This window comes from Lithobates pipiens, unplaced genomic scaffold, assembly GCF_037356315.1.
Source record: "Lithobates pipiens isolate NorthernLeopardFrog02 unplaced genomic scaffold, aLitPip1_a1.2 Scaffold_13, whole genome shotgun sequence".
Lineage (NCBI taxonomy): Eukaryota > Metazoa > Chordata > Amphibia > Anura > Ranidae > Lithobates > Lithobates pipiens.
Window position 1 is genome coordinate 531,758,126 of NW_027507718.1, and position 72,089 is coordinate 531,830,214.

Genomic DNA, 72,089 nt, shown 5'->3' on the forward strand with positions numbered 1-72,089 from the left:
CCCCCGCCATATCCTGCTCAACTGAGGTGGAGGGTTTGATGCTCGATCTCGGAAACCAGTCTAGAAGGCGGGAAAATACCGCCGATGCATGATATAATTGGAAGTCCGGGAGGCCCGTACCCCCCCTAAGTTTAGGGGCACATAAAATCTTGTGCTTAAGTCTGGGAGGGTGGTGTTGCCAAAGGAACTTGCTCACTAAAGCCCGCAGTGTCCGGAAAAAAGACGCCGGTAAAAGAATGGGAAGAGTTTGAAACAAATATAATGCCTTCGGGAGGATATCCATTTTAATAACACTCATTCTCCCCCACCAGGAGAGCTTAAGGTTGTGCCAGCCCTCAAGGGAACGTCTAATAGAGGTCAGCAATGGGCTAAAATTCAGGGTATATACGTCATGATCGGCTGAAGGAATCTCTGTCCCAAGATATTTGATCGAGCGCGGCTGCCATTTAAAGAAGAACCGCTCCCGAACAAAGTTCAGATCTTTCGGAGGTAGAGAAATATTTAAAGCTTCCGTCTTGTTTAGGTTTAATTTAAAATTACTATGAGTGCCAAACCGGGCAAGCTCCTCCAGAATGGCTGGGAGACTAATACGGGGCCGAGTGACATATAAGAGCAGATCATCTGCATAGAGTGACAGCTTACGTGGAGCCGAGGGGGTGTTGATCCCATGAATGGAGGGATTGTTTCGGATGGCTTGAGCCAAGTGTTCTACAGTAATTGCGAACAAAAGTGGCGACAGCGGGCATCCCTGCCTGGTGCCGTTCCGGATCCCGAAAGCCACCGACGATTCCCCATTAGCTAAGACCTTGGCAGATGGGCTCGTATATAGAGCCATGATTTTAGAGAGCATTCGTGGGCCTAAGCCTAGCTGTTGCAGGGAGGCCTGGAGGAACTTCCAGCTCACCCTGTCAAACGCCTTTTCGGCATCGCAGGCTAGAAGGCAGGCAGGGATATTGTGAAATTTGGCGTATGAGATAAGATGTAAAGTCTTAGTGGTGTTATCCCTAGCCTCTCGGCCCGGGATAAAGCCCACTTGGTCACTATGAATAATGGAGGGAAGCAGGGGAGCGAGGCGCGTTGCTAAAATTTTGGAGTAAAGCTTGAGGTCTACGTTCAATAGAGATATGGGCCTATAATTTCCACATTGCATGTGGTCCTTACCCGGTTTGGGTATGACAACTATCTGTGCCTGGAGAATTTGTAGTGAGAGGGGATGTGCATCGTCTATGTCCTCAAATGTCTTGGCCAAAATCGGAGCGAGTTGGTGTGCGAATGTTTTATAGAACTGCGGGGAGTAACCGTCAGGGCCAGGGCTCTTGCCATTCTTCAGACCTTTAATCGCTGTTATAAAATCAGATGTAGACAAAGGTAGTTCCAAATCAGCCCTATCAGTCAAAGAAATGGTGGGCAAGGCAGTGTCTTGAATATAACCGTTTAAGTCGGACGATGAGGTGGAGCACGGGGCACCCGAGGGGGGAAGATTATAGAGGGATGAATAGAAGTCCCTGAACTCCGAGACAATTTTGGAGTTCCTGAACCTCTTCTGCTGAGCAGCCGATAAGATGCAAGGGATGGTTTGCCTCTGTTGTCTAGGATGGATAACTCGTGCTAAGTGCTTTCCGCATTTGTTAGCCTGTGAGTAGTGGGTATGGCGGCCCTTGTGGTATGCGGTGAGTGATCTATCCGAGAACATCTGAAGCAATTCCCGCCGCGCGTTAGAGAGCTCTGCTAAAGTCCGAGTGTCTAAAGAACGTTTATGGGAGGCCTCCAGGAGAGCTATCTGAGAGAAAAGCCGGCGGATCTCCTCTGTACGAGCTCGCTTCAATCTAGCACCGTGTTGGATAAAAATCCCGCGAATAACACATTTCAGGGCTTCCCACTTAGTCATACTACTAGTCTCGTCTTGGGCATGGTCTTTGGTGAAATCTGTGATTGCTTGAGAAATTGCCGCAACACACACCGTGTCAGTCAGTAAGTTGTCATTCAGCCTCCACGTACCACGACGGGGGCAGCGAGGGAGCTTCCCAAGTGTCAGGTGTACTGGAGCATGATCCGACCATAGTCGCATCCCAATCTCGCACTGAGGCTCAAAGTCCAGTAGGTTTTGGCTTAGGAGGATGTAATCTATCCTGCTATAAGAGTTATGTGCAGGGGAGAAATAGGTATAGTCCCTATCCGAAGGGTGCAACAATCTCCATGTATCTACCAAAGACATGTCAGCTAGGGCGGCCCTGATTTTGGTAAGTGAAGTGGGTGATAGGTGGGACTTACCAGTGGAGGAGTCCAGTCTCGGCACAAGGGGGACATTTAAGTCACCTCCTAGGATCAGGTTAGGAGTCCGGAAAGACTTAAGGCGCGTAGTCACGGAGCAGAGGAACTGAAGTTGGTTCTGATTAGGAAGATAAATATTGGCAACAGTTAGCACATTTTGTAAATACTGCAATTTCAAAAATAAAAACCGCCCTTTTGGGTCTATGTCACTTTCGAGTACTTGTGGTGTAAAGGATCGATGAAAAGCAATCGAAACCCCTTTGGAACTTGCCAGGGGGTTAGTGCTGTGGAACCAGGTTGTGTAATGTCTATCTGGAATGGAAGGTACCTTATCGGATCGAAAATGAGTCTCTTGTAGTAAAAGAACTTGCGATCCGGCCTTGTGAAAGTGGTGTAGAATCTGTCTACGCTTTTCTGGCGTGTTAAAGCCTCTACAATTAAGAGAGGAAAACTTAAGGTCTAGAGCTGCAGCCATTGGGAGGAGAGGTGGGAGGAATGTGCCTGGGTGCTACTGAATGCAACTGAGCAGGTGAGTGTACTGATAAACTGTGCAACAGAGGTGAGGAAGAAAAGAGAAGAAGGGGAGGTCAAGAAGGGATAGGAGAGAAGAAGGTCAGAGCGCTGAGGCAGGAAAGTTCGTATGTGCTCCCCCAGAGGAGCCTGGGGTGCGAAGTGCAGAAGGGAGTGGGAGCCTAATTCCTGTAACAGCATGATACAATGCTTTCTAGGAAGCTGAGGATGCAAACTTATAGGGAGAGAACTCCCTCTAGTGTCCATAAGGGGGTAGAATCTATGAACACTACAGTGAAAAACTAACAAGTACAATAGTAACAAAGTCACAAAACGACTCTGTACACCCTAACGTGGGGATACGCAGTCAAACTGAACTCAAGGGCTCTGCCCCAACTGTAGTTAACTGTGAAACTGGATGAGCTGATGTGTAGCACACAGCGCCTATAAATGCAAGAATCAAACGATGGTATGTGCAGAGGTAAACAGTGGGCTAGCCAACAAGGCAGCCTTCTACCTGGAAGGACAGAAAAAGTGCACGGCATCTATATCAATAGAGAGATCAGGTGGATCTATCAAATACTCATTTACCGTTAACCATAATAAATCTAAATAGAGTCAAAAAATTTAGCAAATGACATACAGGTCCATTTAAGCAGTTCATAGACCCATTTAACCATCCCCCCACCCTCCCCCCCCCCCCACAGCTGAATAGCATAACACAATATACCGTATATACTCGAGTATAAGCCGAGATTTTCAGCCTCTTTTTTGAGGCTGAAAGTGCCCCCTCGGCTTATACTCGAGTCACCGCCGTCTGACTGCTCGATCAGCGTATCGAGCAGACAGACGGCGGACATTAAAATTCAAAAGCCGCGCCTCCTTCTCCGCCTCCGCCTGTGATAGGCGGAACACTGAATTTCCCAGCAGTCAGTGTTCCGCCTATCACGGACATCCGTTCATTCTCATACTACGGACGAGTATGAGAGGATGTCCGTGATAGGCGGAACACAGGCTGCTGGGAAATTGAGTGTTCCGCCTATCACAGGCGGAGGACGGAGGCGCGGCTTTTGAATTGTAGAATGGCCGCCGAGAAGAGCGGCGATCCATCGGCACGACACGGGACGGAGGAGGCACGGAACGGAGGAGGCACGGGACAGAGGAGGCACGGGACAGAGGAGGCACGGGACAGAGGAGGCACGGGACAGAGGAGGCTCGGGACAGAGGAGGCTCGGGACGACGGCGGCTCGGGACGGAGGCTTGGGACACAGGTAGGCTGGACACACACACAAGGCTGCACGGACACACACACACACACACACACACACACACACACACACACACACACACACACACACACACACACACAGGGATGGATGGATACACACACACACACACACACACAGGGATGGATGGATGGATACACACACACACACACACACACACACACAGGGATGGATGGATGGATGGATGGATGAATACACACACACACACACACACACACACAGGGATGGATGGATGGATGGATACACACACAGGGATGGATGGACGGACACACACACAGGGATGGATGGATGGATGGACACACACACAGGGATGGATGGACGGACACACACACAGGGATGGACGGACACACAGGGATGGACAGCCATGTCTCACCCTCGGCTTATACACGAGTCAATAAGTTTTCCAGTTTTTTGGGGGTAAATTGGGGGCCTCGGCTTATATTCGGGTCGGCCTATACTCGAGTATATACGGTAGACCCAAGACAATAAGAGCCCAAGGTAATAGAAGAGGCTCGTAAGATTTATAGCTGGGGGGAGGAGCGGCGGGGATTGATCCACACCAAAAAAGAAACAAAAAATAAAAAATAAAAAATGGGGAAAAAAGCAGGGAAGGAGTCAAATGAAGGACTTTCAAGTCACGAAGTGCAGGGGAACAACCTGAGGCAAAGGTCTCCAAAGAGACATAGAAACAAAAATGTGGAAGTCAGACAACCACTTTACAGTGGGACTCAATGTGTTCAACCCGGAGGGGAGTTGGTGGTACGGGAGCGGGACCTCTTCTTCTTGGTTTGCGTTACCCAGGCTGAGGTGGTAGGTAGGCCAGGAGTGACGGCCGTCAGCGGCCAGTCCGGAATCCTGATCTGAGGTAGTTCAAAGGTGCCAAGAAAATTGGGTAGGTCTCCTAATGTGCGAAAGGTGGCAGATTTACCATCATGGGATGCAAAAAGGTGGAACGGGAACCCCCAGCGAAACTTGATCTGTTTAGCATGCAAAGCGTCCGTTACTAGCTTCAGGGCTTTCCTCATTAGCAGCGTCTGCTTTGAGAGATCCGTCAGGAGCATAACCGGGGACCCATTGAACAGAATGGAGTCCTGTGTGCGGGCAGCATGCATTATTTCAGCTTTGACGTTAAAGAAATGGACGCGGCAAATGACGTCTCTTGGGCGTGCAGGATTAGGATTGCGAGGGCCGAGGGATCTGTGAATCCTATCGATTTCGATCGGAGATTCCTTGGGTTTGTTCAGCAACTGATTAAACATGGCGGAGGCGGCTGACATTAGATCTTTGTTTTCAATCGCCTCTGGGATACCGCGGATGCGGATATTGTTGCGGCGACTTCTGTTCTCCTGGTCATCAAGACCATAGAGCAAGTGCTGAATTTGATTGGTATGCTGCTGCAGGACATGGTCATGCTCTTTGAGTCTAAGTGCTGATTCTTCAACATGAATCTCAATGTCCTCTATGCGTTGGCCTATGTCCTGGCGCAAATCCTTAATCTCCCTCTGATATGACCTCTCTAGTCTGCTGATGTATGCTTCAATGTCTCTTTTAGTAGGGAGAGCTTTAATGTAACTCTCCATTAGGGATGAGCTTCGTGTTCGAGTCGAACGTACGTTCGACTCGAACATTGGCTGTTCGCCCGTTCGGCGAATTCCGAACGTTTTGGCCGTTCGCGTCAAAATTCGAGTGACGCGCGCGCGGACCACAATGCACTGCGTTGGCGCAGTGCATTGCTGTCCGATGATTGGCCAAGCATGCACTATGACCCCGCATGCTTGGCCAATCGCAGCGCCGGCAGCGAGGAGAGCCATGATTGGCCACAGGCAGGATGCCTGTGGCCAATCATAGCTCAGGCTGTGTAGTGCACGCCCCACACTATATAAGGCCGCCTTTAAGGCGGCCTCCTGTAGTGTGTTACTTTTCATCTGAAGCAGTGGGTGTTCTGTGTACCTTCAACACAGTACACACCAATCGTTTTTGGCTGATTTCCTATCTTGCTGCTGTGTAGTGGTTGTTGTCTGTGCCCTGACTGCAGTATACACCACTATATTCACCTCACCTATATAGCTAGTGATCTAGCTTTAACCACTTAACAACTGCCCATTGCCGATTAATGGCTTCAGGGCGGTTGTTTAACTCAGAGAGGCCGTTAATTAACGGCCTCCCAGAATTCTGCTCTCGCGTGCCCCGAGGTGTGCGCACTCGAGAGCATCCGTGACCGCCGGGTCCATAGGACCCGGCGCATCACGGTAAACGGCCGCTCATAGCGGCCGTTTACCACGTGATTGCTCCGTCAAATGACGGAGTGATCACTTGGAAACAAACCGGCGTCATGTTATGACGTCTGTTCCTCCCTCCCCTTTCTGTACCGATCGGTACAGCGGAGGGGAAAGAGATCGGTGTCAGCAGTGATGTGGGCTGCATCTGCAGTGCCCACATCGCTGCTCACCGAATTTAACCCCTCAATTCCCTGCCAATACTCTGCAATACCAGTGCATACTCTGCAGTACCCTGCCATTACTCTGCAGTACCCCCCATTACTCTGCAGTAACCCCCATTACTCTGCAGTACCCCCCAATACTCTGCAGTACCCGCCATTACTCTGCAGTACCCCGCCATTACTCTGCAGTGCAGTACCCCGCCATTACTCTGCAGTGCAGTACCCCGTCATTACTCTGCAGTGCAGTACCCCGCCATTACTCTGCAGTGCAGTACCCCGTCATTACTCTGCAGTGCAGTACCCCGCCATTACTCTGCAGTGCAGTACCCCGCCATTACTCTGCAGTGCAGTACCCCGTCATTACTCTGCAGTGCAGTACCCCGCCATTACTCTGCAGTGCAGTACCCCGTCATTACTCTGCAGTGCAGTACCCCGTCATTACTCTGCAGTGCAGTACCCCGCCATTACTCTGCAGTGCAGTACCCCGTCATTACTCTGCAGTGCAGTACCCCGCCATTACTCTGCAGTGCAGTACCCCGCCATTACTCTGCAGTGCAGTACCCCGCCATTACTCTGCAGTGCAGTACCCCGTCATTACTCTGCAGTGCAGTACCCCGCCATTACTCTGCAGTGCAGTACCCCGTCATTACTCTGCAGTGCAGTACCCCGCCATTACTCTGCAGTGCAGTACCCCGCCATTACTCTGCAGTGCAGTACCCCGCCATTACTCTGCAGTGCAGTACCCCGTCATTACTCTGCAGTGCAGTACCCCGCCATTACTCTGCAGTGCAGTACCCCGCCATTACTCTGCAGTGCAGTACCCCGTCATTACTCTGCAGTGCAGTACCCCGCCATTACTCTGCAGTGCAGTACCCTGCTATTACTCTGCAGTACCCCCAATACTCTGCAGTACCCTGCTATTACTCTGCAGTACCCCCAATACTCTGCAGTACCCTGCTATTACTCTGTAGTACCCCACCAATACCCCGCCAATACTCTGTAATACCCTGCCATAAATTGCCATACCCAGCCATACTCAGAGATACCCAGCCATACTCGGTGATACCCTGAAGTACCCAGCCATAGACGCCCCCCACCCCTCACCGCCCTCCGGTGCTTCTACCAACTCGCCAGTACGATCAAAGCCAGAATCTTTTTTTTTTATTTTTTATGTCAGGCTTCCCAGCCTAGAGGTGAGATGTGGGGTCATATTGACCCCCCAGATTTCACTGTAAAGAGGACCTGTCACCCCATATTCCTATTACAAGGGATGTTTACATTTCTTGTAATAGGAATAAAAGTGATCAAAAATATATTTTTGGGAAAAAAAATGTCAAACTAAAATAAAGTAAAATGAACAATAAAAAAATAAAATAAAAATTAAAGCGCCCATGTCCCCATGTGCTCGCATGTGCCACACATGTGAGGTATCGCCGAGAATGTTAGAGCGAGAGCAATAATTCTAGTCCTAGACCTCCTCTGCAACTCAAAACATGTAACCAGTAAAAAAATATTTAAAGCGTCGCCTATGGGGATTTTTTAAGTAGCGACATTTGGCGCCATTCCACGGGCATGTGCAATTTTGAAGAGTGACATGTTTGATATCTATTTACTCAGCATAACTTCATCTTTCACTTTATGCAAACATTGGGCTAACAAGTGGTTAATAAAAGAGCTTGCAGTCAGTAGTGTTAGGAGATAGTGCGTGCTGTCTGCGTGCTCTGTACCCAGTACATGCCGCTATAATATAGGGCAGGCCCCTACTTTCAAACATCCAACTTACAAACATCTCCTTCTTGCAAACGCAAGGAGACAGCAGCAAGTGAGATGAAAAAAGATGGCCGACAAAACAAATTATACAGGGGTGATAACCCTTCCCTATGTTTTCCAAAAAGCTTAAAAATATTTTTTTGGACTGGAGCTACACTTTAAAAATGTACCGGTTGAAAATGACAAACAGATTCAACTTAACACAACAAACCTACACAGTCCCTGTCTTGTTTGCACCGCCTGTATACTGCTGTTCTGAGTATATAGGGCCTGGGGGCCACACGCATTTCCTTTTTTTAATATGGGTACGGGGTTCCCCTTAATATGTGTACAAGACCCAAATAGGCTGGTAATGGGCAGGGGGGCTACCCATGCCATTTTTCTGAATGATTTTCAACCATATTGCAGGAACCAGATATAACATTAAAACCGCAAGCAGTTTTAAATGGTGTTATTTCTGTTTAATGTCATTTTGTGCAGGGACAGTTCTAAACACGGGAAACACGTGGCACTTCACAGGCATACTATAGACACCCCCCAGGCACCATATTTAAAGGAATACTTCACTTTTTTTTTTCACTTTAATCGTCATTAAAATCAGTGCTCCCGCCAAAACGGTAGTTTTTAAAACTTTTTTTTGCAGTGACCCATGTCCCCTGAGGCAGGAGGCAGATCGCCAAACCCTTTTTAGCACACTATCTTGCATATTAGCCGTTAAAATTAGCATTTTCCAATTCGAACGTTCGAGTCCCATAGACTTCAATGGGGTTCTAACGTTCGTACCGAACGCGGGGGTCGTTCGCAAGTTCTGGTACGAACCGAACCGGGGGGTGTTCGGCTCATCCCTACTCTCCATGTCCCAGCCTCTATGTTGTGTGCCAGGGGCCGGGGAAGGGCTCCTTGAATGTGCTGGGCTGTCAGGGCTCCCACTATGCCGCTCCGGGGACCCGGGAGAGGACTGGGGCGAGGAGGGCCGAGAGGCCTGTACCTTAGATTCGGCGTGCGCTGCGTGTGCTGCCGCCGAGCGGGTCGCCGCCATCTTGGATTCCGGCGCGGCCTTGCTGTTCGGTCCCCGCCCCCACTCATTGAGTGTTCTCTGTATTACGGAGACCCGACAATTTAGCCGCAAGTGATTTTAAAAGACTTTTTTTCCTGCACAAATGACACTTTGTGCAGGGACAGTTCTAAGCACCAGAAACATGCGCCCCTTCACAGGCATACTATAGATACCCCCCAGCTACGAAATTTAAAGGAATATTACACTTTTATTGTTTCACTTTAATCATTATTAAAATCACTGCTCCTGAAAAAACGGCCGTTTTTAAAACTTTTTTTTGCATTGATCCATGTCCCCTGGGGCAGGACCCGGGTCCCCAAACACTTTTTAGGACAGTAACCTGCATATTACCCTTTAAAATGAGCACTTTAGATTTCTCCCATAGACTTGTATAGGGTGTTCCGGCTTTTCGAATTTGCTGCGAACAGCCCAAATTGTTCACTGTTCGCTGAACAGGCAATGTTCGAGTAGAACATGAGTTCGACTCGAAGCTCATCCCTAATCCTGAACTACACCTACACCATACCAGTCCTTAAAAGGACTTTTGTGGACCTAATAGCTAGCGATTTGGGTCACTGCAGTCTCTCCCTGCTCCACACAGCAACCTCTCCCTATAGTGACAGTAGAAATAATGTAAAATGGCCGCCGGATCGGGTCTATTTATAAGTTAGGGGGAATGTCCAAGTGTCCATGTGCTGTAATGTCTCAATTGGCTGTTCTGTACCCCATGATGGATGTGTCATCATAGGTCAAAGTTCTTTTACACTGTAAACACGTGAGTCCGCCGGGTGAACGGTGGCAATAGTCCGTCGATTGGGCGGCCCGCGAACAGCCGAAATTCGCCGCGAACCGACCGCCGGGCCAACAGTTCGGCCATCCCTAATTGTCGGCTCCCGTAATACAGAGAATACTCAATGAGTGGTCTCTGTATTACGGAGCACAATTCATTCATTGATAAAATAAAAGCGTGGGAGTTCCCCTAAATTCAATTACCAGGCCCTTCAGGTCTGATATGGATATTAAGGGGAACCCCGCATCAAATGTAAAAAAAAAATTGACGTGGGGGTTCCCCTAAAAATCCATACCAGACCCTTTATCTGAGCACACAACCTGGTAAGCCACAGGAAAAGAGGGGTAATATCCACACCAGACCTGAAGGGCCTTGTAATTGAATTTTAGGGGACCCCCACGCTTTTTTTTTAATTATTATCAATGAATGAATTGTGCTCCGTAATACAGAGAACAATCATTGAGTGTTCTCTGTATTACGGGAGCCGACAATTGAAAGTGAAACATTTTAAAAGACTTTTTTTCCTTGCGAAATGACACTTTGTGCAGGGACAGTTCTGATCACGGTAAACATGCGCCCCTTCACAGGCATACTATACACACCCCCCAGGTATGAAATATAAAGGAATATTGAACTTTTATTGTTTCAGTTTAATCATTATTAAAATTACTGCTCCTGAAAAAACTTTTTTTTGCATTGATCCATGTCCCCTGGGGCAGGACCCGGGTCCCCAAACACTTTTTATGAAAGTAACTTGCATATTAGCCTTTAAAATTAGCACTTTAGATTTCTCCCATAGACTTGTACAGGGTGTTCTGGCTTTTCGAATTTGCTGCGAATAGCCCAAATTGCTCACTGTTCGCTTAACAGGCAATGTTCGAGTCGAACATGAGTCCAACTCGAACTCGAAGCTCATCCCTAATCACCAGTCCGGTATTTATATAATGAAATCCTATCCCCTCTGAAGTGTCTCTTCTCCAGAGAGAATAAGTTCAGAGCTCCCCCCCTTTCCTCATAACTAATATCCTCCAGACCCTTTATTAGCTTTGTTGCCCTTCTTTGTAGTCACTCCATTTCCATTACATCCTTCCTGAGGACTAGTGCCCAGAACTGGACAGTATACTCCAGGTGCAGCCGGACCAGAGTCTTGTAGAGCTGGAGAATTATCATTTTATCTCTGGAGTTGATCCCTTTTTAATGCCAATAATGGGATTTTTATATACAGCTTACCTGTAAAATCCTTTTCTTGAGAGTACATCACGGGACACAGGAGCTTCATTACATAGTGGGTTATATAGGCACCTCTGGTGATTGGACACTGGTTGACCCTAATTAAAGAGAATTCCTCCCCTATATAACCCCTCCCATTTGGGAGGCACCTCAGTTTTGTAGCAAAGCAATAAGAACCACGTAAAACCCAAGAGGGGCGGGAGCCCTGTGTCCCGTGATGTACTCTCAAGAAAAGGATTTTACAGGTAAGCTGTATATAAAAATCCCATTTTCTTGATCATACATCACGGGACACAGGAGCTTCATTACATAGTGGGATGTCCCATAGCAATGCTCAGGTTGAGGGGAGGGAGACACAGATCATAAATATAGACCGCCAGGGACCTGAGGACCTAAACTGCAGCCTGCAGTACACTGCGCCCGAAGGCGATATCCTCTTGCCCTCTGACATCCACCTGATAGAATCTGGTGAATGTGTGGACTGATGACCAAGTCGCAGCCTTACAGATCTGAGCCAGGGGGGCCTGGTGATGCACTGCCCAAGAAGCACTTATAGCCCTAGTAGAGTGCGCTTTCACCTGAAAAGGAGGAATCTTCCCCTTTAAGTCATAGGCCTGAGAAATAACCTGTCTGATCCACCTTGAGAGAGTGGACTTCGACGCTGCCTGACCCCTTCTAGGGCCTTCTGGCAGAATAAATAAACAGTCAGTTTTTCTTATCTGAGCAGTTGCTTGAAGATAAAGACTGATTGCTCTAACCACATCTAAAGTGTGTAAGGATTCTTCCTCTGTGGACTGAGGATTTGGAAAAAGGGATGGTAGGATTATATCCTGATTCAGGTGGAACCTGAAACCACCTTAGGTAGAAAGGACCTGTTGGGATGCATAACCACTCGGTCCTTATGGATAATTAAATAGGGCTCTTTACAGGAAAGAGCTGCCAATTCTGATACCCTTCTAGCCGTGGATATGGCTACTAGGAACACCAGCTTCTTTGTCAGGAGAGTTAAAGAAGCCAGATGCAGAGGTTCAAATGGTTGGGCTTCTAAGGCCGAGAGAACCAAATTCAGATCCCATGGGCACACCGGAGGTTTGACTGGCGGTTTTATCCACATAGCCCCCTGGATAAAAGCCCGTACTAGGGAATGTGATGCAAGCGGTCTTTGAAAAAGGACCGATAGGGCCGAAATCTGCACCCTGATGGTGCTTATGGCCAAATTCATTTCAAGGCCTGATTGGAGAAAGGCCAAGATTCTGCTAATGACATACCTTCTAGGATGCCATCTCCTGGGTTCACACCAGGAAACATATGTCCTCCAGATCTTGTAATAGATACGCCTGGAGGCCGGCTTTCTGGCATCGACCAGAGTGGAAAGGACTGGCCCCGAAAGACCACGGCCTCTCAAAATGTGGGTCTCAGCAGCCAGACCGTCAAATTCAGACTGCGTAAGCAGGATGGTAAATTTGACTTGCCAGTGCTTTTATTACCTACCCCTGAAATCCTCTTACGAGGAGACATAGTCCTAAGCTACAAAGCAGAGGTACTAGTACAAATGCAATCACTTGTTGTGCTTAAAGTCTCACAATAAATCAATATATGCTTAACTGCACAACCTGATGCTGAGTAGGTGTCTTAAGGTTTGCCTGGATCCAATCCCACACGGATGCTTACAGCCCACAGCTCCTGTGTGTCCAGTTACAGTCCCCTGACGCTCTGGGCTTTTTAAAACGGCCGTTTGGCGCCTGCACTACAGCATTGAGCACACTAAACGTGCACAGCTGGCAACCACACCCCCCCTCCTCCATTAGGCCGGGAGTGCGCCCGGCGCGCGTGCAAGCGTTCGCGCGCGTGCACGAGAACCGCGGGGTCCGGGGGGGAAGGAGAACCCAAAGGGAGCAACGTGGAACCTGCATGGGACCCCTTTTTACCTTAACTTGTGGCAGGAACTGTAAGGGAGACGTGAGTAGCTGGAGAACCAGGCATTCACTGAGCGTGTTTGTATTGAAAGGCATGTAAGTATGCATCAGGCTGCTCTTACTCCATCTAGTGGTGGAAACCAGGTAAGACATACAACTACTCACAATGAAGAAATCCATTCATATATTAAAAATATATAGGATGACTTCCCTTACCTGTCCCCGCCGCAGGAATTGCTGATCTCAGACCAATTCCAGCCTTCACCCATCACGGCGGGTATTGTTAGCCAACCTTCAGGCGTATCTGGGGTTCTTACGAAAAGATCCTCCTACCTGGGCCTTGTAAAAAGCTCTGCCAGAAACTTACGGGCGCCCTGAGTAAACAGTACCCCAAGTCTGGTTGTCCCAGAGCCCAGTCTTCCAATGGAGAGGACTTACAGGCAGAACCTCGTTTCTTCGGCAGACGAGGCCCGGGTACCATACCATCTTGGGAGTCAATTATCGGCCCGAGGTATGGATCCGGTTTGTTATAGCCCTTCGGCCCTCGCCGGGACCCGCATAGAGCTAAGTTTTACGTGACCATCGACCAGACACTGGCGAAAAAACTGAGGTGCCTCCCAAATGGGAGGGGTTATATAGGGGAGGAATTCTCTTTAATTAGGGTGAACCAGTGTCCAATCACCAGAGGTGCCTATATAACCCACTATGTAATGAAGCTCCTGTGTCCCGTGATGTATGATCAAGAAATTCTGTTTGCTTTGTTAGCAGCAGCTTGGCATTGTTGAGCCCATCATCTACTAGGACCCCCAGGGCCTTCTCCATCCTAGACCCCCCAGAGGTTCTCCCCCCCCCCCCAGTCTATAGATTGCATTCAGATTTTTACCATCCAAATGCTTTATTTTACATTTTTCCACATTGAACCTCATTTGCCCCTCCCCATGAATTTATTATTTATTGCCCTGCTTAGCTTAGTATCGTCTGCAAATACAGAATGTTTAACCCATCCTCCAGGTCGTTTATGTCCCAGCACAGAAACCTGGGGGACCCCACTACCCACCCCCGACCATTCCGCGTACTCCCCATTTATCACCACTCTCTGAACTCGCCCTTGTAGCCAGTTTTCAATCCATGTACTCACCCTATGGTCCATGCCAACGGACCTTATTTTATACAGTAAATGTTTATGGGGAACAGTGTCAAATGCTTTTGCAAAATCCAAATACACCACGTCCACGGGCCTTCCTTTATCTAGATACAACACGTCTACGGGCCTTCCTTTATCTAGATACACCACGTCTACGGGCCTTCCTTTATCTAGATACACCACGTCTACGGGTCTTCCTTTATCTAGATACACCACGTCTACAGGCCTTCCTTTATCTAGATACACCACGTCTACGGGCCTTCCTTTATCTAGACACACCACGTCTACGGGCCTTCCTTTATCTAGATACACCACGTCTACGGGCCTTCCTTTATCTAGATACACCACGTCTACGGGCCTTCCTTTATCTAGATACACCACGTCTACGGGTCTTCCTTTATCTAGATACACCACGTCTACAGGCCTTCCTTTATCTAGATACACCACGTCTACGGGCCTTCCTTTATCTAGATACACCACGTCTACAGGCCTTCCTTTATCTAGATACACCACGTCTATGGGCCTTCCTTTATCTAGATACACCACGTCTACAGGAATTCCTTTATCTAGATACACCACGTCTACAGGAATTCCTTTATCTAGATACACCACGTCTACGAGCCTTCCTTTATCTAGATACAGCACGTCTACGGGCCTTCCTTTATCTAGATACACCACGTCTACAGGAATTCCTTTATCTAGCTGGCAATTCAACTCCTCATAGAATGTTAGTAGATTGGTTTGGCAAGAACGATTCTTCATGAATCCATGCTGATTACTGCTAATGATGCCGTTCTCATTAATAAAATCTTGTATATAGTCCCTTATCATCCCTTCCAAGAGTTTACATACTATTAATGTTAGGCTAACTGGTCTGTAATTCCCAGGGATGTATTTTGGGCCCTTTTTAAATATTGGTGCTACATTGGCTTTTCCCCAATCAGCTGGTACCATTCCAGTCAGTAGACTGTCAATGAAAATTAGGAGCAATGGGAGTTCCCTAAGACCCCTCGGGTGCAAACCACCTGGTCCTGGTGATTTATTAATGTTAAGTTTCCCAAGTCTAATTTTAATTCTGTCCTCTGTTAACCATGGAGGTGCTTCCTGTGATGTGTCATGAGGATAAACACTTTGGTTACTGAAGCCCCCCGATTCCCTTGTAAAGACTGAGGAGAAGAATAAATTCAATACCTTCTCCATCTCCCCATCCTTTGTAACCAGATGTCATTCCTCATTCTTTGTGGGGCCAATATGGTCTGTCCTCCTTTTTTACTGTTTACATACTTAAAGAATTTCTTGTGATTTTTTTTTTTTTGCCCTCCTCCACTATGTGTCTTTCGTGTTCTATCTTAGCTGTCCTTATTGCACCCTTACATTTCTTGTTGCATTCTTTATAAAGTCTGAATGCTGATGATGATCCCTCAACCTTGTATTTTTTGAAGGCCTGCTCCTTTGCTTTTATATGCATTTGTACATTGGAGTTAAGCCATCCAGGACTTTTGTTCACTCTTTTAAATTTATCTCCCAATGGGATTTATTGGCTAATGCCCTTATTTAATATGCTCTTAAAGCAAACCCATCTCTCCTCCACGTTCTTTGTTCCTAAGATTTTATCCCAATTTATGCCTTCTAGTAAGGTTCATAGTTTAGGGAAGTTGGCTCTTTTGAAATTCAGTGTCTTTTATATTCCCCTTATGTTTCCTATTTGTGTGATTTATACGGAAGCCAATTGACCTGTGATCGCTGTTCCCTAAATTGCCCCGTATTTCCACATCCGTGATCAGGTCAGTATTGTTGGTAATCAGTAGATCTAATAAAACTTTATTTCTAGTTGCTGCATCTTCCATCTGACTCATGAAATTGTCCTGCAAGACATTTAGGAACAGATGAGCCTTAGATGAATGCGCAGTTCCCTCCGCCCAGTCTATATCTGAATAATTAAAATCTCCCATTATAATAACACTTCCCATCCTTGCTGCTAATCCAAATTGTGATAGGAGGTCCGTCTTCCCTCCAATGGCATCCCTAGGGGGGCAGAGGGGGCCCCGACCCCTCCAACACTATGCTGTGCCCCACCATGTGACCCAAAGAAAAATTATTTTTATTAATTTTTTTGCAAAAAGGCAATGTCTTTTTGTTTGCATTTGTAGCGGATGCTCCACATCATGCACAGGCCGCTACTGGAGTAACACAGTCTCTATTGAGAGGGAGAGTGACCCCAGTAGGGATGAGCTTCGTGTTCGAGTCGAACATACATTCGACTCGAACATCGGCTGTTCGCCCGTTCAGCGAATTCTAAACGTTATAGGCCGTTCGTGCCAAATTTGTGTGGCGCTCACAGCCCACAATGCTCTGCGCCATCGCAGTGCATTGCTGGCTCATGATTGGCCAAGCATGCACTGTGACCCCACATGCTTGGCCAATCACAGAGCCGGCAGCGAAGAGAGCCATGATTGGCCACAGGCAGGATGCCTGTGGCCAATCATAGCTCAGGCTGTGTAGTACACGCCCCACACTATATAGGGCCGCCAGCGCGGCGGCCTTGTGTAGTGTGTTGGCATCTGTAGCAGTTAGTGGGTGTTCTGTGTACCTTCAACACAGTATACACCGATCGTTATCGGCCGATTTTTTCGTTCTTGCTCTTCTGTAGTGGTTGTTGTCTGCGTGCCCTGACCGCAGTATACACCACTATATTCACCTATATAGCTAGCTATATTTCTCTTTTTTAATAGAGCTTGCAGTCAGTGGTAGGAGATTGTGCGTGCTGTCTGCGTGCTCGGAACCCAGTATACACCGCTATATCCGCCTATATAGCTAACTATCTTACTCGTTTTAAATAGAGCTTGCAGTCAGTTGTAGGAGATTGTGCATGCTGTCTGCGTGCTCTGAACCCAGTATGCACCGTTATATCCACCTACATAGCTCTTCTCTAATTGAGCCATCTGCTATCTGTAGGAGTTAGTGGATGTTGTGTGTGCCTCCAGCACAATATACACTACCCAATTGCTGCTTTTCCCAACTCCCTTCAGGCCATTACCATGTCTGGAAGGCCAGCAAGGAGAGGCAGACAGGCGCGAGCCGATAAAAGAGGGCAAGCAGGCTCTGTGTCTAGAGACAACAGTGCAGGTCGTGGACGCGGTGCATCATCATCATCAGAACGTGGCCATGGGACACGCTTGTCCTTCTTTTTGGCAGCTGGAAATGTTGAGCCGCAACATGCCAACGACGTGGTAGAGTGAATGACCAAGCCCTCTTCATCCTCCTCATCCTCTCTCACCCAGGCTCAGGGTACTAGCAAAGCAGCTGCCAACGCATCGTCTTCCCTCCTCTCAATGTCATCATCAGTGACTCCTTCCCTAGACCCACCACGTCCTCCTGAGGAGTCTCCTGAACTCTTTGAGCACAGTGTTGGGTACATGCTCCAGGAGGATGCCCAGTGTTTTGTAGGCTCTGATGATGATACTCAGCTAGAGGAAGGCAGTAGCGTGAATGCAGAGAGAGGGGATGCTCAAGAAGGACAGCAATCTGGCAGTCATGTTCCACAAGCTGCAGCATACTGCCAGGTTTGCTCCAGCGATGAAGAGGGAGGGGATGATGAGGGCACTTACTCCACGTGGGTGCCTGGTAGGAGAGAGGAGGAGGAGGCACATGTCCAAAGAGGCAGGATGCCCTCCGGGGGCCAGCTCAGGAGCAGCACACCGACTGAATCACACCGCAGAGCTCCGCCTGTGCAGGGTGCTGTCTCTGCGCGTTATTCTAAAAGTTCTTTGGTGTGGGCCTTTTTTGAGACGAGTGCATCAGATCGCACCGCTGCTATTTGCAACATATGTCTCAAGCATATCTCGCGTGGCCAAAACATCAGCCGCTTGGGCACCACATGCTTGACCAGAAATATGTTGACCTGCCATGCAGCTCGTTGGCAAGCGTATCTCAAAGACCCACACCAAAGAACAAAGCGGACCTCTCCTTGCTCCTTATCAGCTGGGATCTCCAACCCCACTAGACCTTCAGTCCTCTCTGAAACCTGCTCTGAGAGGAATGAAGGTGTAGAATTAGGTGTGTCACAGCCAAGTGCTTCTGGGCACTCTGCTAGCAGTCCACCCACGTCCGATTATAGCAGGCAAATGTCCCTGCCCCAGCTGCTGGACCGGCGAAAGAAGTTCACTCCCAGCCATCCACATGCCCAACGGTTGAATTCTAGCTTGGCTAAATTGCTAGCATTTCAACTGCTGCTTTTTCAGTTGGTAGACTCGGCCCCCCTTCCGTGAGTTTGTACAATGTGCAGTTCCTCAGTGGCAGGTCCCCAAATGCCACTTTTTCTCATGGAAGGCTATTCCGGCTCTCTACCGGCATGTGGAAGGCAATGTCCTTGCCTCGCTGGACAGGGCGGTCAGTGGTAAGGTGCATATTACCGCTGACTCATGGTCCAGCAGGCATGGACAGGGACGTTACCTGTCTTTCACGGCCCATTAGGTCACTCTTCTGGCAGCTGGGAAGGATGCAGGACAATGTGCAGTAGTGTTGGAGGTTGTTCCGCCACCACGCCTCCAAAATGCTACTATTGGTTGTGACACACCTCTCTCCTCCACCCCCTCCAGTGCTCTGTCCTCAGAACCAGCAGTGCTCCGTAGGCGTTCCAGGGGCTACGCAAGCATGCAGGCAAAACGATGCCATGCCGTGCTTGCGCTGGTTTGTTTGGGGGACAGGAGCCACACTGGGGCGGATGTTTTGTCAGCTCTGCAGGGGCAGGCCGAGAGGTGGTTGACACCACGCTAGCTTAAGCCAGGAATGGTGGTTTGCGACAATGGCACCAACCTCCTCTCCGCCCTCTGACAGGGACAACTGACCCATGTGCCCTGTGTGGCTCACGTCCTTAACCTGGTGGCGCAGCGGTTCTTGGGCAGGTACCCGGGCTTACAGGATGTCCTGAAGCAGGCCAGGAAAGTCTGTGTGCATTTCTGCCGATCATTTAATGCCTGTGCTTGGCTGGCTGAGCTCCAAAAGGAGTTGAACCTGCCCAAGGACATATAGGTGACATGCCCACCAGGTGGAACTCAACGTTGGCCATGCTGCAGCGGCTGAACACGCAGCAGAGGGCCATCAATGAGTACCTGTGCGACTACGGCACCAGGACAGGGTCAGGGGATCTCGGTTTTTTCTTACCATGCCAGTGGGGCATGATCAGGGATGCATGCACTGTCCTGTCACCGTTTGAGGAGGCCACAAGGATGGTGAGCAGTGACAGTGCATGCATCAGTGACACTGTACCTCTTGTCCACCTTTTGGAGCATACGCTGCGTGGAATAATGGACAGGGCACTTGAGGCAGAACAGAGGCAGGAAGAGGAGGACTTCCTTGCCTCTCAAGGGCCCCTTTATCCAGACAGTGTTCCTGCTGTGCCACCCATCACACAGGAAGTGGATGAGGAGGAGGAGGAGGATGATTGTGTCAGCATGGAGGTGGAGGCTGGCACTCATCAGCAGCAGCAGTCTTGTAGGGATGATTTACAGTCCCAAGAAACCCGTGGACTTGTACGTGGCTGGGAGGAGGTAGCTGCGGATCATGTTGTCCTTAGTGACCCAGAGGACTCGGGACCGAATGCCTCAGCTAACCTACGCTGCATGGCCTCCCTGATCCTGCAAAGCCTGCGGAAGGATCCTCGTATTCTTCGGATCAAGGAGAAGGACCATTAATATTACCATTAACCATATTAATCTTATGGTCACGCGACCAATGTAGATTATTCTCCCATTTCATGGATCCATAGGCGGACCAATGTAAAGCCATCTAGTCCCCTATGGACCCATGCACGATAATTCCCGGCCGATAATAAACACCTTACACAATGTACACATACAATGGATACATATAACACTTCAATTTCTCATTTCCATAGATATGTATATAATATTTCCCTTTGTCACGTCTGTTATTTTAAAGCATTATTAAAACCATTAAAATTACAGACATAAGATTAAAAATGATTCATTTTCCAGGAGATGGCAAACATAGTGAAATTTGCATCTTCAAGCTTCATTGGCATGTTCTACTATTAGATAAGAAACTGAACAATGCATTACCAGCTAATCCACAATTTATTTATAGGAAGGCTACAAGTTTCGGGGAAGCTCTGCTGCAGTATGATAAAAGGACTTTGAAGCTTTTTTAAGATATTGCCATTTTCACATACTCCCAGTATTATTTCCCCCTTAGCTTCATCCCTTTGGAGCTCTACCCATAAAGATTCCACCTCCTCCCAGCCCCCTTAGTGATGTCATCTCTCACATTCACTTCCTTCTACATTATTCTTGATATATAGACATACCCCTTCCCCTTTTTTACCCTCTCTATCCTTTGTAATAAAGGGTAGACCCTTGACCAATGCATTAGGGACATACCTCTCCATACTTTCTACCCCTGGTAATTAACCTTCTTTTACTTTATATAATCCCAATACCGTTATTCTATACATTTTTTCCCCTATCCCAATAAACATGCCACACAGGAGTTTGGAGTATAACTGGCCATAGCAGCCTTTTATTAACACTCTTCAAACCAATAACTTAAATAACTTTATTAAATATCTATATATATATAACACTTTTTGGTAACGGCAATTTTAACGAACTCCCAGTCAGTTGGTCTTTGACGGTACCACGCTCCACCTTTTAAACATAACCTTTTTACCATTACACTGCGGGACCACCTTTTAACCATACTAGGCCTCCGGCCGTTTATAAGCCTGGAGACAACCACCTTCCCGCAATGCCACCAAATCCCGTATCCAGCCTACCCTTCCGCTGTGATACACCAAAAAGGGGAGGGGCCATATCCCTATGAGCTCCCCCCCACATTTCCATCATCTGTTTCCTTTTTTGCCCCATCAAAGACCAAGAGACACCGCCACAGCCCTCAAGGATGACCCCCCTTATCCTTAAGGGCACCTCCACACCCGCAGGGCCCGTTCAATCCCATCTTGCAATCCCAACGCCCATAGATCAATACCCACCGCCGTCAAATGGACCCCATCCCCCCGAAGGTACATCCCAACATTAACCTCCAACTCCATGTGGCGCGCCACTAAACCCCCATTCCGTTTTACAAACCTCCCCAAAACCTTGTTAACTTTAATTATGGCCTTATTGAGTCTGACTACAGACCGTGCCATCCGCCATGCCGTACGTGCTACAATGTCCGACCAGACTATGACCATATCAGGGAAATCCCTCCGAAGCTGCAAAAAATCGCACTTTACATCCGCAATGATATCCCGGGTAGACCTAAGACCCAAATCATTCCCCCCAGCATGGATTACTAGTACATCCGGGGGCCTATCAAGCCTGGCGTACCGATGAACTTCAGGAATGACCCTACCCCACTTCATCCCCGGGATACCCAACCACCTGATGCAAGCCTCTCTACGTGGGATCCCCAGCTGTCTTCCTTCCGGTCTGACATCTGCGCGCCGAGCCCCCCAAAAAACATATGAGTGTCCGAGAATCCAGACGAGGCGTGGTAAACCTCCATCTGAAAAGACACAGACAATAATCAACACCCTATCACACCAGCCTGAAGCACCCCCCGACCCAGAAGAAACAGCCTACACCAAGTGCGGCCGCACATAGGACCTAAAACGTTTGGACTCCCATCGCCCTATCCGTTTTACCGCAGTCTCGTCCAACCCGCATCTGGCAGCCTCTGTGGCTGCCCCGATGCGGAAGGAGTGCGAAGCAAACTGCGCCCCGTCAAACCCTCCCGCCTTCAAACATTTTCGAAACACCGTAATAAATTGAAATTTGGACCGAAAACTCCCATCCCGATGCACCAGCAGCGGGCCCTCCCCCTGTGGTCGTATTTTCACGAACTCCGTCACCGCCTTCACCGGACAGATCTCCGAACCCGGCAATGCATATAACCAAACGTCCACCCCCTTACCCGTCTGATCCGTTTTAGACCGGCGCAGTTTTAAACACAGGTAACCATCCCCCACTGTAACATCCTGTCCCAACAAACCCCCCCCAATGGTCTTTGCCGGGCTGACTAACTCACCCACCCGGAAGGCCCCGAAAAAAGCCAAGGAAAAAGCCGTACGAAACAGGTGCGCTTCATAACCTGACGTACACAGACCCCCCAATTGCCGGCTAATCACACCCAAAATCGCAAAAGTCACCGGCCGCCTCCCGTCCTTCTTCTGATTACCCTTCCGGTATCCCTTCAGCGCCTGACGCACCCAAAAACCTTTTGTCGCATCCATTTCGCCCCGCAACTTAAACCAGAAAGCCAGAGCCGCCAGCTTCCGTTCAATCCCAGAAACTGACCCCAACCCTTCCATCTGCCTGACCACAAAGTATAAAACTAACAAACCACTGTCCGCCCCCACTTCCCCCAGCTCGGCATCCGCCAGCCGTAAAAATTCCAGCCACTCACCCCAAACTCGACTATATGCTGACCAAGTCGATTGGCTCACCGACCTCCTGATCCATCCCGCGGCGATCCCGAAGCAATGGTCCAAAGCCGCTCCGGGCAGGGGACCCCCTCTTCTGCCGCTCCCGGCGCCAAGGCCCGAAACCTCTGCCACTGAAAGCGAGACAAGGCATCGGCCAGGTTATTGTCCACCCCCGGAACGTGCACGGCATACAACAATATGTTCATCTGCAGGCACCGCAGCACCAGATGACGCAGCAACCTAATCACTGGAGGAGAAGAACCCGACATCCGGTTAACCACCTGCACGACTCCCATATTGTCGCAATTCAACCGAATCTTAAGATCCCGGCAGGACCCACCCCATAATTCCAATGCCACTACCACCGGAAACAGTTCCAGCAGCACCAGGTTCTTAGTCAACCCTTCCTCAACCCAAGTCTGTGGCCAGGCCGCAGCACTCCACTGACCCTGAAAATACGCCCCATAGCCCGTCGACCCCGCCGCATCCGTCACCAGCTCCAGGTCGAAATTACTCACCGGCCCAGCCATCCACATGGAACGTCCATTGTAGTCCTCCAAAAACGTGTGCCAGACCCGTAAATCTTCCCTATGTTCCCCCGTCAATCGCACGAAATGAGTCGGGCTTGAGACTCCCGCCGTGGCCGCCGACAGCCGTCGGCAAAAAACCCTCCCCATGGGGATGATGCGGCAAGCAAAATTGAGCTTGCCCAAAACCGACTGCAGCCTCCGGAGCTGCACTTTACGCACCCCCAGCAGCTCCCTAATCTCCAGTCGGAGTCCCTCCACCTTGTCCCTTGGTAGCCGGCACTCCATGGCGACCGTATCCAGCTCGATGCCCAAAAAACTCAACACCGTCACCGGCCCTTCCGTCTTGTCCGGTGCTAGAGGGACCCCGAACTTCTCCGCAACGTGCTGCAACGTGGCCAAAAGGATCGCACACACATTGGAAGCCGGAGGACCCACCACCAGGAAGTCATCCAAATAATGGATAACTGAACCCCAGCCGGATAAGTCGCGCACTACCCATTCCAGGAAAGAGCTAAAAAGCTCAAACAGGGCACAGGAAATGGAGCAGCCCATGGGCAGGCATCTATCCACGTAAAAACGATCCTGCCAACAGCACCCCAGCAAACGGAAACAGTCCGGATGCACCGGCAGCAACCGAAAGGCTGACTCAATGTCCGATTTGGCCATGAGCGCCCCCCTCCCAAAATGACGCACCCAACCCACCGCCGCATCAAAGGAAGTATAGGACACCGTGCAAGCCTCCGGGTCAATTGCGTCATTCACGGAGCCGCCTCTCGGGAACGAAAGGTGGTGAATAAGCCGAAACTTGTTGGGTTCCTTCTTAGGCACCACCCCCAACGGGGACACCACCAGATCCGCCAACGGGCGATCTAAGAAAGGGCCACTCATCCTCCCCAGCGCAACCTCCTTGTCCAATTTTGCGGAAACTACCCCCGGATGCAACAGCGCGGAACGCAAGTTCCGCGCCATCGGCGGCACCCCAGCCATGGAACACGGAATTTGGAAACCCACAGAAAAACCCTCCCCCAACACTCTCGCCGCCTCCCTATTCGGGTACCTATTTAGGAAAGGTTGCATCCTTTCCACCCTCACCGGCGTTGTCCCTCTTAAATGCAGCGTCAGCCCCGCGCTTACCCCGTTTGAAGCACCGGGACAGGGCATGGCTCCCACCACAGCCGGAACACTCATGCCGGAAACGACAGGACCCGCCAAACTTGCAAGACCCTTCGTTAAATTGCCAGCACACCCCAAACTTCTTACCGGCCTGCTGTCCTGAGGCGGGGGTACCCCCGCCCCCCCCCTGAAAAAACTGCGACGGAGCCCGCGCCGACGACATCAACCGCATCCACAGGCTGATATCCTTGCGATCCCACCTGATATCCGGCCGAACCGCCCTCCTCTGCCTAAATTGCTCGTCGTACCGCAGCCACGCCGAGCCCCCGTATACCCTATGTGCCTCCCCAATGGCGTCCATGTAGCAAAAGAGAGCCGAGCAGTGTTCCGGAGATTTTTCCCCTATCACGCTGGCCATGATGGCGAACGCCTGCAGCCAGTTTGCGAACGTCCGCGGTATAAGCCTATACCGCCTCTTCTCCTCGTCGTCCTTCTTAGAGTCGTCCGGCTTCACCCTATCCAGATTAAACTTTTCGAGGGGCAGCAAGGAAAATATCTCCACATACTCACCCTTGGCGATCTTATCCCGCACTTCCTGCTTCAGATGCGCGCCCAGTGGTCCTTCATAGCACACATACACCTCGCACTTCGCAGCGTCCGCTATCCTGACCACATCAACCCTGGGCACCGCCGCCTCCCCCTTCTTTTCTACCCCTGCCGTACTCACCGCAGCGTCCCCCGTCGTCGAAACCGCCACCGGCACTACCACCGGCGGGGCCGTTGCAACGGGCGTGGAGCCCTCCTCCAGCGGAGTTCCCACTGATCGCGGCGCTTCTTGCCGCGCACTCGTCCCCCCCGGTGCCTCCAGTACCCCCGGAGTCCCCAGCACCCCACTCAGCCCGGGACTACCCACACCGCCCCCCGGCGTCAGTGACCCCAGCCCCAAGTGCCCCCCCGGGCCCCCAACCCACGGAGCCGCCCCCGGGTGAACCCCCGCGGCCCCGGCCGCAAACCGTTGAAGCAGCACCTGTAGCCCCCCCAATAAGGAGTGTAGTGGATCATGTGACCCGCCGGCGTCGGGCCTACAGCCCGCCCCCAACGGGCCCACTGTGTCCTGCACAACGCCACCCCCAGAAGCCCGCACATCTCCCCCAGCAATCCCACACAAATCAGCATTAACAGTAATAGGAGAGAGATTGAAAGCCTTACCTGGCTGCCTGGGTCTGCTCCCGTCAGCCGCCGCCCCGGATGCTCCAGCCGCCGCGACGCCGTCCCGGATCTCCTCCTCCGAGCCCGACAGCTCACCTTCGGATCGCTCACCTGCCGTAGGTAGGAGAGGCACAGTCAGCCCACTGGGCGGCTCCACCCCAGCGGCCGCAGATCGACCACTGCTCGTAGTAGCCCGCTCGCCGTCATCGGTCCTCCCCCTGGCTCCGCTCCGCGTGGCCGCCGCCGCCATCGGTCTCCTCACCGGTCCGCCAGCTCTCCCCCGCTCTTCTGCCACCACTCTTCCCCCAGCCGACCGTCCGGACCTGCCCGCAGCGTCTGGTAGCTGGCGCACAGGCGTTACACTTCTCCTCCTATGCCGAGTCCCCCCATGTGGCGAAGACGCCACGCTTCCTTGGGAGACCGCCGTCCCCTCCTGCACTGCCCTCGCTGGCGGGGAGCTGGCCACTTCCGAACCTCCAGCCCGACTCCCCGAGCCCCGCCAATGAGGAGGATTCCGCCCGGACCCCCCTGGCACTGAGGTGCCCAAACGTTTTGCCGGGGGGGCCGGCGGGTCCGTCACCGGGCTCCTAGGGTGGCGCTGGGCTCTAGTAGAGGGGCCAGGGGAAAAACGTTCCGGCGGCCGAGACCGCCGAGCGCGTGGAGTAGTCTCCCCCCCTGCTACCGGCCCCCCCACCGCCGAATCCGTGATGGCCGCCACCTGACTCTGCAGCCAGTCCGTCCCACGTGACGCTGCCGCGGCCCGCAGCTGGTCGAACAGAGCGTCCAGACCCTCCATCAAAAACAAGGATTCCTCGCCGAGCCTCGCAGCAAAAAACCCACCCGCCGTACCGGAGCCCCCCCCCGCCGAATACCGGACAGTCCACACGTGCACCCTCCCCCCCTAGCCGCTCCGCGCCTACCGCCAATAGCACACGAGCACGGAGCAGGTCCTCACGCTGGCAACTCTTCAACTCTTTTTTTCTTTCTGCGCCACGCTGCCTTGTCTGCTCCTCCCCTTCGTTTAAATAAAGCTCCGCCCCCCTTCCATTCTTTCTCTCTAGACCCACCCCATTACCTCCCCTCCTCACCTTAACCCCTTCCGCTCTTCCCCTCAGCCTTTGTCATGTCCGGCCCTCCTCCCAGCCTCCGGCTTAGTTCCGTGCCTCTCTTGAATGTTTGCCAGCCAATCATGAGAGCTGTTGAATTCCCACAAAATCCAAATCCTCCTCGTACAACAGTATATCTAGCTCACCCATCTTGTCCACCAGGCTCCTGGCATTGGTGAACATGCCATGTAGTTTAGACCGGTCGCATATTAACATCCTCATTACTCTGTATAAAGTAACTTTTATATCAATGGAAGATCAAACCTAACTCTGTGTCTTCTCTTCTCTTAATTTCAGTGGGCATGCTCTATCCCGGTAAGGATCTTCATTATTAAAAGTCTTTTTATGTTTCCATCATTCTGTAACAAAAATGTCACTTAAAGTGGAACTCCAGACAAAGCTTTCTTGTTTCTTAGATTGAGTGTGGGAAGGTAAGTGTCTGTGTCAGCTCTTATGTGGTGTCTGTGTTCTCCTCATTATTTTCTCTCATTCTGACTCCATATTAGACCCTGACTAATGTGATGTCACATGGAGAGAATGTGACGGGGAAATCATCCAGCAGGGGCACAGTCACCAAAAAAGCCCTAAATCCCGCTCCACCCAAAACAATTTGTTTGGGTTACACTTTAAATAGGAGTTATTGCAATTAGTTGAAAATAACGATGTGTAGGGGCAACAATGACACAATGTTAAGAGAAGTGCATAGCCCTCCCCTGGTACCCAACACAGCTCTGTGATCTCTCTCCCATCATCCTCCAGTACAGCTCTGTGATCTCTTCTATCATCCTCCAGTACAGCTCTGTGATCTCTCTTCTATCATCCTCCAGTACAGCTCTGTGATCTCTCTTCTATCATCCTCCAGTACAGCTCTGTGATCTCTTCTATCATCCTCCAGTACAGCTCTGTGATCTCTCTTCTATCATCTCCAGTACAGCTCTGTGATCTCTTCTATCATCCTCCAGTACAGCTCTGTGATCTCTTCCATCATCCTCCAGTACAGCTCTGTGATCTCTTCCATCATCCTCCAGTACAGCTCTGTGATCTCTTCCATCATCCTCCAGTACAGCTCTGTGATCTCTCTTCCATCATCCTCCAGTACAGCTCTGTCATCTCTCTTCCATCATCCTCCAGTACAGCTCTGTCATCTCTCTTCCATCATCATCTCTCTTCCATCATCCTCCAGTACAGCTCTGTGATCTCTTCTATAATCCTCCAGTACAGCTCTGTGATCTCTTCCATCATCCTCCAGTACAGCTCTGTGATCTCTCTTCCATCATCCTCCAGTACAGCTCTGTGATCTCTTCCATCATCCTCCAGTACAGCTCTGTGATCTCTTCCATCATCCTCCAGTACAGCTCTGTGATCTCTTCTATCATCCTCCAGTACAGCTCTGTGATCCATACCAGACACTACAAAAATTACTAAATTATTTATTTGTTTCCCTCTTGGAATCACAGTCTGGGGTACTATTTATTTAAATACTTTCATTGTAAGGGATATATATAATGTGATTTGAAAGCAGTTTAGCCATGTTGAAGTCATATTTGTCTTTTGTACGTCTTCCATTGTATGTAGAATTGTCCGTGTTTACATGTGCTGATAAGTCAGCATACCAACAATTAAGCTAGAAGACCACTCTGGCCACAGGAGTGTGCAGCCAGTACTCTGTAAATATCTCTTATCAATCATTTCTTTTTCACAATGAAAAGTCATTTTCTAATGAAAAAGCTGCTCTCAGTTATTATTTTCTCCACAATGGAGTTTTTGCCTCTTTGGCCAGGACTACCTTCACCTAAACGTGTGGAGGTTCCAGGTTAAAGGTGATAACAGGTATGGTTAGTGATCAAAATATCGATCCAAAGAGAGGAGACTGTAAAGGAAATTTGTAAGTTCTGTATATAATTGTATTCTATTTTATATGTATTACACACAGCACTAATAATGTTTTCAGGAAATGTTTTCATTCTTTCATGTCCTGATTAGAATTAGCCTGCCTATGTTGCGCCCCTTATTACCATGAAAGTACAATTGTAATATTAATGTGATACCTACCTAATCATGTGTATAAAACCTTCAATTGAGTCAATTGAGTAATAAAGCAGAACAGATATTTGGAAAGATGTGGAGTGTATATTTTGTGTCTGTTCCCTACTGCAGTAGTTATTATTAATTTGGAACCACTAATCAATATGAGGATAAGAGTTGCCAATCTATAAATTTCCATGTCACTATGTGATGGAGGAATGTCGTGTTTGTGTATAAAGTTGAATCCTGAGAACTAACTGAATTCTATATGATTGGTTGCTGCTAATGGCTGTAGACTTCTATTGTCCTGATTGGTAGATGTGAACAAGAGCCGAGGGCTGCCCCTGCTGGTTGGTCTACTCTATTTTATATATGGGGATATCTCTTTGCTGGATTGGCATGTATCTTTGCTGGATATATGGATATATGGGAATGTCTCTTTGCTGGATTAGGATGTCTCGTTTCTGGATTGTGCCATCCCTTTGAATATATAGGGATGTCTCCTTGCTGGATTGGGATGTCTTTTTGCTGGATTGAGTCATTTCTTTGCTAAATATATGGAGCTGTCTCTTTGCTGCATTGGACCGTCTCTTTGCTGAATATATGGGTATGTCTCCTTGCTGAATACATGGAGCTGTCTCTTTGCTGGATAGGACTGTCTCTTTGCTGAATATATTAGAATGTCTCCTTGCTGAATATATGGAGCTGACTCTTTGAAGGATTGGGCTGTCTCTTTGCTGAATATATGGGTCTGTTTGTTTGCTTCTCTTTGGCCAAAATATAATTCCTTACTGTTAAATCTTGAAACCACTTATGATTTGGAATACACTTTTCATTTTCTTATATTAAGCTGTAAGAGTTTTACAATAAAAGACGGTGCACTGAGGGACTCGTGGGATGGCCAGTGGATGGCCCTGGGGAATTTTGGTGGTCAGGCCCAGCGGGGCTCAGATCTGTGTAGGGGGTACCAAAATTTGTGATGGCTGCCCTGTGTTGAAATAGCTCAGTTATAGAGGATGGAGGAGCTCAGTTATGGGGAATGGAGGAGCTCAATTATAGTGGATGGAGGAGCTCAGTTATGGGGAATGGAGGAGCTCAATTATAGTGGATGGAGGAGCTCAGTTATGGGAGTTGGAGAAGTTCAGTTATAGGGGATGGAGGAGCCCATTTATGAGGAAGGAATAATGAGGACTAGGGAGACATTACCGAAACTTTCAAATACGTGAAGGGGGTGAATGGAATTTTGAGGGCAGGATTTTCAATATGAAGCCAAGATGAAGAACACGAGGACAGGATACCAAACTGTCAGGAGGGAAGTTCAAAACTAATCTCAGCAAGTATTTTACCAAAAGAGTAGTTGATGGGTGTAATAGACTTCCAGCAGAGGTAGAGAGTCAGTCAACAATAAGTGGATCCAAACATGCTCGATACAACCATAGATCTATACACAGACAAGAAAAGTGAACAAAAATATTCAGTTTATAAATGAAGGAAATAAATTGGGGGGACTCAGCGCCCCTCTTGGTATTTCTTTTGCTGTCACTTCTCTATGTTACGATGTGACGGAGGAATGTTGTGTTTGTGTGTAAAGATGAATCCTGAGAATCAACTGAATTCTAAATGATTTTCTCTTTGCAGGTCCCCCCAGATTTGACCCGTATTATGGTCGTATTCCACCTGACAACAGTGAGTATCATATTGTAGACTCTCCTGTTCTATTTCTACACATTCCAGGTTTAGGTGGAAATATCTCCATGTAAATTAGGTGGGGCTCCCTCCATAACTGTCATGGCCTCTGTAATTCTATTGGTGTTCCTCATCATTCCATCCAATAGGATTCTCAGATCCCCAATACCTTGAGCTGGGATTTATCCCGGAGTTATCTATAGAAAGGAGGTCAGGAGATCAGGAGGTCAGGGTAATACGCTGTCCTTTCCATATACATCTCCACTAAACCCGCCCCCAGAGCGTACTGATCACATGACCCAACACCTCCAGTGATTGGACGCTCTACTTCCAGTTTCTGCTCTTCTCTGAACGGGATTGGTTGCTGCTAATGGCTGTAGACTTCTATTGTCCTGATTGGTAAATGTGAACAAGGGCCGAGATCTGCCCCTGCTGGTTGGTGTACACTATTATATATTAGGCTAAAAAAAGAAATCTATATTTTGAAATCTTTTTTTTTTCAGTTTTCTACATCAGGAAAGAAAATATACATACTTCCTCCATGATACCAGACAGGATCTATAGACCTCCTCCCTCAGTCGGCTCTCAGGAGAACCATGGGTTTCATCTTCAATGTCTCAGGCCCTCAGATCACCCACCTGAGGCCACATGGCATTATACGTTTCCTTTATACTATAACACAGCAGAATACGGGGGACGTTCTTCATCCCAGGTTCCTCCTCATCTTGTGTCATGTGATACATCAGATTTGAGGAGGAGCCTAGGGGCAGCTTCCCTTGCCTGTAAAAATTAATACTCTGACAAGCAGCTTGGGGGGTGTCGGCTGCTGAAGTGGTGGGTGATCATGGCATTGGAGATCTGGGACCCACCCTTGGGACATGTGGGGCACATGCTCTGGGTTCCTATTGATGCCACTGGTATTAAAGATTCATTTATTTCTGAATTTGGTCATTCCCCTTGCTTTGTGCTGGGACTGGACGAGTATTGATCATCAGAGATGAGCTTTGATGATGTAACTACATCTTTATCAATAAATGTGACATCATCCTCATCGTCATGTGTACCGAAGCAGTAACATTTCTCCAAGCGGCTTTATATTGTGTTGTGTCATTAACATTTAGTAGCTCAGCTGACCATCTGCCTATATCCATTCCTCTTCACCTTGCTCCCTTTTAGGGATGTGCCGGGCTGCCCTGGGCCTCCTGTGCACTTTGGAGGGGTCTGTGTGCTTTTTTGGTATTTTTAGGCAATTAAAACTGTATAATATTCTTTGAAAATGTCACTTTTTCTGTAGCTCATGTCACAGAATGAATGAAAAGGAAATTGCTTTTGGCCCCTCAAAATGCATACTAGGTTCTTTGAGTCTTGTTTGAATTTTAAGGGGGTCCCCAGGACAGGTGCTAAACTATATTGGGCCTTAGACAAGACCATCTACTTGTACCCTCCCCCCAAATTAATAAAACACAACTCTGCATTTTCTTCTCCTCATACTACCTACTTCAGACCTGGACCCCTTATGGTGATGGAGGTGTTAGGTGACCCCTTATGGTGATGGTGGTGTTAGGTGACCCCTTATGGTGATGGTGGTGTCAGGTGATCCCTTATGATGGAGGTGGTGTCAGGTGACCTCCTATATTGATGGTGGTGTCAGATGACCCCCCTATGGTGATGGTGTCAGGTGGTTCTCTTTTCAGTTCAGGATATACAGTAGAAGTAATCCTTGGTATGATCCGGAGGTTGCAGTGACTGTCAGGAAGGACAGAAGAGCTCCGATCCGCTGAGCTGACACTTACAGCTCCAGAACAGCCGGCCATGTTGGCTCACACAGCCTTCTAAACCATGCGCCCCTAGAGGAGGAGATGAATGGGGGACCCCAGACACACATCAGCCAGGTCACCTTAGCCATCGTCTGCACTGCCGTAATACAGGTCCTACAGTGATCAGCACAGCGCCTCCACTCTGCCTGGCATCACAGCTCCATAACTGGCAGAGGAGGCCAGGCCTGGCACACCGGATCCTGCTCACTCCTCCATGGGGGAAGAAGACACTACGAGTGGTGAGCCCTGGCCATCCATATCACACTGCTCTGCGGGGTGAAAGGTAACCATGGCCCGCCCACTACTGACATCAACACCTGTGATTGGTCCTTCACCTTTATTTTAGCTGTTATTGTTCAGCTGGGCTTAACTGTGAATAGCACCAATGAGGACAGGGGTCATCTTCCTGTTTATGTGGCTGGGGCTGGGCAGGCTCTGTTCTTCTACAGCGTCCATGGCTCCATCCTAGGTGGCTGCCTAGTTCATCTAGTGGTAGCACCAGCCATGGGGGGGGGGGGGTAGCCCACACAAAAAACAATAAAAATGACACCGTTTTTGACAAGTCATTTAATAAAAAAAGCCTCATGATGTACATCCACATCGATCACACCATCCAGAGATGTTCATTCAACTCAATCGTGATGCACCCACCAAAAGAAAAAAAATAGCTGTCCACCAAAATGGGTCTAGATCACTCTCATAACTTCCACCAAATGTCAGAGTGCATAGAAAGAAATGAAAGAACTAGATGTGTGAGGTTCCTCAGAAAATCCATACCAAACCCATATCTGAGCATGCAGAGTGGCTGGCAAGAGAAGGTAGGGTGCAGAAGATCCCCCAGAAAAGATCAAGAGCCTCTTCCCCACAACCCTGGCCCAGCTATATCAAGAGCTTTGACCACCACTGATATAGATGGTCCTCAGATTATACAACAAATCAGAGGTATGACATGTGACCACAGTGAGCTGAAATCTGATTGGTTGCTGGGGCTCAGGTCACATGGTGCATAGTTACATATTAGGTGAGGTTGAAAAAAGACACAAGTCCATCAAGTCCAACCTATGTGTGTGATTATATGTCAGTAGTAAATTGTATATCCTGTATGTTGTGGTTGTTCAGGCGCTTATCTAATAGTTTCTTAAAACTATCAATTTCCCCCACTGAGACCACCGCCTGTGGAAGGGAATTCCACGTCCTTGCCACTCTTACAGTAAAGAACCCTCTAAATAGTTTAAGGTTAAACCTCTTTTCTTCCTAATTAATGAGTGGCCACGAGTCTTGTTAAACTCCCTTTTGCAAAAAAGTTTTCTCCCTATTGTGGGGTCACCAGTCCAGTATTTATATATTGTGGGGTCACCAGTCCGGAATTTATATATTGTGGGGTCACCAGTCCGGTATTTATATATTATGGGGTCACCAGTCTGGTATTTATATATTGTGGGGTCACCAGTCCAGTATTTATATATTGTGGGGTCACCAGTCCGGTATTTATATATTGTGGGGTCACCAGTCCGGTATTTATATATTGTGGGGTCACCAGTCCGGTATTTATATATTGTGGGGTCACCAGTCCGGTATTTATATATTGTGGGGTCACCAGTCCGGTATTTATATATTGTGGGGTCATCAGTACGGTATTTATATATTGAAATCATATCCCCTCTCAAGCGTCTCTTCTCCGGAGAGAATAAGATCTATACTCAGACAAAAAAGTGAACAAAAATATTCAGTTTATAAATGAAGGAAATAAATTGGGGGGACTCAGCGCCCCTCTTGGTGTTTCTTTTGCTGTCACTTCTCTATGTTACGATGTGACGGAGGAATGTTGTGTTTGTGTGTAAAGATGAATCCTGAGAATCAACTGAATTCTAAATGATTTTCTCTTTGCAGGTCCCCCCAGATTTGACCCGTATTATGGTCGTATTCCACCTGACAACAGTGAGTATCATATTGTAGACTCTCCTGTTCTATTTCTACACATTCCAGGTTTAGGTGGAAATATCTCCATGTAAATTAGGTGGGGCTCCCTCCATAACTGTCATGGCCTCTGTAATTCTATTGGTGTTCCTCATCATTCCATCCAATAGGATTCTCAGATCCCCAATACCTTGAGCTGGGATTGATCCCGGAGTTATCTATAGAAAGGAGATCAGGAGGTCAGGGTAATACTCTGTCCTTTCCATATACATCTCCACTAAACCCGCCCCCAGAGCGTACTGATCACATGACCCAACACCTCCAGTGATTGGGCGCTCTACTTCCAGTTTCTGCTCTTCTCTGAACGGGATTGGTTGCTGTTAATGGCTGTAGAATTCTATTGTCCTGATTGGTAGATGTGAACAAGAGCCGAGATCTGCCCCTGCTGGTTGGTGTACACTATTTTATATTTATTAGGCTAAAAAAAGAAATCTATATTTTGAAATCTTTTTTTTCAGTTTTCTACATCAGGAAAGAAAATATACATACTTCCTCCATGATACCAGACAGGATCTATAGACCTCCTCCCTCAGTCGGCTCTCAGGAGAACCATGGGTTTCATCTTCAATGTCTCAGGCCCTCAGATCACCCACCTGAGGCCACATGGCATTATACGTTTCCTTTATACTATAACACAGCAGAATACTGGGGACGTTCTTCCTCCCAGGTTCCTCCTCATCTTGTGTCATGTGATACATCAGATTTGAGGAGGAGCCTAGGGGCAGCTTCCCTTGCCTGTAAATATTAATACTCTGACAAGCAGCTTGGGGGGTGTCGGCTGCTGAAGTGGTGGGTGATCATGGCATTGGAGATCTGGGACCCCCCATAGGACATGTGGGGCACATGCTCTGGGTTCCTATTGGTGCCACTGGTATTAAGAATTCATTTATTTCTGAATTTGGTCATTCCCCTTGCTTTGTCCTGTGACTGGACGAGTATTGATCATCAGAGATGAGCTTTGATGATGTAACTACATCTTTATCAATAAATGTGACATCATCCTCATCGTCATGTGTAGCGGAGCAGTAACATTTCTCCAAGCGGCTTTATATTGTGTTGTGTCAGTAACATTTAGTAGCTCAGCTGACCATCTGCCTATATCCATTCCTCTTCACCTTGCTCCCTTTTAGGGATGTGCCGGGCTGCCCTGGGCCTCCTGTGCACTTTGGAGGGGTCTGTGTGCTTTTTTGGTATTTTTAGGCAATTAAAACTGTATACCGTATATACTCGAGTATAGGCCGACCCGAATATAAGCCGAGGCCCCCAATTTACCCCCAAAAAACTGGAAAACTTATTGACTCGTGTATATGCCGAGGGTGAGACATGGCTGTCCATCCCTGTGTGTCCGTCCATCCCTGTGTGTGTGTCCGTCCATCCATCCCTGTGTTTGTCCATCCATCCATCCCTGTGTGTGTGTCCATCCATCCATCCATCCCTGTGTGTGTGTCCGTCCATCCATCCATCCCTGTGTGTGTGTGTGTCCATCCATCCATCCATCCCTGTGTGTGTCCGTGCAGCCTTGTGTGTGTGTCCAGCCTACCTGTGTCCCGAGCCGCCGTCGTCCCGAGCCTCCTCCGTCCCGAGCCTCCGTCGTCCCGTGCCTCCTCCGTCCCGTGTCGTGCCGATGGATCGCCGCTCCAGGATCGCCGCTCTTCTCGGCGGCCATTCTACAATTCAAAAGCCGCGCCTCCGCCTCTGCCTGTGATAGGCGGAACACTCAATTTCCCAGCAGCCTGTGTTCCGCCTATCACGGACATCCTCTCATCCTCGTCCGTAGTACGAGGATGAGCGGATGTCCGTGATAGGCGGAACACTGACTGCTGGGAAATTCAGTGTTCCGCCTATCACAGGCGGAGGCGGAGACGGAGGCGCGGCTTTTGAATTTTAGAATGTCCGCCGTCTGTCTGCTCGATACGCTGATCGAGCAGTCAGACAGCGGTGACTCGAGTATAAGCCGAGGGGGGCACTTTCAGCCTCAAAAAAGAGGCTGAAAATCTCGGCTTATACTCGAGTATATACGGTAATATTGTTTGAAAACGTCACTTTTTCTGTAGCTCATGTCACAGAATGAATGAAAAGGAAATTGCTTTTGGCCCCCCAAAATGCATACTAGGTTCTTTGAGTCATGTTTGGATTTTAAGGGGGTCCCCAGGACAGGTGCTAAACTATATTAGGCTTTAGACAAGACTATCTTTTTGCACCCTCTCCCCCAAAAAAACAAAAAAACTAAACTCTGCATTTCCTTCTCCTCTTACTACCTAATTCAGGCCTGGACCCCTATGGTAATGGTGGTGTCAGGTGGCCCCTTATGGTGATGGTGGTGTCAGGTGACCTCTTATGGTGGAGGTGGTGTTAGGTGACCCCCTATGGTGATGGTGGTGTCAGGTGACCTCCTATATTGATGGTCATGTCAGATGACCCCCCCCTATGGTGATGGTGTCAGGTGGTTCTCTTTTCAGTTCAGGATATACAGTAGAAGTAATCCTTGGTATGATCCGGAGGTTGCAGTGATTGTCAGGAAGGACAGAAGAGCTCCGATCCGCTGAGCTGACACTTACAGCTCCAGAACAGCCGGCCCTGTTGGCTCACACAGCCTTCTAAACCATGCGCCCCTAGAGGAGGAGATGAAGGGGACCCCAGACACACATCAGCCAGGTCACCTTAGCCAGAGTCTACACTGCCGTAATACAGGACCTACAGTGACCAGCACAGCGCCTCCACTCTGCCTGGCATCACAGCTCCATAACTGGCAGAGGAGGCCAGGCCTGGCACACCGGATCCTGCTCACTCCTCCATGGGGGAAGAAGACACTATGGGGCTGATTTACAAAGGGTTTGCGCCATTCCCCATTTACTATTAGCATGCCAGTGAAACAGGCGGCCATGATTGGTGCACCACTGACATCTTCAACTCAGAATTAAAAGAAGCTGGAAGTACCATGTTATGGGGGTGATGTGAGGAAGTATAGATATGACTGTCCAAGTAACAAATATGCCCAAAATATAATGGAAAAGTAACTTTCTCTGAACAAGCTTGCTGCGCCTGCAAATACACTTGGAACTGCGCGAGGTCAATTTATGCACTGCGCATGCTCAAGAGGCATTTGCACAGCGTTCAAGTGCTCTGGTTCACTGCGTGGGCAAAATCTTAGTAAATGTCAAGCTGCATAGATTCATTTGCATAAGTTGAACAGGCGCACCTCTCAACTTCATGTTTATTTTGCGCTGGTTCACTTCTATGTTTTTTTTTAAGGTATTTGCACACAGGTCATGTTAGCATTAAGAAGAAAAAAAATAAGAAACAAAAATGTGTGGGGGTCCCCCGAAATTCCATACCAGGCCCTTCAGGTCTGGCATGGATATTAAGGGGAACCAAACGCCAAAAAAAAATATGGCATGGGGACCCCCTCAAAATTCATACCAGACCCTTATCCGAGCACACAACCTGGCAGGCCACAGGAAAGGAGGGGGGGCGAGAGAGTGCCCCCCCTCCTGAACCGTACCACGCCACATGCCCTCAACATTAGGAGGATGCTTTGGGGTACCCCCAAAGCACCTTGTCTCCTCGTTGGCTCTTTTTAAATTCAATGTCTTTGTATTCCCCTCACGTTTCCTATTTGCATGATTTATATACGGAAGCCAATTGACCTGTAATTAATGTTCCCTAAATTGACCCGTATCTGCACATCCGTGATCAGGTCTGTATTGTTGGTAATCAGTAGATCCAGTAACGCTTTATTTCTAGTTGGTGCATCTACCATCTGACCCATGAAATTGTCCTGCAAGACATTTAGGAACTGGCAAGCCTTAGATGAATGCACGGTTCCCTCCGCCCCGTCTATGTCTGGATAATTAAAATCTCCCTTTATGATAACACTTCCCATCGTTGCTGCTAATCCAAATTGTGATAGGAGATCTGTCTCCCCCTCCCCCATCAGGTTAGGGGGCCTATAGCATACTCCCAGTTAGTGATGGCCAAACGGTTCGCCCGGTCGTCGTTTCGCGGTGAAATTCGGCCATTCGCCGTCTGCCCGATCGGCGGACTATTGCCACCATTCGGTCAGCGGACTTCCGTGTTTACTGTGTAAAAGAACTTTGACCTATGATGACACATCCATCATGGGGTACAGGACAGCCAATTGAGACATTACAGCACATGGACACTTGGACATTCCTCCTAACTTATAAATAGACCCGATCCGGCGACCATTTTACATTCTTTCTTCTGTCACTATAGGGAGAGGTTGCTGTGTGGAGCAGGGAGAGATTGCAGTGACCCAAATCGCTAGCTATTTGGTACACAAAAGTTATTTTCAGGACTGGTATAGGTGTTAGGTGTAGTTCAGGATATAGGTTTGAGGCAGTGCTGTGCTAGTGATTGTTGCAGCAGCCTGAGTGTCTTTTGTCAGTGTAGAGAAAGGGACAGGACGGTGTGTGCTGCAGGGATAGTCAGTTTAATCATTAGCTGTTACTATAAGGTCCACAAAAATGCTATTCAAGTTATTGAATAGCAGCAGCCTCTGTTTTGTCAGTTTATATAGGGACAGGCAGGAAGCTGTGTGTGAGGCAGTGAGGGTCAGTTTAATCAGTAGCTGTTACTGTTAGGTCCACAAAGGTTCTTTTCAGGACTGGTATGGTAATACCATTGTACATGTATAATATTCTTTCTTCCAAATATAGAAAGAATATTATACTTGACTGCTGCCCTTCTGCTGCAGTCTGCTAATCATTCACAACTCACTTGTTCCACAAAGGTCCTTATAAGGACTGGTAACTTGGTCTGTCTAGGGTGCTACAGTACATAGGGTTGAGTGATGTACAGTCTGCTATTCCATAAGGACTGGTATAGGTCCACAATACATAGGGTTGAGGTGCACTACTGCTGACCGCTGCCCTATACTGCAGCAGTCCTTCATCAATATAGGGACTGACGTACAGTCTGCTAATCAGTCACAACCTACTTGTTCCACAAAGGTCCTTATAAGGACTGGTAACTTGGTCTAGGGTGCTACAGTACATAGGGTTGAGTGAGGTACAGTCTGCTATTCCATAAGGACTGGTATAGGTCCACAATACATAGGGTTGAGGTGCACTACTGCTGACCGCTGCCCTATACTGCAGCAGTCCTTCATCAATATAGGGACTGACGTACATTCTGCTAATCAGTCACAACCTACTTGTTCCACAAAGATCCTTATAAGGATTGGTAACTTGGTCTAGGGTGCTACAGTACATAGGGTTGAGTGAGGTACAGTCTGCTGTTCCATAAGGACTGGTATAGGTCCACAATACATAGGGTTGAGGTGCACTACCTTCTGCTGCAGTAGTCCTTTATCAGTATAGGGACTGAGAGTTTTGTCACAGGGTCATTTAAAAAATGACAGGCAGAGGAAGAGGCAGGCCATTCCGCTGGGGTGGTAGGGGTAGGGCAAGAGCAACAGGCTTGAGCAAAAGTGGGAAGTTGCAGAAGGTGCGTTCAATTACTTTAAAGGACGCACCAGACTTGGTTGAGTGGCTCACTCAGCCTTACTCTTCTGCACCCTCCTCATCCTCTCGATCTGCACCCTCTTCTTCACTCTCTGCTATGTGCACCCCCAAAGACACTACCACCAACACCACCACCACCACATACCTTCCGCTTGAGTCACAGGAATTATTTTCCGATCCATATCAAGACATTTCTGATGCGCATCCACTCTTGGTATTGGATCAGGAAGAGGAGGTAGCAACCACCGCTACTCAGCAGTCTGACGACAGTACCCAGATCAGCCCAAGGAGGAGGTTGGTCCCCGGTGTTGCTGCCTACTCCGAGATCTCTACTTATAGCGGTGGGGAAGGTGACGTTGATGATGACGTGTCTAGTGATGTCACGTGGGTGCCCACAAGAGAGGAAGAGGAGGGGAGTTCAGAGGGAGATATGGACCAGCAGATAGGGAGGAGAAGCAGGAATAACTTACATTGCACAAGAGGGACAAAGCAGACTGCAAATGTATCAGGAGCGAGTCATCGACCATGTACGGTCACATCTGGCGCTCCCAGGACTCCGGCACATGGCTCCGCAGTGTGGGCTTTTTTTAACGTGTCCGCTGCTGACAATAGCGTTGCCATCTGCAATCTTTGCAGTCAACGCATTAGTCGCAGTAAGCCCAACACTCACCTAGGGACGACCGCCTTAAGAGGCACATGAGCCGCCATCACCGAGCCCAGTGGGAGCAACGGAACACACAAAGCCACACTGCAGGCTCTCACCGTCCAGCCTCGTCTTCTACTTCTCCTTCTCCTCTCTCCTCACAATTGTCCTCCACTCCACCTTCCATCACGCTAAGCTCACATTTTTCTGCAAAAAGGCAGGCTTCTGTGGGCCAAATGTTCGAGCGTAAAAAAATGATGACGACGGATAACCCTTTTGCCCAACGGTTGACGGCTGGCTTGTCAGAACTGATAGCCCGCCAACTACTGCCATATAAACTGGTGGACTCGGAGGCTTTTCGCAAATTTGTGGCCATTGGAACACCACAATGGAAGGTCCCAGGAAGGAAGTATTTCTCAGAGAAGGGCATCCCAGAGCTATATGGCCATGTTCAGCGGCAAGTGAATGTATCTCTGGCACACAGTGTCGGTGCAAAGATACATCTGACCACAGACACGTGGTCTAGCAAACACGGGCAGGGAAGGTATATCACTTTTACTGCCCACTGGGTGAACCTTCTGATGGCCGTCAAGCATGTAACCCGTGGCACCCGTGTAGATTTGGTTTTACCGCCACAGATTGCATGCAGGCCTGACTCTTCTTCTCCTCCTCCTCCTCCTACTCCATCCTCCTCCCTCTCCTCCTCAGCTGCCTCCTCCTTTTCTGCTGCTAGCGTCTCTTCCGCTGCACCGCCCAAGCTCCCCAGAACCTATTCCACATGCCAGGTGAGACGTTGCCATTCCGTGCTGCGTCTGTTGTGCCTGGAAGCCAAGAGCCACACTGGCCCAGCACTCCTTTCAGCTTTGCATTCACAGGCAGATCAGTGGCTAACACCGCTCAATTTGACAGTTGGTAAAGTGGTGTGTGACAACGGTGCCAATCTACTTAGCGCATTGAAACAGGGCAAAATCACGCACGTGCCATGCATGGCACACGTCTTAAACTTGGTCGTGCAGCGATTCCTTGTCAAATACCCTGGGGTCCAGGACATCTTGTGGCAGGCAAGGAAAATCTCGGCCCATTTCAGAAGATCTTACACGGCCATGGCTCGCCTTGCTGACATTCAGCGGCGACACCATCTACCGGTCAGACGTCTTATTTGCGATTGCCCGACGCGATGGAACTCAACCTTCTATATGCTTGATAGGCTGCTCCAGCAGAAACGTGCAGTTAACATCTACCTGTATGAACTCTGTGAAAGAAATGGTTCTGGGGAGCTGGGTTTTTTTCACCGCACCAGTGGCTGCTCATGCGCGACGCATGCAGACTTCTGTGGACATTTGAGGAGATCACCAAACTGGTCAGTTGCAGCCATGGCGCCATCAGTGACATGGTACCTTATGCCTTCTTTATGGAGCGTGCATTGCGTCGTGTCATTGATCAGGCTGTGGAGGAGCAGGAGCGGGAAGATGAGGAAGTCGCAATGCTGTATGAATTCCCAGGGGGGGCTACTCTATCTGAGACAAGTCAACAGGAGTCTGAAGAGGAGTCAGAGGAGGATGGTGCCGGGGCGGATGAGGAGGAGCAAGAAGAGCGTGCTTTAAACCTTTCTGGGATCCCTGTTGTGCGTGGATGGGGAGAGGAGAATGAAGAGGACGACATTATCCTGGATGATGAACAGGAGCCAGGCCACCACACCGCTTCCACTTTAGTGCAAATGGGGGCCTTCATGCTCCAGTGTTTTAATAGGGACCCCCCGTATAAAAAGCATAAGGGTCAAGGACCAGTACTGGGTGGCAACGTACTTAGACCCCCGGTACAAACACAAAATGGCGGAATTGTTACTGCCGTCGCAGAGGGCTGTCAGAATGCAGCACTTCCAGGCCTTGCTTCGAGAAATGCTGCATTCTTCTTCTTTTTTTTTTTTTTTTTTTTTTACTTTCAAAATTTTTATTTTCAAAGTACAAAATATAGAAAAATACAAAGACACTTCAGGTGCCAACATCAGAACATGAGTAAAAACCGTAGTGGATGCACTACTGAACATCTGCAGTACATACAAGAACCTTACAGTCCCCTAAGACATTAAGCAGTAGAAAATCTGTACTTAAAACCAGTAGTTACAGGGATAAGCATGTATTCGATCTACATTGTTATAAGTTAACATGAAAAAGGAGAAAGCCGAGGGGCGGATGTCTGGGAACCAGGGAAAACAGCCCGACACCCCTAGTGGGAGCTTGCTGTGTCGGACCGTCTCTCCCTCGGGTCCCCGCTAGTCCCTGTTCCCGCTGCAAAACTGGGAAAGGCACTGGGCGGTAAGGAATTATGAGGAGCTTCCCAAAGCTACCAGGGACGGCCCACAATATACAGATGATTAAAAAGTTGGAATACATCCTGGGTCCCCTCTAGGTCAGCCGAAATGATTTGGCTCTGGTTTGGCACCACCATCACATACTCTTGTAAAAGCATAAGGAGAAGGAAAGAGATAAAGGAAGAAAGAGAGAGAGTTGAAGATTTTAGATAGGGATGACACAGGGGGAAGAATAGGGGGAGACAAGGGGAGCCAGGGAGAGCTAATGGAGCTCGGGTAGATCTTAAGAAGTATTAAAAACTGAAAAGGACGTCTTCAGGGACTGCAGACATTGTAACCCGCGGGGAAGAAGGGAAGGGAGGGAGAGGCATTGAGCCAGGTGAGAGGAGTGAAACTGGACTATGGTTGCTTAGCTGGTCTGAGGCGGAGGGAGTCCTACAATGAGGGAGATGCCCACGTGTTTGGCCCAAGGTTCCCAAATAACCTCAAATTTCTCTTTGTAGTTCAGTAAGCTACTCGTGACTTTTTCTTGTGTCATGATCCATGAGATCTTACGTTTAACAGCTTGGATCGAAACTTTGGGCTGTTCCAAGCTCTCGCTATGGTAATCTTGGCTCCTAGCAACATATAGTGAATTAATATTCTAGTAGATTTGCCAGTCTGCGGGATAGGACCATTAAGAAGAGCTACCACCGGGGTTCTAGGAACCTGTATGCCCGTCACCTTATAGATTAAGTTAAACATCTGCTTCCAAAGGGACCTAAGCTTTACACACTCCCACCATATGTGGGACATACCTCCCGTCAGCTCGCAGCCCCTGAAACAGAGGGGACTGGTTGAGGGGAACATGTGGGCCAACCTAGACGGTGTCAGATACCATCTAGTCATCACCTTAAGATTAGCTTCTATTAGTGATATGTACCTGACCCCCTTATAGGCTTTGTCAAAAGAGGAGTACCAGGACTCCAGGTCCCATTGAAACGAGAGGTCCCTTTCCCAGGCTTCCATGAAAGAGGACTTATTGTTATTCTGGGCTAGAGCCCGGTAAATTACTGAGATTCCACCTCTTTGGTCCGTGGCTTGTCCACACCATGCCTCGTAATCAGTAAAGCGAGGGGGAGCCGGTTTTTCTTTCCAAAGCCCATGAAGGAAGTGTGAAATTTAAGAAAATCTAAAGAGTTCCGAGTTCGGAATCTCTAGTTTCTTTTTGCAGTATGCTAGGGTTATGGGACCTGAAGCCGTGAAAAAGTGGCCAATCCGGTACAGCCCCTTATCCAACCACCATTTAAATGCTTTAATATCTGTCCCAGGTGGGAAATCGCGGTTGTTAAAAATGTGAGCCAGGGGGTGGGAGTTTGAGACTAAGCAAGAGTTCAGTTTCATTCGGTCCCAGAGAGCTAGAGATTGAGATAGTATAGGAGAGAGGATGGGGGGTCGCTCCTTGTGAGGGATCCAGAGTAGATAATCTAGGGTATACGTAGGGACAGCCTGTCTCTCTATGTTCATCCAGTCAGGTTTTTCGAGTCTGGAGTATATTGTGGATAATTGAGCTAGTCTGGCCGCTTGGAAGTACCAAGACAGTTTAGGAACACCCAAACCTCCTTTTCTCCTAAGTCTATATAACGTGTTACAAGGTAGCCGGTGTCCCTTTTTGCCCCATATGAAGCTCATTATCTTTTTCTGGAGGGATTGCAGGTGGTCCGACCGAACGTTGATCGGAACTGCCCTGAATAAATATAGCAGCCTGGGAAGAAATGTCATTTTGAGTGAGTGAACTTTACCCAACCAAGAGAGATTCCCCTGGGCCCACTTTTGCAAGTCTGCTTCTAATTTCTTGTAGATAGGAGGAAAGTTGGCCGCATAAAGTTGTTCAACCTTGGGAGTCAGTTTGATCCCTAGGTAATCCAAGAAATTGTCTTTCCACTCAAATGCAAAACTGCTTCGCAAGGTAGCAACCATGGACTGGGGCAACGAGACATTGAGGGCGTGAGATTTTGAGTAATTAACCCTAAGACCCGACGCCCTTGAAAAGGTGTCTAGGAGCTTGCAAAGATTTGGAAGGGATGTGATAGGGGATGTGATAAAAAGGAGCACGTCGTCTGCGAATAGCCCGCATTTATGTGTCTGAGAACCACACGAAACCCCTTGTATGTTGGGGTTAGTGCGGATTCCTATGGCCAGAGTCTCGATAGCTATAGCAAATATTAATGGGGAGAGCGGACACCCTTGTCTGGTACCTCTCGCTATTCTTAGTGATTGTGAGTAGTGACCTAAGAGACGTATTGATGCCGAGGGTGTGGAATATAAGGAGTGTAGAATGCCCATAAACCTGTCGCCGAACCCCCAACGTTCCATGAGTGAGAAAATATATGGCCATTTCAAAGAATCAAAGGCTTTATGTAAGTCCATGGATAAAAGCATGCCCTCTTGCTTGGGACTCCCTTCCCAGTTGGATTGGAGGATCGACACTATATCGATAGCTCTACGAGTTAGATCCGGTCCTTGACGGCCCGGGATGAATCCCACCTGGTCCTTATGGACATATCTACTAATAAAGGAGGCTAGCCTATTGGAAAGAATTTTTGTGAGAATCTTTAGGTCATTATTGATTAGAGAAATGGGCCTATAGTTCTCTACTTCTTCCCAGTTCTTATTCGGTTTAGGGATGACCGAGATGTACGCGGAGTTCAACTGGGGGTCTAATGGGGAGCCCTTGGTTAATGAATTGAAAAATTTAGCCAGATGCGGCACCAGGATGTCAACAAAGGTCTTATAGTATGGTGAGGAGAGACCATCAGGTCCTGGGGCAGACCCTGTTTTAAGTGATTTTATGACGTCCCTAGTCTCCTCCTCGGAGATTTCGGCTTCCATGAGATCTCTGTGATCCTTTGAGAGTGTTGGGATGGGCAAGTCCCTCAGTAAGGTCTCACCTACATCCCGGTCATCCCCTGATGTCGAGCTGTAGAGCTTAGCATAGTAATCCTGAAACGCTTTAAGTATTTTAGTGGGGTTGGCAGAGGGGGCTTGTCCAGCAGTTCTAATTTTGGGGAAAGCATTAGTATGAGTCCTGGGCGATAATTTGGTTGCCAGCATGGAGCCAATCTTATCCTTCTGGTTATGAAATTTGGCACTGCTCCACCAGATTTCCTTTTCGGTTCTAGCAGTCAAAGCTAAGTTCAACTCTAGTCTGGAAGCGTCAACCAAGTCTGCCAGAGCCCTTGACGGTTCTTGTTTGTGTTGGGATTGTAGTGTTTTAAATTTGGTTTCTAGGTTTTTGATGAAGAACGTACGTTCCCTTTTAATGCGTGAAGCTATGTCTATGATTTTACCCCTGATCACGACTTTGTGGGCCGCCCATAGGGTCTCTGGTGAGATTCCCCCCACTGCATTAAGAAGAAAGTACTCTTTCAAGGCGTCCTCAATGTCTTTTGATGCACTGGGATCGTTCAAAAGAGATTCATTGAGCCTCCAGTGGAACCCCGCCACCCTTGTCACTACCTTGTGTATTGAGGCGCTGACTATAGAGTGATCTGACCAAGAAACATCGATAATCGATGCTTTGTGTATAGAAGGGATCATCCCCGGTGGGACCAGAATATGGTCAATTCTAGCATAGGATTGATGATGGGAGGAATAGTGGGTGAAATCTCTCTTGGTTGGGTGCAACTCCCTCCAGACATCTATCAGACCATATTCATGTAGTTTCCTAGCGATAGATAGGCTAGCCTTAGTGGGACGTGTGAGCTGAGATCCCTGTGGTCTGGCTTTATCGAGCCCTTGATCAAAAGCAACATTAGAGTCTCCCCCAAAAATTACTCTGGCCTCGGTGAGGGGCCGGAGAATCTTTAGAAGGTCTTGAAAAAATTTGGATTGACCTTTGTTCGGGGCATAATATGACACTATGGTGTATAGGACTCCCTCAATTAGGCCCTTGACCAATATGTATCTACCCTCGGGATCTCTGATGGTGGAAGAATGCTCAAATCTACATGATTTAGCGAAAAGGATTCCCACCCCTTTAGTCTTATTCTCGGCGTTCGCTAAGAAAAAAGTTGGGTACCGTGGGTGGAGAAATTTGGGGCTGTACCGGATTGGGAAATGTGTTTCCTGTAGGAGGATAATATCTAAGTTAAGGGAGCGGTAATGTTCAAATGCTAGTTTCCTCTTACTGGGAGAGTTAAGGCCCTGTACATTGTGAGAGGCAATTCTAAGGGGCCTCTTAGTGTTATCTAAGTTTGTCATAGAACCTCGGTGGTAAAGGTCTGTAGAAGTGGATATCTCTTACCCATAACGAGCTTCTTCCACGCAGGTCTGGCAGGTGGCGATGAGGTGATCCTGTCTGAGATCTGGACCCTCAGTCGTGAACATCCTGTCACCTGGCTCCAAAGGGGGAAGGGGAGGGAGAAGGGGAGAAAGAAAGAGATAAGAGCAAGAAAGTAAGACATCTTCCAAGGGGGTCTACGTAACCCAGGGGAGAGCACCCCGAGGGTCCGCAGAGTAATAGACGTCGGCGTCTGTATTCTAGAGCCGACTCCCTGACTCGCAGAGACAAGGACCTGTCTCTGCGGTGAGGGTTGAGGCGCAAGGGGATCACCTCTACCCCTTACTGAACTAACAACCAGTAATATAAAGAGAAAAATTCCCTCCGGGATAATCCCGGTACAGCACCAGAACTAAGTTAATTCGGGTTGATAACGATCAAGCACAAGCAAATAAGAGAATGATAAGACTAGTATTCAAAGAGCTAAGGCTATAGGTTGAGAATGAACCGGTCCCATTCCCCCTCCCCTTCAAGAAGAGGTGGGAGCGGGCCTGTAAGGATAATCAAGGTTAAACTATAAATCTAAACATTACCAACAAAGAGAACATGTGATCAATCCGGTTAAAGTCTCTCATCAAGCGTCAGGCATGGATAAACAGATGTAATCTAGTCAGATGACCAAAAAAAAAAAAAAAAAAAAGGGGGGGGGGGTGGTTCCCAGAAAAATAGGGGCCCCACCCTCCCCCTTCAACCAGCCCGCCACGACCCCGAGTCCCCAGCCACGAATGGCGAATACATCACCATTCCAAGAGGCACTAAGTCACGCAAAGAAGCTGTCCTGGGGGGAGCTCAAGGGAACGCAGCCACAAACAAATAAAAAAAATGAGATGCCCAAAAATTTTGCATATGGGTAAAAATAAAAAATAAAAAAGGTAGGGGGTAAGTCTGACCCCAACTGTCGGATAGCAAGTAGAATGCAAAAGGAAAATAAACCTGAGTAGGGGATCACACTGGGGCAGGTCAACTAGAGGGGGTTCTCGACCTCCTCCCAAACAGGAAAACCTGACCCAGGCACTCGATCCAAAACCAATCTAAGAACAAACAGGTGCCCCAAAGGTTGAAGAGAGTCACGTTATGGGGGTCTTCCCTCTCTTGATTTCTTATTCTTCCCAGGGATCCAGACTGGAGAGACCGGGCTCGATGGTTGCGGACGCTTGGCAGATGCAGCAGGATTAGCCGTTACTTCCATGGGTGCCTCATGAGAGATGAGTTTGAGATGGAGGAGAAGCTTTTCACCTTCTGGGAGACTGGAGAAGGCGTAGGGATGCCCGTTGTAGTTGAATCTGACTGCAAACGGAAAGGCCCAACGGTATTTGATCTCCTGATTAGAGAGGACGGTAAGAAGAGGCTTCAGGGCCCTCCTTTTCTGAATAGTGACCGGAGACAGGTCTGCGAATATCTGGAGTTGGTGGCCCTGGAAGGCTATCTGTGGTTGCAGCCTGGACTGCTTCAGAATCTCCTCCTTCACAGCGTAGAAGTGTGGTTTGACGAGAATATCTCTCGGGGAACCATCTTTCCTCATAGAACCGAGGGTCCTGTGGGCTCTATCTAACTCCAGGCGATGAGACGGGATGTTCGGAATCAAGTCCTTAAAAAATTCCTGAATTGTTGCGGAAACATCCGTGTAGGATTCAGGTAGGCCTCGAATTCTGAGGTTATATCTTCTGGATCTATTTTCCAGGTCATCGATCCTGGAGAGGGCCACATCTAATTGTTCCTGCAGGGTCTGGATGTGGGCAGCATTCTGGTTAGTGCGGGAAACAGTAATGTCCAGTTTGTTCTCTATGGCTTCCATTCTGGAGCCTAAGTTTGCAAAGTCTGATTTCATATCTCCCGTGATCTGGGCTGCCGTGTTAGCTAGGCCTCTTTCCAAGAGTGTGGAGAGTTTGTGGAACAGGTCTCCCTGCTGTGAGAAGGAGTCCTGGTCAGGGGGGTACGGAGAGTGGGTTTCCAGGAGATTCGGGGAGGTAGGCCCCAGAGGGGTCAGTGCATTGTCTGCCGCATGGTGGCCCAGGAGAGACTCTGTGGAAGCTGGGGAAGGTGTTTGGAGAAGGTGTTGGCCTCCCTGGGCAACCTGGGAGTATGAGAGAGTGGCCGGGGCGATCACTTGCCTGTGTTCTGACTTCTTTTCTCCGGAGGCCGCGTGTGATTGTGTGACAGAATGTCCGGCGGCCATCTTGGTACACCCGTTCGCTCCGGCCTTGTGGAAGTCCGGTCCCAGGTCTCGTCTGGCGGCGGGGCCCGGCATCTCGGAACGTTCTCGCTATGTTCCCCTGTGTAGAGGAGGCGGAATCCGGAAGATTCGGTCGGTGTAGCGGTGCTTAGGGCTATCGCGGGGTAGAGGTGATGCGGAGCGCCCTGCTTAAGCAGCCATTACGGCGCGCCCGCGCATGCGCACTTAATAAGTCAATGCTGCATTCTTCTTTTGCGTGCGCTGGCAGAGGAACAATTCCCACTCCCAGAGAAGGATTTGCGGGTACCAAGCCATCAGCGTCTGCAAGAAGAGGCCGGTTTGAAGATGTGTTGGTGACTTCGGATATGAGGTCATTCTTTCAGCCGACCCATCGACGGGTGTCATCCGGATCCAGCATCAGGGAACGCCTAGACCGTCAGGTGTCCGACTACATCGGGTTAACGGCCGATGTGGACGCTCTGAGGAGTGATGAACCCCTGGACTACTGGGTGGGCAGGCTTGACCTCTGGCCAGAGCTTGCCCAATTTGCAATTGAACTGTTGGCTTGCCCCTCATCCAGTGTCTTGTCCGAAAGGACGTTCAGCGCAGTAGGGGGGATCGTGACCGATAAGCGTACTCGCCTAGCTCACGACAGTGTTAACTACCTCACATTTCTAAAAATGAATGATGCATGGATCTCCGAGGAATTCAACACATGTGACCAGTAGACCATGTATATGTCTATAAACTATTTTTTTAATCAAGCACACAGACCTTCTTTCTTCATTTGGCTCACTTCCTTGTCCCAAAAAAGCACACCGTACTATATGCCCATACCCTCCTCTTCGAAGAGGTTGAGCGGTGTCATATTTCTACTGGGGCTGCTTATGATATCTCTGTGCTGTGCTGACTTCCTCCTGGGGGTTCTTATTATGAGGGGATCACACCATCCCTGTGCTGTGCTGAGTTTCTCCTGGGCCTGCTTACTATGAGGGGATCACACCATCCCTGTGCTGTGCTGACTTCCTCCTGGGGCTGCTTACAGTGCTGCTGTCAGTGCTGTATATCACGGTGCTGGTGTGAGTGCTTAATGTCATGCTTCTGATGTCAGTACTCTCTATCACGGTGTTGCTGTCAATGCTGTATGTCACGGTGCTGATGTCAGTGCTTAATGTCACGCTTCTGATGTCAGTGCCCTCTATCACGGTGCTGCTGTCAGTGCTGTATATCACGGTGCTGGTGTGAGTGCTTAATGTCATGCTTCTGATGTCAGTACTCTCTATCACGGTGTTGCTGTCAATGCTGTATGTCACGGTGCTGATGTCAGTGCTTAATGTCACGCTTCTGATGTCAGTGCCCTCTATCACGGTGCTGCTGTCAGTGCTGTATATCACGGTGCTGATGTCAGTGCTGTATGTCACGCTGCTGATGTCAGTGCTCTCTATCACGGTGCTGCTGTCAGTGCTGTATATCACTGTACTGATGTCAGTGCTGTGTGTCACGCTTCTGATGTCAGTACTCTCTATCACGGTGTTGCTGTCAATGCTGTATGTCACGGTGCTGGTGTTAATGCTTTATATCACGCTGCTGATGTCAGTGCCTTTAATCATGGTGCTGTTGTCAAATGACTCTATCACGGTGCAGGTGTCATTGCTGTATGTCACGCTGCTGGTGATCATCTCCTGCACCCTCTTCTTTGCCTACCCTGGTCCCTGACCTTCCCTCTCCTCCATTGCCTTCATGCGCTCCACAGACCTGAATTGTCAGAACAATTTCCCATATAAAAAAAGAATGCTTGTAGTTATCGATCCCAAATTCACCTCATACATGTGTTATGTCATTGGCCATGTGGTGGGACTATGTTTTCCCTGCTAATAATTACCTCGTGGCTGCAAATTCGACCTGAAGGTTTGAAACGTTCGCCTCCCATTGAAGTCAATGGGGCCCGTCGCAAACGTTCGGTTTCGTGAACTGTCGGCCTCGTTCGCGGTCCGCGTTCGCGAAACGTCCTGTCGGAGGTTTGGGCCATCACTACATGACAGTGTCTGGAGGGAGGGAGATATTCAGGGCATTGGATTTGGAGAAGTTTATTTTAAGGTTAGATAGACGGTTAAACAATTCAAAATCTTTCAGTAAGTTGGGGATAGATGTGAGTGGGTCCTTAAGGAATAAGAGGATATTGTCGGCAAACGCCACTAGTTTGTAGGTGTGTCCCGCCACGTGTATTCCCTTGATATCGTCGTTTGCTTGGAGGCGTCGTAATAGCGGTTCAAGTGTCAGGATGAAAAGAATAGGGGAGAGAGGGCATCCCTGCCTCGTTCCATTTTGGATGGGGAAGGCATCTGACAGCTGGCTGTTGACCCTAATTCTCGCTGTAGGGGTGGTGTATAGGGACATAATCATATTATATAGCCTACCTGGTAAGCCCAGGTGGCGCAGTACCGCACCTAAATAGTCCCAGGCCAGCCTGTCAAACGCCTTCTCCGCATCCAGGGATAAAAAGAATCCTCTTTGTTTATTAGATGTTAACCAGTGATGAAGGTTGATCGCTTTTATGGTGTTATCTCTGGCCTCTCGGCCAGGGACAAAGCCTACCTGGTGATTGCCAATCAGTGTGGGGAGAAAAGGAAGGAGGCGGTTTGCCAGGATTCTGGCAAATAGCTTAAGGTCAACGTCTAGTAGTGAAATCGGTCTGTAGTTGGTGACCGCTGTTGCGTCTTTGCCGCTTTTTGGGATCACTGTAATGTGGGCTTCCAATAGCCTGTGAAAGGGTGGTGTTGTTGTGTTTAGTGAATTAAATGCTTTGAGGTAGGGTTTCGCTAATATATCAGAGAAGGTTTTGTAATAAGGGGCCGTGAGGCCGTCCGGACCAGGGCTTTTGCCTGGCTTAAGTTGTTTAATGGCTTCTTTAAATTCTGCTTCGGTAAGTGGATGGTCTATGTCTTGGGCAGCCTCTCTAGACAGCTTGGTGTGGCCATATTTATGTAAAAACTGTGTGATGAGTGTCTCTCTTTGTGTGCGTTCCTTGTCGTTGGCATGAGTGGGGGGGAGGTTGTAGAGCCCTTTGTAATAGCTCTGGAACTGGGTCGCTATATCTTTAGGGGAATTATACGTAGTACCGTGGGAATCTTTGATGGTATGTATGATTGTACTTGCTCTTTGGGCCTGAATTGCTCTCGCTAGTAGTCTCCCACATTTGTTGCCTTGTTCATAGAACAGTTTGTGAGTAAGGGTAATTTTACGACGTGTTTTGTGATCGAGTATTTCCAGGAGTTGCTTTCTGGTGTCTATCAGATCCTGAAGGGTATTTTGCGCCTGAGTACGTTTATGGGAAGCTTCCAGTCCCCTAATTTTAGTAATTAGTGTGTTCAAGCACGCTTGATGCGCTTTTTTCCTAATGGCTGCGAGTTCGATAAATTTCCCGCGGATGGTGCACTTATGTGCTTCCCAAATCGTCAGGGGGGCGACATTTGGGGTGTCGTTCTCCTGGAAGTAGTTAGTTAAACTGCAATGGATCGAGTTGATATCAGCCTCCGAAGTGAGGAGTGAGGTATCAAGTCTCCATGTTTTCGTGGACCAGGTTTTCTCAGCAAAAGAGAGAAGGAGAGTAACGGGGTGGTGATCTGCTATAAGAAGAGGTTCGATCGTGACTGCCTTCAATAAGGGAAGGTCTTTTTGGGATATGAATAGATAGTCGAGCCTGGAGTACCGATTATGTGGTGCAGAAAAGAACGTGAAATCTTTATCGTGTGGGTGTAGAGTGCACCAGGAATCATGTAGTATGAGATTATGCAGGAGTGTCTTAATATGTTTCAGCGCTTTATAGGGGAGAGAGGAAGAGCCGGAGGAGGAGTCTAAAAGGGGCTGGAGTGTCACATTAAAATCGCCTCCCAGAACAGTGATACCAGACTGAAAGTTTGTTAGGTGTTCGAAGGTCGAACGAAAAAAGCTGAGTTGGGCTGTGTTAGGGCTGTAAATATTTGCCAGCGTAACGGGCCGGTTGTGAATGGTGCCCTTAAGGAATATATACCGGCCATCTGGGTCTACGAAGGAGTCAAGCATTTGCCATGGGGTGGATTTGGAAATTAGAATTGAGACCCCCTTAGTTTTTGCTAGGGGATTAGTGGCATGGAAAGCTATAGGGTATCTATGGTTCGTCATTTTGGGAACTTTTTTTGAGCAGAAGTGGGTTTCCTGTAGGAATATAACATCTGCCTTCAAGGCATGCATCATAGTTAGGATCTGACTGCGTTTTTCGGGTATATTTAACCCTTTTACATTTTGCGATACCACTTTGAGAGTGGTTGATTGGGCTTGTTGGTGGGCCGGGGCCATTGTGATCTGGTCAGCTGTGGTTAAGTACTTGAAGTTACCAGAAATCTGGGTTGTAGTAGTTTTACGCGTCCGGGAGCAGAGTGACCCAAGGGCGGGCAAGCGATATATGGGCGTGCCCTGATTAAGGAGTTTGAGATGTCTCAGCGGGAGTCAGAGGGACCAGGTCCCGGCGTTAGGGGGGTAGGGAAGGAGAGAGGGGGGGATCTAAAGGGGAGGGCCTAGGGTAAAGTTTGAGAGGAAAAGGATAGTCAGTGAGGGGAGGGAAGAGTAACCGGAGGAGTGTGTAGCACTGCTACCTTACCCTTAGTCAGGATGAAAAGTCCGGGGTGTGTCAGCGGTCGAGTCGAATCTCCCGCCGTGTGGAGGCGAGGAGGGTTGTCCGGGGCGAATGGGTGCGGTGTCCGGTCCTGCGGGAGTCCTCACAGACTTAAATTAAATATAAGGAAAGAGCCTGCTAATAAAGAAACAACAACAGATGGGGAGGCCATTGTTACAGTTAAGCAAGAATCTTAAAATATTTCGAGAACACAGTAAACAATAGGAACAATAAAATGTTAACCAGGTATCATCTAACAACAGGGGCCCAGAGATAATACAAAGTAGTTTTTAATGAACTGTTGACAGTACAGAAGACCTTTTTGCTGCAACATGCTGAGAGAGACAGGTATCATGAAGGCTATGGAGAGGAAGAAGGGGGGTGGGTCTACTCATGGGTCTGTTCCTCTCCTCCAGGTAATCGATCAGACCAAAGGTCAGGGTTGCAGGTTGTATAACGAAGCCAGTTGTAATGGCTTGGTCAGCAACAATGCAGAGTATGGATAAAGACGGCCTGAAAAATGGAAGTTTGGGTCAGCTCCATTAATCGGGGCATTAGCCGACATTATGGACATGAAGTATTCAATTAATCTACAGTAGCTGCAAAAACAAAAACATCATCTCTTGCCAATCGCAAAAGCGATCAATTAGGGGGGAAGGTATGAAAGAAGGCTATCCTGTTCCTGGGAAGGGGCCAGTGTGGGATGCGAATCCGTTATCTGCCTATGTAGGCAATGGAGAGTGGGTTGTAGCGTGTATGGGGATGGCGAAGTGTTTCATTGCATACCCCTCCTTCATGTGCGATCTAGCAAGTGCCCTTGATGCGGAATATGCTTCCCTTTTTCCACCCCTCCTCCCCCCTCCCCAGTGAGCTAAACCCCCCCCCCGACCCCCCCCCCCCCCCGTCCCCCCGTACTCTCCCTCCTCTACTTCGTATCTTCCCATCAAACAAAAAGAGAGCCACCAATGGATCATGTTAGTTAAGGAAGTCCTTGAGCGGTAGGGTCAGTTCACAGATACCTTATTGAGCGCGTGGACCATTCCTTTGTTTGACAAGCCTGACATAGTCCAAGCAGAGATAAATGGTGGACTCACAGGATGGCTGTAGGATGAGAAGAGAGAGAGGGAACAAGCACACAAAAAACAAGCAAAAGAAAAAAAAAAAAGGGGGGGGGAGGGGGAGGGAGAAAAAAAAAGGGGGGAGGGAGGAGGAGGGGGGGGGGTAGCGGTCCCTAATGTATAAAATGGATCTTGAATTGTACAAGTTGGGGTTCTTTAAGGTGAGGAGGGCAGTCAGTTCCTCAGGGAATAGGGCTCCAAAGGTGTTTATCCATGGTCGTGATGAAACCTGTGCTACGCATGGTTGAATCCCCATGGGTGGTGATAAGCTTCTCAGGGGTTTGGTGTAACCCTACAAGGAGCGCAGAAGAGTTGTGGTCGGTTACGGTGCAAGTTGTTAAGTCTTCCTTCCGTTGGAGGGTGACGCTTCACATGGCGAGAGTCCAAAAGGATTCGTCAACCGTCGTGGGGTCTTCGGAGAATCTGGAGTAGTTGTGGACTACCTGGAGGGCTTTGCATTGCATGTTGATCTGTATGTCCCCTGTCTTCTCCCTTAGTGTTTCAGTGGATGCCTGTTTAGGAGTTGTCAGGCCTAGGCCTCCTATGGGCAGGGGAGGCCGTAGGGCTTGGAAACACTCTATCCCCATTGCCTCTCTGTGTGAATGGTCTCGGTGATGGGGATCTGCGTCGCCTGACGTGGAAATCGTCTCTTTCTGGTATAGTGTCCATCGAGGCAGTCCTTTGTAGGTGAGCTGGACGGAAGGCTTTGTACCAGTCTAGAAGCTCCACAGGTGCTATTTGAAGTGTAGTGCAGAATTCCCTAAGGTCCTCCGGGACCCTCAGGTTTGCGGTTCGCCCTCCCACAGATGCTGATAAACAGAAAGGAAATCTCCATCTATACTGAATGCCTTTGCGGCGCAGGACATCAAGTAGTGGTCGCAGATCGCGTCTGTGCTGGAGGGTCAAGGGGGATAGATCTTGAAATATTTTAATTTCCGAGCCCTGGAAGAGTAAGTTATGGCGGTCCCTGGCCCCTCTCAGAATGTCCTCCTTAAGCTTAAAATTAACAATGCAGCAATTAACGTCTCTCGGGGGATCTGTGTCTCTTCCCCTGGCTTTAAGGGCCCTGTGCAGCCTTTCAAATTCCACTGGTGTCTCGGGTGGTCTGCCCAGAACATCATTGCAGATCTGTGTCGTGGCTTGTGACAGGTTTGCTTGCTCCACACTTTCAGGGATGCCTCTGATCCGCAGATTGTGGCGGCGACCCCTATTATCGAGGTCCTCTAAGTGCCTGTGTACATCCCTGAGCTGGGAGTTGTGGGCCTGAGATGTACGGTGTAGCTGTTGTATAGCAGTGTCATTGCGTTCTGCTGCTTCCTCTAGGTCAGACATAATCACATGCATGGAATGAATGTCTCTCCTAAGCTCCGAGATTGCGGTAGTAAAGGAGCATTTTATGTCTGCAGCTACCGACCGAAGGTCAGCCATCGTGAGCGTGTGTGTATCACGCTGGTGTTCCGCATCTCGCCTGGTATTGTCTCCCGGCGGGCTCCTGCTGGGGGAACGAGGCCTCGTGCAGGCCTGTGGTGAAGCCTCGGCCTCGCGTGAGCGGGGCCTGAAGATTTCCGGAATGCTTCGTCCGGGTTGCGATTCGAGTCCCCTCGGGGACCGCGAGCGGCATGGCGATCCCTTACCCTTGCTTCTCCCCATAGTGAGAGTGAGAGATGGCTCGTGTGCTGCTGCCGATCCATCTGTAAAGGACTCCCGAGGACGGAGCTCTGCGCTCAGGCGGCCATTTGCTTTGGCTCCAAGCCACGCCCCCGATCTCTTCTATCATCCTCCAGTACAGCTCTGTGATCTCTTCCATCATCCTCCAGTACAGCTCTGTGATCTCTTCCATCATCTTCCAGTACAGCTCTGTGATCTCTTCTATCATCCCCCAGTACAGCTCTGTGATCTCTTCCATCATCCTCCAGTACAGCTCTGTGATCTCTTCCATCATCCTCCAGTACAGCTCTGTGATCTCTCTTCCATCATCCTCCAGTACAGCTCTGTGATCTCTTCCATCATCCTCCAGTACAGCTCTGTGATCCCTTCCATCATCCTCCAGTACATCTCTGTGATCTCTTCCATCATCCTCCAGTACAGCTCTGTGATCTCTTCTATCATCCTCCAGTACAGCTCTGTGATCCCTTCCATCATCCTCCAGTACATCTCTGTGATCTCTTCCATCATCCTCCAGTACAGCTCTGTGATCTCTTCCATCATCCTCCAGTACAGCTCTGTGATCTCTCTTCCATCATCCTCCAGTACAGCTCTGTGATCTCTCTTCTATCATCCTCCAGTACAGCTCTGTGATCTCTCTTCCATCATCCTCCAGTACAGCTCTGTGATCTCTTCTATCATCCTCCAGTACAGCTCTGTGATCTCTTCTATCATCCTCCAGTACAGCTCTGTGATCTCTCTTCCATCATCCTCCAGTACAGCTCTGTGATCCATACCAGACACTACAAAAATTACTAAATTATGTATTTGTTTCCCTCTTGGAATCACAGTCTGGGGTACTATTTATTTAAATACTTTCATTGTAAGGGATATATATAATGTGATTTGAAAGTAGTTTAGCCATGTTGAAGTCATGTTTGTCTTTTGTACGTCTTCCATTGTATGTAGAATTGTCTGTGTTTACATGTGCTGATAAGTCAGCATACCAACAATTAAGCTAGAAGACCACTCTGGCCACAGGAGTGTGCAGCCAGTACTCTGTAAATATCTCTTATCAATCATTTCTTTTTCACAATGAAAAGTCATTTTCTAATGAAAAAGCTGCTCTCAGCTATTATTTTCTCCACAATGGAGTTTTTGCCTCTTTGGCCAGGACTACCTTCACCTAAACGTGTGGAGGTTCCAGGTTAAAGGTGATAACAGGTATGGTTAGTGATCAAAATATCGATCAAAAGAGAGGAGCTGCCCCTGCTGGTTGGTCTACTCTATTTTATATATGGGGATATCTCTTTGCTGGATTGGCATGTATCTTTGCTGGATATATGGGAATGTCTCTTTGCTGGATTGGGTGTCTCGTTTCTGGATTGTGCCATCCCTTTGAATATATAGGGATGTCTCCTTGCTGGATTGGGATGTCTCTTTGCTGGATTGAGCCATTTCTTTGCCAAATATATGGAGCTGTCTCTTTGCTGCATTCGACCGTCTCTTTGCTGAATATATGGGTATGTCTCCTTGCTGAATACATGGAGCTGTCTCTTTGCTGGATAGGACTGTCTCTTTGCTGAATATATTAGAATGTCTCCTTGCTGAATACATGGAGCTGTCTCTTTGCTGGATAGGACTGTCTCTTTGCTGAATATATGGGTCTGTTTGTTTGCTTCTCTTTGGCCAAAATATAATTCCTTACTGTTAAATCTTGAAACCACTTATGATTTGGAATACACTTTTCATTTTCTTATATTAAGCTGTAAGAGTTTTACAATAAAAGACGGTGCACTGAGGGACTCGTGGGATGGCCAGTGGATAGGCCCTGGGGAATTTTGGTGGCCAGGCCCAGCGGGGCTCAGATCTAAAGCTGTGTAGGGGGTACCAAAATTTGTGATGGCTGCCCTGTGATGAAGTAGCTCAGTTATAGAGGATGGAGGAGCTCAGTTATGGGGAATGGAGAAGCTCAATTATGGGGGTGGAAGAGCTCAGTTATAGGGGATGGAGGAGCTCAGTTATGGGGGTGGAGGAGCTCAGTTATGGGGGTGGAAGAGCTCAGTTATAGGTGATGGAGGAGCTCAGTTATAGGTGATGGAGGAGCTCAGTTATAGGGGATGGAGGAGCTCAGTTATGAGGAAAGAATAATGATGAATAGGGAGACATTATCAAAACTTTCAAATACGGGAAAGGGGTGAATGGAATTCTGAGGGCAGGATTTTCAATATGAAGCCAAGATGAAGAACACGAGGACAGGATACCAAACTATCAGGAAGGAAGTTCAAAACTAATCTCAGCAAGTATTTTTTTTACCAAAAGAGTAGTTGATGGGTGTAATAGACTTCCAGCAGAGGTAGAGAGTAAGTCAGTGGATCCAAACATGCTCGATACAACCATAGATCTATACTCAGACAAGAAAAGTGAACAAAAATATTCAGTTTATAAATGAAGGAAATAAATTGGGGAGACTCAGCGCCCCTCTTGGTATTTCTTTTGCTGTCACTTCTCTATGTTACGATGTGACGGAGGAATGTTGTGTTTGTGTGTAAAGATGAATCCTGAGAATCAACTGAATTCTAAATGATTTTCTCTTTGCAGGTCGTCCCGGATCTGACCCGTATTATGGTCGTATTCCACCTGACAACAGTGAGTATCATATTGTAGACTCTCCTGTTCTATTTCTACACATTCCAGGTTTAGGTGGAAATATCTCCATGTAAATTAGGTGGGGCTCCCTCCATAACTGTCATGGCCTCTGTAATTCTATTGGTGTTCCTCATCATTCCATCCAACAGGATTCTCAGATCCCCAATACCTTGAGCTGGGATTTATCCCGGAGTTATCTATAGAAAGGAGGTCAGGAGGTCAGGGTAATACGCTGTCCTTTCCATATACATCTCCACTAAACCCGCCCCCAGAGTGTACTGATCACATGACCCAACACCTCCAGTGATTGGACGCTCTACTTCCAGTTTCTGCTCTTCTCTGAACAGGATTGGTTGCTGTTAATGGCTGTAGAATTCTATTGTCCTGATTGGTAGATGTGAACAAGAGCCGAGATCTGCCCCTGCTGGTTGGTGTACACTATTATATATTTATTAGGCTAAAAAAAGAAAACTATATTTTGAAATCTTTTTTTTCAGTTTTCTACATCAGGAAAGAAAATATACATACTTCCTCCATGATACCAGACAGGATCTATAGACCTCCTCCCTCAGTCGGCTCTCAGGAGAACCATGGGTTTCATCTTCAATGTCTCAGGCCCTCAGATCACCCACCTGAGGCCACATGGCATTATACATTTCCTTTATACTATAACACAGCAGAATACGGGGGACGTTCTTCCTCCCAGGTTCCTCCTCATCTTGTGTCATGTGATACATCAGATTTGAGGAGGAGCCTAGGGGCAGCTTCCCTTGCCTGTAAATATTAATACTCTGACAAGCAGCTTGGGGGGTGTCGGCTGCTGAAGTGGTGGGTGATCATGGCATTGGAGATCTCGGACCCCCCATAGGACATGTGGGGCACATGCTCTGGGTTCCTATTGATGCCACTGGTATTAAGAATTCATTTATTTCCGAATTTGGTCATTCCCCTTGCTTTGTCCTGTGACTGGACGAGTATTGATCATCAGAGATGAGCTTTGATGATGTAACTACATCTTTATCAATAAATGTGACATCATCCTCATCGTCATGTGTAGCGGAGCAGTAACATTTCTCCAAGCGGCTTTATATTGTGTTGTGTCAGTAACATTTAGTAGCTCAGCTGACCATCTGCCTATATCCATTCCTCTTCACCTTGCTCCCTTTTAGGGATGTGTCGGGCTGCCCTGGGCCTCCTGTGCACTTTGGAGGGGTCTGTGTGCTTTTTTTGGTATTTTTAGGCAATTAAAACTGTATAATATTGTTTGAAAATGTCACTTTTTCTGTAGCTCATGTCACAGAATGAATGAAAAGGAAATTGCTTTTGGCCCCTCAAAATGCATACTAGGTTCTTTGAGTCTTGTTTGAATTTTAAGGGGGTCCCCAGGACAGGTGCGAAACTATTTTGGGCCTTAGACAAGACCATCTACTTGTACCCTCTCCAAAAATAAATAAAACAAAACTCTGCAGGCCTGGACCCCCTATGGTGATGGTGGTGTCAGGAGACCCCCTATAGTGGAAGTGGTGTCAGGAGACCCGCTATGGTGATGGTGGTGTCAGGAGACCCCCTATGATGATGGTGGTGTCAGGAGATCCCCTATGGTGATGGTGGTGTCAGGAGACCCCCTATGGTGATGGTGGTGTCAGGAGACCCCCTATAGTGGAGGTGGTGTCAGGAGACCCCCTATAGTGGAAGTGGTGTCAGGAGACCCCCTATGGTGATGGTGGTGTCAGGAGACCCCCTATAGTGGAGGTGGTGTCAGGAGACCCCCTATAGTGGAGGTGGCGTCAGGAGACCCCCTATAGTGGAGGTGGTGTCAGGAGACCCCCTATAGTGGAAGTGGTGTCAGGAGACCCCCTATGGTGATGGTGGTGTCAGGAGACCCCCTATAGTGGAGGTGGTGTCAGGAGACCCCCTATAGTGGAGGTGGTGTCAGGGGACCCCCTATAGTGGAGGTGGTGTCAGGAGACCCCCTATAGTGGAGGTGGTGTCAGGAGACCCCCTATAGTGGAGGTGGTGTCAGGAGACCCCCTATAGTGGAGGTGGTGTCAGGAGACCTCCTATGGTGATGGTGGTGTCAGGAGACCCCCTATAGTGGAGGTGGTGTCAGGAGACCCCCGATAGTGGAGGTGGTGTCAGGAGACCCCCTATAGTGGAGGTGGTGTCAGGAGACCCCCTATAGTGGAGGTGGTGTCAGGAGACCCCCTATAGTGGAGGTGGTGTCAGGAGACCCCCGATAGTGGAGGTGGTGTCAGGAGACCCCCTATAGTGGAGGTGGTGTCAGGAGACCCCCTATCAATAAGTATGTTAAAGAAACAATAAACCCGCCCTGTATGCACACTTCTCTGAGCTTATGGATGGAATAAATAAATAAATAAACAGATAAAACAAATAAAACTGGTCAAATAATTAATTGGATAAATACTATAAAGTAATTGAATCAAAAGTAGCTGCTACTTTTTAGTAAAAGAACCTGTAGGAAGAATATACAAAAAAATATTTCCCAATAAAGAGTCCACTTTCTCATATATAGCAGCGCTTTGTCACTTTCCACCAAACGAGAAATAGTAAATTTCTTTCTGAGTTTATAACATCGGTTCTCAGTAGAGATTCCACAGATGTTATGGTGATTAAATGAAGGAAAGGCTTCCACCAAACGATTCACCACTCGTGATTCACACGTACCCCTTATGGGGATGCACTCACCAAAACGCCAGAAAAATAGAGCCTTGAGTATAACATCAGCCATAAGCGAACTGCTTCTTGGCCACTAGATGTCTCTATTACTGGAACAAGCTTCTATATATCAGGTGTCAGGATTAGTGATGGACGAACTTCCGACGGGACGTTTCGCGAACGCGGCCGATAGTTCGCAAACCGGAACGTTCGCGACGGGCCCCATTGACTTCAATGGGAGGCGAACTTTGCAAACCTTTAGGTCAAATTTGCAGCCACAAGATAATTATTAGCTGGGCAAGCATAGTCCCACCACATGACCAATGACATAACACATGTATGAGGTGAATTTGGGATCGATAACTACAAGCATTCTTTTTTTATACGGGAAATTGTTGTGACAATTCAGGACTGTGGAGCGCATGAAGGCAATGGAGGAGAGGGAAGGTCAGGGACCAGGGTAGGCAAAGAAGAGGGTGCAGGAGATGATCACCAGCAGCGTGACATACAGCAATGACACCTGCACCGTGATAGAGTCATCTGACAACAGCGCCGTGATAGAGAGCACTGACATCAGCAGCGTGACATACAGCAATGACACCTGCACCGTGATAGAGTCATCTGACAACAGCACCGTGATAGAGAGCACTGACATCAGCAGCGTGACATAAAGCACTCACACCAGCACCGTGATATACAGCACTGACAGCAGCACTGTGATAGAGAGTACTGACATCAGCACCGTGATATACAGCACTGACACCTGCACCGTAAGCAGCCCCAGGAGGAAGTCAGCATAGCACAGGCATGGTGGGAGCCCCTCATAATGAGCATAGCACAGGGATGGTGGGAGCCCCTCATAATGAGCATAGCACAGGGATGGTGGGAGCACCTCAAAATATGCACAGCAAAGGTACAGCCCTAGGAGGAAGTCAGCACAGCACAGGGATGGTGGGAGCCTCTCATAATATGCTCAGCAGAGGTACAGCCCCAGAAGGATGTCAGCACAGCACAGGGATGGCGGGAGCCCCTCATAATAAGCAGCCCCAGTAGAAATATGACATCGCTCAACCTCTTCAAAGAGGAGGGTAGGGGCATATAGTACGGTGTGCTTTTTTTGGACAAGGAAGTGAGACAAATGAAGAAAGAAGGTCTCTGTGTTCACTTAAAAAATCGTTTCTAGACATATACATGGTCTACTGGTCACATGTGTTGAATTCCTCCGAGATCCATGCCTCATTCATTTTTAGAAATGTGAGGTAGTTAACACTGTCATGAGCTAGGTGAGTACGCTTATCGGTCACGATCCCCCCTGCTGCGCTGAACGTCCTTTTGGACAGGACACTGGATGAGGGGCAAGCCAACAGTTCCATTGCAAATTGGGCAAGCTCTGGCCAGAGGTCAAGCCTGCCCACCCAGTAGTCCAGGGGTTCATCACTCCTCAGAGCGTCCACATCGGCCATTAACCCGATGTAGTCTGACACCTGACGGTCTAGGCGTTCCCTGATGCTGGATCCGGATGACACCTGTCGATGGGTCGGCTGAAAGAATGACCTCATATCCGAAGTCACCAACACATCTTCAAACCGGCCTCTTCTTGCAGGCGCTGTTGGATTGGTACCCGCAACTCCTTCTCTGGGAGTGGGAATTGCTCCTCTGCCAGCGCACGCAAAAGCAGAATGCAGCATTTCTCGAAGCAAGGCCTGGAAGTGCTGCATTCTGACAGCCCTCTGTGGCGGCGGTAACATTTCCGCCATTTTGTGTTTGTACCGGGGATCTAAGTACGTTGCCACCCAGTACTGGTCCTTGACCTTTATGCTTTTTATACAGGGGGGTCCCTATTAAAACACTGGAGCATGAAGGCCCCCATTTGCACTAAACTGGAAGCGGTGTGGTGGCCTGGCTCCTGCTCATCATCCAGGATAATGTCGTCTTCCTCGTTCTCCTCTCCCCATCCACGCACAACAACAGGGGTCCCAGAAAGGTTTAAAGCATGCTCTTCTTGCTCCTCCTCATCAGCCCCGGCACCATCCTCCTCTGACTCCTCTTCAGACTCCTGTTGTTGACTTGTCTCAGATAGAGTAGCCCCCCCTGGGAATTCATCCAGCATTGCGACTTCCTCATCTTCCCGCTCCTGCTCCTCCACAGCTTGATCAATGACACAACGCAATGCACGCTCCATAAAGAAGGCATAAGGTACCATGTCACTGATGGCGCCATGGCTGCGACTGACCAGTTTGGTGATCTCCTCAAATGGCCACAGAAGTCTGCATGCGTCGCATGAGCAGCCACTGGCGCGGTGAAAAAAACCCAGCTCCCCAGAACTGTTTCTTTCGCAGAGTTCATACAGGTAGACGTTAACTGCACGTTTCTGCTGGAGCAGCCTATCAAGCATATAGAAGGTTGAGTTCCATCGCGTCGGGCAATCGCAAATAAGACGTCTGACCGGCAGATTGTGTCGCCGCTGAATGTCAGCAAGGCGAGCCATGGCCGTGTAAGATCTTCTGAAATGGGCCGAGATTTTCCTTGCCTGCCGCAAGATGTCCTGGACCCCAGGGTATTGGACAACGAATCGCTGCATGACCAAGTTTAAGACGTGTGCCATGCATGGCACGTGCGTGATTTTGCCCTGTTTCAATGCGCTAAGCAGATTGGTACCGTTGTCACACACCACTTTACCAACTGTCAAATTGAGCGGTGTTAGCCACTGATCTGCCTGTGAACGCAAAGCTGAAAGGAGTGCCGGGCCAGTGTGGCTCTTGGCTTCCAGGCAAAACAGACGCAGCACGGCATGGCAACGTCTCACCTGGCATGTCGACTAGGTTCTGGGGAGCTTGGGTGGCGCAGCGGAAGAGACACTAGCAGCGGAAAAGGAGGAGTCAGCTGAGGAGGAGAGGGAGGAGGATGGAGGAGGAGGAGAAGAAGAGCCAGGCCTGCATGCAATCCGTGGCGGTAAAACCAAATCTACACGGGTGCCACGGGTTACATGCTTGACGGCCGTCAGAAGGTTCTCCCAGTGGGCAGTAAAAGTGATATACCTTCCCTGCCCGTGTTTGCTAGACCACGTGTCTGTGGTCAGATGTATCTTGGCACCGACACTGTGTGCCAGAGATACATTCACTTGCAGCTGAACATGGCCATATAGCTCTGGGATGCCCTTCTCTGAGAAATACTTCCTTCCTGGGACCTTCCATTGTGGTTTTCCAATGGCCACAAATTTGCGAAAGGCCTCCGAGTCCACCAGTTTATATGGCAGTAGTTGGCGGGCTATCAGTTCTGACAAGCCAGCCGTCAACCATTGGGCAAGAGGGTTATCCGGCATCATCATTATTTTACGCTCGAACATTAGGCCCACGGAAGCTTGCCTTTTTGCAGAAAAACGTGAGCTTGGCGTGATGGAAGGTGGAGTGGAGGACAATTGTGAGGAGAGAGGAGAAGTAGAAGACGAGGCTGGACGGTGAGAGCCTGCAGTGTGGCTTTGTGTGTTCCGTTGCTCCCACTCGGCTCGATGATGGCTGCTCATGTGCCTTCTTAAGGCGGTCGTCCTTAGGTTGAGTGTTGGGCTTACCGCGACTAGTGATGGACGAACTTCCGACGGGACGTTTCGCGAACGCGAAACGCGAACGGACACAAACGTTCGCGAAAACGACCGTTCGCCGCGGGCTCCATTGACTTCAATGGGAGGCGAATTTCGCAAACCTTTAGGTCGAATTTGCGGCCACGGGGTAATTATTAGGGGGTAGCACGTAGTCCCACCACCTGGACAATAGCATAATACATGTATGAGGTGAATTTGGGATCGATAACTACAAGCATTTTTTTTTTATTTGGGAAATTGTTCTGACAATTCAGGACTATGGAGCTAATGAAGGCAATGGAGGAGAGGGAAGGTCAGGGACCAGGGTAGGCAAACAAGAGGGTGCAGGAGATACAGAGCACTGACAGCAGCACCGTAATACAGAGCACTGACATCAGCACCGTGACATACAGCGCTGACAGCAGCTCCGTGACATACAGCGCTGACAGCAGCTCCGTGACATACAGCGCTGACAGCAGCTCCGTGACATACAGCGCTGACAGCAGCTCCGTGACATACAGCGCTGACAGCAGCTCCGTGACATACAGCGCTGACAGCAGCACCGTGACATACAGCGCTGACAGCAGCTCCGTGACATACAGCGCTGACAGCAGCTCCGTGACATACAGCGCTGACAGCAGCTCCGTGACATACAGCACTGACAGCAGCTCCGTGACATACAGCGCTGACAGCAGCTCCGTGACATACAGCGCTGACAGCAGCACCGTGACATACAGCGCTGACAGCAGCTCCGTGACATACAGCGCTGACAGCAGCTCCGTGACATACAGCGCTGACAGCAGCTCCGTGACATACAGCGCTGACAGCAGCTCCGTGACATACAGCGCTGACAGCAGCTCCGTGACATACAGCGCTGACAGCAGCACCGTGACATACAGCGCTGACAGCAGCTCCGTGACATACAGCGCTGACAGCAGCTCCGTGACATACAGCGCTGACAGCAGCTCCGTGACATACAGCACTGACAGCAGCTCCGTGACATACAGCGCTGACAGCAGCTCCGTGACATACAGCGCTGACAGCAGCACCGTGACATACAGCGCTGACAGCAGCTCCGTGACATACAGCGCTGACAGCAGCTCCGTGACATACAGCGCTGACAGCAGCTCCGTGACATACAGCGCTGACAGCAGCTCCGTGACATACAGCGCTGACAGCAGCTCCGTGACATACAGCGCTGACAGCAGCTCCGTGACATACAGCGCTGACAGCAGCACCGTGACATACAGCGCTGACAGCAGCTCCGTGACATACAGCGCTGACAGCAGCTCCGTGACATACAGCGCTGACAGCAGCTCCGTGACATACAGCGCTGACAGCAGCTCCGTGACATACAGCGCTGACAGCAGCTCCGTGACATACAGCGCTGACAGCAGCTCCGTGACATACAGCGCTGACAGCAGCTCCGTGACATACAGCGCTGACAGCAGCTCCGTGACATACAGCGCTGACAGCAGCTCCGTGACATACAGCGCTGACAGCAGCTCCGTGACATACAGCGCTGACAGCAGCTCCGTGACATACAGCGCTGACAGCAGCTCCGTGACATACAGCGCTGACAGCAGCTCCGTGACATACAGCGCTGACAGCAGCTCCGTGACATACAGCGCTGACAGCAGCACCGTAAGCAGCCCCAGGAGGAAGTCAGCACAGCACAGGGATGGTGTGATCCCCTCATAATAAGAACCCCCAGGAGGAAGTCAGCACAGCACAGGGATGGTGGGAGCCCCTCATAATAAGAACACCCAGGAGGAAGTCAGCACAGCACAGGGATGGTGGGAACCCCTCATAATAAGCAGCCCCAGTAGAAATATGACACCGCTCAACCTCTTCAAAGAGGAGGGTAGGGGCATATAGTACGGTGTGCTTTTTTGGGTCAGGGAAGTGAGCCAAATGAATTAAGAAGGTCTGTGTGCTTGATTCCAAAAATTGTTTATAGACATATACATGGTCTACTGATCACATGTGTTGAATTCCTCCGAGATCCATGCCTCATTCATTTTTAGAAATGTGAGGTAGTTAACACTGTGGTGAGCTAGGCGAGTACGCTTATCGGTCACAATCCCCCCTGCTGCGCTGAACGTCCTTTCGGACAGGACACTGGATGAGGGGCAAGCCAACAGTTCGATTGCAAATTGGGCAAGCTCTGGCCAGAGGTCAAGCCTGCCCACCCAGTAGTCTAGGGGTTCATCACTCCTCAGAGCGTCCACATCGGCCGTTAACCCAATGTAGTCGGACACCTGACGGTCTAGGCGTTCCCTGATGCTGGATCCGGATGACACCTGTCGATGGGTCGGCTGAAAGAATGACCTCATATCCGAAGTCACCAACACATCTTCAAACCGGCCTCTTCTTGCAGGCGCTGTTGGATTGGTACCCGCAAATCCTTCTCTGGGAGTGGGAATTGCTCCTCTGCCAGCGCACGCAAAAGCAGAATGCAGCATTTCTCGAAGCAAGGCCTGGAAGTGCTGCATTCTGACAGCCCTCTGCGACGGCGGTAACATTTCCGCCATTTTGTGTTTGTACCGGGGGTCTAAGTACGTTGCCACCCAGTACTGGTCCTTGACCCTCATGCTTTTTATACGGGGGTCCCTATTAAAACACTGGAGCATGAAGGCCCCCATTTGCACTAAAGTGGAAGCGGTGTGGTGGCCTGGCTCCTGCTCATCATCCAGGATAATGTCGTCCTCTTCATTCTCCTCTCCCCATCCTCGCACAACAGGGATCCCAGAAAGGTTTAAAGCATGCTCTTCTTGCTCCTGCTCATCCGCCCCGGCACCATCCTCCTCTGACTCCTCATCAGACTCCTGTTGTTGACTTGTCTCAGATAGAGTAGCCCCCCCTGGGAATTCATCCAGCATTGCGACTTCCTCATCTTCCCGCTCCTGCTCCTCCACAGCCTGATCAATGACACGACGCAATGCACGCTCCAGAAAGAAGGCATAAGGTACCATGTCACTGATGGCGCCATGGCTGCGACTGACCAGTTTGGTGATCTCCTCAAATGGCCGCAGAAGTCTGCATGTGTCGCGCATGAGCAGCCACTGGCGCGGTGAAAAAAAACCCAGCTCCCCAGAACCGTTTCTTTCGCAGAGTTCATACAGGTAGACGTTAACTGCACGTTTCTGCTGGAGCAGCCTATCAAGCATATAGAAGGTTGAGTTCCATCGCGTCGGGCAATCGCAAATAAGACGTCTGACCGGCAGATGGTGTCGCCGCTGAATGTCAGCAAGGCGAGCCATGGCCGTGTAAGATCTTCTGAAATGGGCCGAGATTTTCCTTGCCTGCCGCAAGATGTCCTGGACCCCAGGGTATTTGACAAGGAATCGCTGCACGACCAAGTTTAAGACGTGTGCCATGCACGGCACGTGCGTGATTTTGCCCTGTTTCAATGCGCTAAGCAGATTGGCACCGTTGTCACACACCACTTTACCAACTGTCAAATTGAGCGGTGTTAGCCACTCATCTGCCTGTGAACGCAAAGCTGAAAGGAGTGCCGGGCCAGTGTGGCTCTTTGCTTCCAGGCACAACAGACGCAGCACGGCATGGCAACGTCTCACCTGGCATGTGGAATAGGTTCTGGGGAGCTTGGGCGGTGCAGTGGAAGAGACGCTAGCAGCGGAAAAGGAGGAGGCAGCTGAGGAGGAGAGGGAGGAGGATGGAGTAGGAGGAGGAGAAGAAGAGTCAGGCCTGCATGCAATCCGTGGCGGTAAAACCAAATCTACACGGGTGCCACGGGTTACATGCTTGACGGCCGTCAGAAGGTTCACCCAGTGGGCAGTAAAACTGATATACCTTCCCTGCCCGTGTTTGCTAGACCACGTGTCTGTGGTCAGATGTATCTTGGCACCGACACTGTGTGCCAGAGATACATTCACTTGCCGCTGAACATGGCCATATAGCTCTGGGATGCCCTTCTCTGAGAAATACTTCCTTCCTGGGACCTTCCATTGTGGTGTTCCAATGGCCACAAATTTGCGAAAGGCCTCCGAGTCCACCAGTTTATATGGCAGTAGTTGGCGGGCTATGAGTTCTGACAAGCCAGCCGCCAACCGTTGGGCAAGAGGGTTATCCGGCGTCATCATTTTTTTACGCTCAAACATTAGGCCCACGGAAGCCTGCCTTTTTGCAGAAAAATGTGAGCTTGGCGTGATGGAAGGTGGAGTGGAGGACAATTGTGAGGAGAGAGGAGAAGGAGAAGTAGAAGACGAGGCTGGACGGTGAGAGCCTGCAGTGTGGCTTTGTGTGTTCCGTTGCTCCCACTGGGCTCGGTGATGGCTGCTCATGTGCCTTCTTAAGGCGGTCGTCCCTAGGTGAGTATTGGGCTTACCGCGACTAACGCGTTGACTGCAAAGATTGCAGATGGCAACGCTATTGTCAGCAGCGGACACGTTAAAAAAAGCCCACACTGCGGAGCCATGTGCCGGTGTCCTGGGAGCGCCAGATGTGACCGTACATGGTCGATGACTCGCTCCTGATACATTTGCAGTCTGCTTTGTCCCTGCTGTGCAATGTAAGTCATTGCTGCTTCTCCTCCCTATCTGCTGGTCCATATCTCCCTCTGAACTCCCCTCCTCTTCCTCTCTTGTGGGCACCCACGTGACATCACTAGACACGTCATCATCAACGTCACCTTCCCCACCGCTATAAGTAGAGTAGGCAGCAACACCGGGGACCAACCTCCTCCTTGGGCTGATCTGGGTACTGGCGTCAGACTGCTGAGTAGCGCTTGTTGCTACCTCCTCTTCCTGATCCAATACCAAGAGTGGCTGCGCATCAGAAATGTCCTCTTGATATGGATCGGAAAATAATTCCAGTGACTCAAGCGGAAGGTATGTGGTGGTGGTGGTGGTGGTCGTGTTGTTGGTGGTAGTGTCTTTGGGGGTGCACATAGCAGAGAGTGAAGAAGAGGGTGCAGATCGAGAGGATGAGGAGGGTGCAGAAGAGTAAGGCTGAGCGAGCCACTCAACCAAGTCTGGTGCATCCTTTAAAGTAATTGAACGCACCTTCTGCAACTTCCCACTTTGGCTCAAGCCTGTTGCTCCTGCCCTACCCCTACCACCCCTGCGGAAGGGCCTGCCTCTTCCTCTGCATGTCATTTTTTAAATGACCCTGTGACAAAACTCTTAGTCCCTATACCGCTGAAGGACTGCTGCAGTATAGGTGAGCGGTCAGCAGTGGTGCACGTCAACCCTATCTATTGTGGACCTATAGCGGTCCTTACAGAACAGCAGACTGTACCGCACTCAAGCCTATGTACCGTAGCACCCTATACCAAGTTACCAGTCCTTATAAGAACTTTTGTGGACCAAGCAGGTTGTGTATTAGTGTTTAGCAGACTGTACGTCAGTCCCTATACCGCTGAAGGACTGCTGCAGTATAGGGCAGCGGTCAGCAGTGGTGCACGTCAACCCTATCTATTGTGGACCGATAGCGGTCCTTACAGAACAGCAGACTGTACCGCACTCAAGCCTATGTACCGTAGCACCCTATACCAAGTTACCAGTCCTTATAAGAACTTTTGTGGACCAAGCAGGTTGTGTATTAGTGTTTAGCAGACTGTACGTCAGTCCCTATACCGCTGAAGGACTGCTGCAGTATAGGGCAGCGGTCAGCAGTGGTGCACGTCAACCCTATCTATTGTGGACCGATAGCGGTCCTTACAGAACAGCAGACTGTACCGCACTCAAGCCTATGTACCGTAGCACCCTATACCAAGTTACCAGTCCTTATAAGAACTTTTGTGGAACAAGCAGGTTGTGTGTTAGTGATTAGCAGACTGTACGTCAGTCCCTATACCAATGAAGGACTGCTGCAGTATAGGGCAGCGGTCAGCAGTAGTGCACGGCAACCCTATGTATTGTGGACCGATAGCGGTCCTTACAGAACAGCAGACTGTACCGCACTCAAGCCTATGTACCGTAGCACCCTATACCAAGTTACCAGTCCTTATAAGAACTTTTGTGGACCAAGCAGGTTGTGTATTAGTGTTTAGCAGACTGTACGTCAGTCCCTATACCGCTGAAGGACTGCTGCAGTATAGGGCAGCGGTCAGCAGTGGTGCACGTCAACCCTATGTATTGTGGACCGATAGCGGTCCTTACAGAACAGCAGACTGTAACGCACTCAGGCCTATGTACCGTAGCACCCTATACCAAGTTACCAGTCCTTATAAGAACTTTTGTGGACCAAGCAGGTTGTGTGTTAGTGATTAGCAGACTGTACGTCAGTCCCTATACCAATGAAGGACTGCTGCAGTATAGGGCAGCGGTCAGCAGTAGTGCACGGCAACCCTATGTATTGTGGACCGATAGCGGTCCTTACAGAACAGCAGACTGTAACGCACTCAGGCCTATGTACCGTAGCACCCTATACCAAGTTACCAGTCCTTATAAAAACTTTTGTGGACCAAGCAGGTTGTGTGTTAGTGTTTAGCAGACTGTGCGTCAGTCCCTATACCGCTGAAGGACTGCTGCAGTATAGGGCAGCGGTCAGC